The 72089-nt window shown below is 44.4% G+C and overlaps 1 long non-coding RNA gene across 2 annotated transcripts; it reads right to left on the bottom strand.

Moving 5' to 3' along the window:
• Nucleotides 1–27014: 27014 nt before the first annotated feature.
• Nucleotides 27015–49834, bottom strand: LOC123333233. 2 transcript variants are annotated; one of them, XR_006550449.2, is made up of 3 exons: nucleotides 49104–49807; nucleotides 34777–34913; nucleotides 27015–29271 (listed from the first exon to the last, which is right to left on the bottom strand). It is a non-coding gene; the product is annotated as an uncharacterized LOC123333233 (long non-coding RNA). The 2 variants fall into 2 exon arrangements; XR_006550448.2 differs by lacking the exon at nucleotides 34777–34913 and having other exon boundaries at nucleotides 49104–49834.
• Between the last annotated feature and the right edge of the window lie 22255 nt (nucleotides 49835–72089).

The raw sequence follows: 72089 nt of genomic DNA, 5'->3' as shown, positions 1-72089 counted from the left end.
CTTGGAAGAAAAGCAGAGACATTACGTTGCCGACAAAGGTCTGTCTAGTCAAAGCTATGGTTTTTCCAGTAGTCAAGTATGGGTGTGAGAGTTGGGCTATAAAGAAAGGTGAGTGCCAAAGAATTGATGCTTTTGAACTGTGATGTTAGAGAACACTCTTGAAAATCCCTTGGACTGCAAGGAGATCCAACCAGTCCATCCTAAAGGAAATCAGTCCTGAATATTCATTGGAAGGACTGATGCTGAAACTGAAACGCCAATACTTTGGCCACCTGATATGAAGAACTGACTCTTTGGAAAAGACCCTGATGCTGGGAAAGAATGACAGCAGGAAGAGAAGGGGACAACAGAGGATGAGATGGTTGGATGGCATCACCAACTCGATGGACATGAGTTTAAGTAAGCTCCAGGAGTTGGTGATGGATAGGGAAGCCTGGTGTGCTGCAGTCCATGGGGTCACAAAGAGTCAGACACAACTGAGCGACTGAACTGAACCCTTCTCCATCACTATGAAAAAAAGGAGCTGACCTAGAGGCAGGGTCCTGAGCATGTCCACTCAGCAACAGCAGAGGAATAGACTGCTGGTTCCCCAGTTTTCAGCAGGGATCTAATACAACATCAGTGGAGAAAGAGAACACGGACCAAGGTCTAATTCTCTGGTTGTCATCCTACCCCCCTATCCCCCACCCCCACTGCTAGAGTTAGAGATAGTTCTATGGTCAAAGAGATTACTAGTTACCAGGATCAGAGATCATAAGCATACTTGCCTCTTAGAGTTCTTAGGATCCAATAAGATAAAGTATGTGCAGCGTGCTTAGACAGTGAAAGGCAGGGTGTATATATTTACAAGAAGTTGCAGCTCTCATTAGCATTTCAAGAAAGTTCTCTTTGATCCACTTAGATTGTATATTTCATCAGAACTTCCCCTTTTCAAGATGAAAAAAAATCAAAACAAGACAGCTTTCAAATGTTTCCCTCTCTTCTTTTGCATGGTGGTTTTCTGGGCACTGAGGCTGATAATGTTTTCTTTTCCACTGGCCCATCATCATAGAACTTGGCTTTCTGACACCATGGAAGCCAGGACAACCAATTAGTCCTCAATGCATGCAGGCGTCTATAACTCCAACACTCGTTTTTTCCACTCGTCTTCCAAGAGCAGTGGTGGTTTCTTCAGAGCCTCAGAGACTCCATCTGTGTCAGACCCTCCGACAGAATGATTTACAGGCACTCTGCAAGGATACCTTGACTGCTTTGCAGATTCAGTATTGTCTCAGTCACGTTCTGGTTTCTTCCTGCCATTTGTCTCACACCTGGACCCTTCGTGTCCCCTCCTCTAAGCTGTCATCGTGTGGTTACTCTGCAATTGCCAGCTGATTTGTCATATTAGTCCAAGAAAAACATCATTAGGATGGGTGAGCCTGTGGCCAAATCCATTGCTTAATAGTCTGCAAAGTCAAACAGAAAATAATTGGAGGTATTTGGGCTGAGGGCCTTCCTGCTGGCAAGGAAAATGAAACTTGACTCTTTAAACATGAAAGATGGTAGCGTTGCCCTTGTGATCACTTACGGAAATGTACCACTTCTCACTCAATCTTCTTGCAAAGATGCCATGGAAAGGAAGACCATTTTCTGTATAAGGTAAAGCAATAATACCCTTGGGTTTCATTGAAACTTCTGTTCCCTACAGAACAACTTCTTCGGCAGCAGGCTCTATTTCTACTTAATGAGTTGCAAAATTATAGAAAAGGAAGTTCAATGCTGCTCCCCTAGTTCCTTTCCCTCATCCTACCACTCGACCTCTACTTCTGCAGTGCTCACCTGTCTTCCCACCACCCCCACCCCTACCTCCATATCCCTCCACTCCTCACTTCGCTATCACACAATCCCATGGATGCATAAGCAGAGAAACCAAGTTACCTACAAGGGTAAAATTCAGACTGGCATCAAACATCTTAACAGCATAAGACAGAGGTCATAAATTCCAAGGAAATAAAGGGTGACCCAAGAATTTTACACACAAGGAAGCTGTCTTTCAAAATCAAAAACAACAGCCAACATAGAACATACCAAAAAAGGAGAAAAAAATAGAGAATATAGCTTAATGTGCTCTTTGAAAATAATAAAAGAGACATTTATCAAATCCAGTCAAGCAAAAGATAAATCAAAATAAAGAACTCTAAAAGGGAAAAAACAGATTGTAAAATGTTTTTAAAAGAATAGAAGGCGAACACGAGTATATCAAAATATGAAGCTATAGCCATTGAGCTATAATAATTGCCATTTGAAAATAGAATACAAAATTATCATATAACAAAGGGGAGATAGGGTATAAATGAAGTGCAAGAATTCTAATTTCTGAGGTTGCTTTAATAGGGACTTGTAGATTTTTCTACATTTAAAGCACATGTTCAAAAAATATAGCAGCCCAAAGCTTTATGTTTCTGCTTTTGGTAAGCTCTTTTAGAAGTGTATTACTATAGACAGTTGTAAATAAATGTTCATATGAGGTTTCGGTAATTCCCCTAAGTCTCCTTACGTCTATGAAGTAGCAGATTATTTAACTTAATACTTTTGTTTTTGAAGACACACATGGAATACTCCTATTCAGTTCTATTTATTCTTTATCTGTACAGAGAGAGAGGGAGAGAGGACAGAATTATGATTAAAAATGTTGATCGAATGGTCATTTCTGAGTCGTGAGACTGGACATCAGCTTAAGTTTGCTTCTTTGCATTTTTCTGTTGTGTGATTTGTTTGAATCATTATCATGTATCATTTTACAAAACCAATATTATTGAAGAAAACTAAAGTGCTGGATTTAAACAAAAAAGAATGGTTGGTGCCTTCTCCCACGCTTCTCAGACCCCTCTCTGACAGGCTGGAGTACACCCTAGGGAATGACCATGACCGTCAGGATGAGGGATGTTCTCTCGGTGCCTTGTCTCTGGAACTACTTTCTATCTGCTCCAGAGATGGATTTCCTAGCTGCTCAATTCAACTTTCCCCTTGGACATACCAATAGGATCTGGGAAAATTAATGTCTGGTGCTGTAAATTGCAGGAAACTGGCATGGACGTAAACATCCATTCAAAGATGGAGGAAGTACAATGGCTGGTGCTGAAACCCCCACCTTCTAAGTCAACCACCCAGGGATTAAGGCAAAAATAGTGGCAAATACTTTTAAACCCTTAGGACCAAGTTCTTTATTTCTGAATTACTTGAGAACTTTAAGGGAAAAAAAAAAAGTTTCTAGAGGAAATCAATAAAAGTGAAGAAAAAAAACTTGTTCCAACCCAAATTCAATGATACTAGTGGTTTGGGGGCTTTCCTGTATTCGGGGCTCAGTAGAATGAGGCAAGGGCAGGAGGCTTTGCCCCTGCTGTTAGGTGACCGCCTACGTGTCATAGGTGCTTGGCCGTTCTTGGCAATGGGCAGGCAGACGTTCAGTAGGGGCCGTCGGAGCAGCCATCCAGAAAGAATTTGTCAGTGCCCCCACAGGACCCCAACAGGAGGAAAACAACTATTTTTGTATGCATTCACTAAGCACTTTGTATTATTAAATCTCATTTATCTTCACAACATTCCTATGAGGTCAGCGCTACTATCTCCACTTTCCACACAAAGAAACTGAAGCTTTGACAGTTTAAGTAAATAGCTCAAGGTCATGCACTAAGACTGGTGGCCCCAGGATTTAAAAATAGGTTAATGGTGAGCGGCTCAAACCTGACAGCTTTCTTAAAGGAGACAGGAGCTTGAGCCCAGCAAAATCGCCTGAGTCAGAGAGAAGCAGAATGGTATCAAACAAAGGTTCGGTGAGACAAGAGTTGAATATGAACAACTAAGGCCCAGGGTCTGGAGTTCTAAATGGCAGCGGGACCAGCCACAGCAGGCAGGCTCTGAACTCCAATCCTGCCACACTTTCACTTATACAGCCTCATTGGTCGGGGAGAGAGGCCCTAGTTCTCACTGTAACCAGAGCAGCGAGCAGCGTCGAGATCTGTGCCTGGGCCCAGCCCTGGTGAGGCAGAGACCAAGATGCCGAGAGACCTCCTGGACCGTCTGGAGGTCCAACCTGTCTTAACACACATGCACACTCCGTCATCTGACCCTTTGCAACCCTATAGATTGTAGCCACCAGGATCCTCTGTCCATGGAATTTTCCAGGCAAGAATACTGGAGTGAATTGCCTGTTGGTATTCCAGGGGATCTTCCTGACCCAGGAATTGAACCCACAATTTGGCAGCTGGATTCTTTACCACTGGCACCACCTGGGAAGCCCGTCTTTACACACACCTGTCTTAAATTAGGCTTCATACCAATAGCATAAGATTAAAGTGGTTGGATTCTTGCCTTAGGACAAGGCTGGGTCTTGAAGTCCAGACTGGTGAGCCCAGTTTCCACAATGAATGGCAGCTCTCAAAGTCACATTATCCAAAGCTCTTCTCTGTCTGTTTTCAGTAACTGCTGTGATTCCTTAAGCATCTCTGTCCCGACGATGCCAGTTGGGTGTGGAGGACATCAACAGTCAGGCTGGAGAAGATAAGTCCTGCTGGGGCCTTAGCTCCTTCCTCCTACGGGGACAACATCCTTACTCCAAGGCTACTGTATGTTTTACTGCCATGGAAACTGAAGAGCACAACTCTAGGAGGAGCCACCCACACAGACCACTATGAAAATGACGCCCCTGAAGCTGTGCCATGGACTGGCCTTGACTCCTTTCTAATTTCCACAAAGCCAGCTCCCATACATCCTTCATGACTAAGCTCAAGTGTTCACTCTTTGAACTCCTACTAAGTAATAATATAATACTAATATCGAGTAGCATTTACAGTGCCCTAGGCACCTGCCAAGCATTGCGTTAAGCAGTTGTGCATTGTCACTTGACATAGTTGCCATTATCATCTCCATCATATAAATGACAAAACTGAGGCTTCCAAAGTGTAAGTTACTTGCCCCAAGTTCCACAGCAGCTAAGCAGCCAAGTAGGATTTCAAAGAACACAGGCTAATGAGAGCTGCCGCTGTCCCCTCCCCACTGCTGCAGCCGAGCCCTGGTGTGGGCCAGTACCGGAACCAACCTGCTCACAGCACTGGCATACTGTGTTGCACCCACTAGTCTGTGATTTTTCTCCTTGAATAAACTGTGAGCTCCTTGAGAGAAAGGCTCCTGTCTTATTCTTCCTTATATACCCTGGGTGTCTATTAAGGAGTTGAAACTTGATGAACAGTTTGTAGAAAGCATGCGTACAGATGTAGCTGATGGCCACTGGGCAAGAACTGTTTCTACCCTGCCTCTACTCTGGGCTCTCCCCCTCAGTTTATCTGAACACAAAGCACAGGATCTGATTCAAATGAGATCAAGAGGCGCCTACCCTCTTCTCTCCTCTGCTTTCTGCTCGTGCACCCAGCAGACGCCACAGGCCTCCCAAGAGGACTGAGAAGCCTCTACCTGTCCTTCCACGTTTCATTCCCTCCTCCCAATGTGACGTGTCTAATGAGTGAGACTGAGAAAACTTGGAGTCCATGTCCTTCATTCCCTTCCAATTCTTGACTTTTTCAGAGTAGCCACCCCCACCCCAACACCCACCCCAACACATGCATTCTCTGCCTCTCCAGCTGGTAACCACAGGAGAAAACCTGCAGCTCTCTACCTGCTTTGAATACCTGGGTAAGATTTACCCATAGATGAATCCAGATGTCTAGACTTCAGAAAACTGATTTTGCCTACAAGTCTCATTCAGCTTTATTAGTAATAAAGCTGATGAATGAATGCCTACCCCTCAGTTGCTTCCAATCTATGAGGCGGGAAGTGTTAGTGTTAGTCTCTGAGTCATGTCCAACTCTTTGTGACCCGTTGACTGTAGCCCACTTGGCTCCTCTGTCCCTGGAATTCTCCAGGCAAGAATATTGGAGTGGATAGCCATTCCGTTCTTCAGGGGATGTCCCCGACCCAGAGATCGAACTTGGGTCTCCAGTATTGCAGGCAGATTCTTTACCGTCTGAACCACTGGTGGGTGTGGGGGTTCACAATTCAGAAAACCCAAGAGTATCCTCCCAACAACAGTTTGCCCAAAGTGAAACAGTAGGAAAAGTATAGATATGAGATCTGAATCCAAAGTCTGAGCTTTTCACCACTGCTCTACATTGACAAGAAGGAGAAAACTGAGGCCCAAGAGGTGAAGCAGGAGTCATGTCACGAAGGGTCTTCTGGAATGTGGGGGAAGTCTGGATTTTATCATGAGGGTTATAGGAAGCCACACACGTTTCCAGCCAGGAGAGGAAACATCACCATCTGCAATAACCCTGTATCAGACCCCCATGGTTAAGACTTTGTGTTAGAGTTTTCTTCCCAAAGGAAAAGTGTCTGAGAAAACAATAATGTTGCTGCCTTTGAAAGCTACTCTTGACATGTGAGGCTGAGGAATGGGAGGGTTTATTATTATTGTTTGTTCTTAAAGGAGAAACTTCTCCCAGCAAGTGGATTGTTTTGTCTTCAACTTTCTCATTCTTGAGAAGTCAGGCAGGTCAAAGCAGCAGCTCAGGAACATGTGTGGTCCACCTTGGCCTCTGAAATGAATCTAATTGCATTTCACTGCCAATCAACTATTTGACCTTGGCAAGTTAGTTTATCTCTCTGTGTCTTGGTCTCCTCATAGGTAAAATGGGGACAATAACAGTACCCACTTTTAAGACATGGAAGGCAGAATAATGGCCTCCACAGATGACCACATGTTAAACCCTGGGCCTGTGAGTATGTTGCTATAGGCAAATGGGAATTAACTTTTCAGATGGAAAGTTGCTCATCAATTGACTTTAAGACAGGAAAATAAGGCTAGATTAACCAGTGGGCCCGATGTCATCACTGGTGTGCGTGCTCAGTCATGTCTGACTCTTTGCAACCCCATGGGCTGTAGCCCACAAGACACTACTCTCCATGGGATTTTACAGGCAAGAATCCTGGGGTGGATATCTATTCCATTCTCCAGGGGATCTTACCAACCCAGGGATCAAATCCATATCTCTTGCCAATCCTGGATTGGCAGGCAGATTCTTTACCACTAATGCCATCACAGGGGCTTCCCTGGTAGCTCAGCTGGTAAAGAATCCACCTGCAATGCAGGAGACCCTGGTTCAATTCCTGGGTCAGGAAGATCCCCTGGAGAAAGGAAAGGCTACCCTCTTCAGTATTCTTGGGTTTCTGTGGTGCCTCAGCTGGTAAAGAATCATCCTGCAATGCAGGAATCCTGTGTTTGAACGCTGGGTTGGGAAGATCCCCTAGAGAAGGGAACAGCTACCCACTCCAGTATTCTGGCCTGGAGAATTCCATGGACTGTGTAGTCCATGTGGTTGCAAAGAGTCAGACACGACTGTGCGACTTTCACTTTCACTGTCATCACAAGGGTCCTTAAAAGTAGAAGAAGGAGAAAGAAAAGTAGAGTCAGATGGAGATGTGACTACAGAAGAAGAGTCCAAGAAATGCCACACTGCTGGTTTTGAAGACAAAAGAAAGGGCCATGAGTCAATGGTGCCCTCTCTAGAAGCTAGAAATGCAAGGGAATGGACTCTCTTCTAGAGCCTCTAGAAAGCAACACAACTCTGCCTGCACCTTGATTATTTTTAACTTAAAAACAACAAATTTATTTCCCACAATTCTGAAGACTGAAAGTCTGAGACAGGGTACCAGCATGGTCTAGTGAAGGCCTTCTTCTGGGTTGCAGGCTTCTCTGTGGCATCTTCACATGGTGGAAAAGGTGAGGGAGCTCTGTGGGACCTTTTGTCAAAATTCCAATTAGGAGCACTCCACCCTCATGACCTGATCACCTCTCAAAGGCTCCACCCTTAATACCATTGCTTTGGACATTAGGTTATCAACACATAAATTTTGGAGAGACATAAACATTCAGACCATAGTAGCAAGTTTTCAGGATCTTCTCTTTTTCATTGGTCTTCTGAAACTATACAATAATTATTTTACTTTTGTCTATTAGTAATCCATTGTATATGGAATTTCTCTAATTCAAGAAAGATACAGTTTAGATTATAAAGAAGCTACTGTGTGTTTGTTTCAAGTGATAATTTCTAAAAATCATTAATTTCTGATTATTTAATCAATACAAGTTCAATATGCAGCTTGATTTTAATGAGAGCCTTGTTGGACGTCTGATCTACAGAACTTTAAGATAATAAATCTGTTGGTTTATGCTATTAAGTTGTGATTTGTTACAGCAGCCAAAGAAAAATGAATACACAAGGGTTACTATGCGTGAGGTGTTTAAAATAGTGCTGGACATTAGATCAGAGTTCAGTAACCTATCCTTATTTTATGGTGGTGATGAAATTGGTGATTATCACTTCTTCTATGATCAGTTCTATTCATTTTTGCATCAAATCATATCACTCAAAGCTGTATCTCTTCCATGGATACCATGCTGAACTTTAGAGATTTAAAATGAAAGAGAAATACTTTCTAGCCCCAACTGTCACTGGGCCTAAGGAGTTTAGTCTACAGGGAGAACATCCTTGCAAACAAGTCATTTTTATATAAGGTGACAAGTTCTAACAGAAGAAAAATCTACAAACTTTGTTTTCTTGTGCTCTTGCTTTATTTTTTCCCATAATTGCTGTTAAAAATGTGTTGGCTGAGTGAAGATGAATCTTACCCGGCTTTCTCAAAATGTGAAGCAAAAGAAAATACCTGTGGTTTTTGGATATGATGAATATTTGTGTTTCATGAGGATTCAGTGTTGTGTAGGTGAGCTGGAACTATCCCAGAACCAGAACTCAGAGCTGAAATGGAAGTGATAAAAGAATCTCCACATATTGTGGTATGGGGAAGTCATTCTGGCTTATACATGAGCTAACTTGAATTTGATGCTAACTAAAACAGCCTGTTTGTGGCCTATCAAACATACATGTACATCTGCTTTAATTATTAAAGAAAAGGGCACATTGCCAAGAATCAAAGAATACACACTTTTAAATAAAGATTAAATGTTTCCATTCTTGGGACACCAATGCTGGTCCTTCTTTGATGCTTAGACACCTTTCCTAGGTGCCAAGGCCATACTGACTCACTATGTACATGCTGATCTGTTGTCTTTTTCTGCTTTTGAAAACTTAAACGAATATATTCCTGACTTGTTTGATGTTCTTTGTTCTGACAAGACATAAAACTGTGCTGAAAACCATACTTCTCTGGAGCAGTTAGTTCCTTAGTGTTAGGTACCTAAGAGGCTGTCTCTTGGGCTATAGTCCTCAGTTTGGCTCAAATTGAACTCTTTTCTATTTCTACTATATATTGTTTATTGATAACCTTTAAACTTTAAACTTGTTCAAACAAATATATTTAGTAAGGTTAGGATAGATTAAGAATGAGCAAAATGGGTCAAGAGCCAGAAGACCTTCTTGGGACACTTTGTTTCAATTATTTATTTGTAAGTGCCACTGTGCCATCTCCTCCCCCAAATGAAGTATAATAAAGAAGTAAAAATAGAACCTCCCATATTGTTGTATACTCACATGGTATGAGCAGTAAATGTTCAGAAGGAAAATGGATCAGCTTGGACTGGAAGAGACTTCATGGTGTCTTGATCTAGGTGGACACATGGATATATATCCACCCTACACACAATCTCTCACATACACACATATATACACAATGAACCCTTGTTCCCTTCCCACATCTCTGATGTTTACAGCCTTGATGGAGGAGAAGAAATCAAGAGTGAAGAATCCCTTCTAGTGATTTGTGTTCATTTATTCATTCAACCAACAGTCATTAAGAACTGACTTGTCATGTCAGGTACTGCCTTGGTGCTAGAGATGAACAGACAAACAAGACATGGTGTCTGTCTATGGGGAGCTCTACATGTAGCAGGAGGAGCAGACAAGAAAGTCAGTGATCACAACACTATGGGATAGAGGCAAAAATAGCAGTGAACACAGATACCCCAGAAGCTTGGGATGAAGGTGCATAGCAATGTGAAGGGGCCAGAAAAGCTCCCCAAGATATTGATCTTGGCCTGCCCTTGAAGGATGAGAGTTGTTGGATAACTAGTAGTCAACCAGGGCACAAGGAAAAGAGTGTGTGAGTTCCAGAAAGACAAGATAGAACTAGGGGCCAGTCCCCTTGCCATCCCCAGCCTCTACTCAGAACCCCATTCTTCAGCTCACATTTTCTCATAATAATGTCTTAGAACACATCACACACCACTGACCCAGCTCCTAAACCTGGTGCAAGTGCAGCCTGCAGAGTGTGAGCCAATCAAGCACCACCCTCCAAACAAATGACTCTCACAGATGCATGTGGCCGGGTGACAAAGAGATCCATCTAATGAATCCTACCTTTGCCACCTCCTAGCTGTGCAAACTTGTGCAAATTATTTTCTTTTCTGAGTTGCAGTTTCCTCATCTCTAAGAGATATCTTAATTCTTCCACTTGAGTTCCTAAAAATGATTGCACAGGTCAAGATAGTCAGTGGGGTAAAGAATATAAGAAACAGGAGCCCATATGTGTTTACATTGGAGAAAGAGCTATTAGGAAGACAAAGAAACCACAGGCCCCAAAAGATGGGACGGAGGAGGAATGAGTCAGTAGTAACATGGCTTGGATTTTAGCAGAGGTTTGGGCAGAGAGGCGAGAATAAGTATTGAAGAACAAAAGAGAGTTGGGGATAGCTGTGAAGTTTGGGAGACACTGAAATGATGGAAATGTTTTTAAAAAGGAATTTTAAGAAGTATTGCTGAGATTTACGAATTGGATGTCATCTAATACTGTCCAAGGAAAGGGGTGCCAGGAGAGATTATAGCTTTCAAGAAATATTGATTGTGATACCACGTAGAAACCAGGCCATGGGGCCCCTGATTATCTCAGATATCATGTTTAGAGAATTAGTACCTGAACGAGCAATGCTCAGGCTGTCTAGTATAGAGTAAGACTTTGTTCACATGAACCACTGATGCTGTTTCCAAAATATCAGACAATACTTAAGAATTTAGGCTCTAGAGTCCAATTTCCTGGGTTCCGGTATTTACTACCTGGGTAATTCAGGCTTATTACCTGGGTAACTTTCCTGAGCCTCTATGTTATCATTTTTACAGGGACAATAACAGTATCTACTAGATAGGGTGAGCATGCTGATTATATGAGTGAATCTATGCAAAGGAGTGATGCTAAAGCTGAAACTCCAGTACTTTGGCCACCTCATGCGAAGAGTTGACTCATTGGAAAAGACTCTGATGCTGGGCAGGATTGGGGGCAGAAGGAGAAGGGGACAACAGAGGATGAGATGGCTGGATGGCATCACCAACTCGATGGACGTGTCTCAGTGAACTCCAGGAGTTGGTGATGGATAGGGAGGCCTGGCGTGCTGTGATTCATGGGGTCGCAAAGAGTCGGACACGACTGAGCGACTGAACTGACTGACTGATGCAAAACTCTGAGGACAGACCCTGATACATAGTAAGCACTTAATGAATGTTTATTTTTATTATTTGTATATGGTTGTAATCATTATTCTACCACAGTCTATATAAACACAGGGCTCTACAAGCTTGAGTTTTTTCTTACTAGTCAAGCCAGAACTTCGACCCCTGTGCCAATACTGACCATCCTTCCAGGCCTAGTTCAAACCTCATTTTCTTCTAAGTGCCTTCAGTTTAGTTCAGTCGCTCAGTCGTGTCTGACTCTTTGCTACCCCATGAATTGCAGCACGCCAGACCTCCCTGTCCATCACCAACTCCCGGAGTTCACCCAAACTCACATCCATCAAGTCGGTGATGCCATCCAGCCATCTCATCCTCTGTCGTCCTCTTCTCCTCCTGCCCCCAATCCCTCCCAGCATGAGGTGGCCAAAGTATTGGAGTTTCAGCTTTAGCATCATTCCTTCCAAAGAAATCCCAGGGCTGATGCCTTAGTGTTTTCTAAACAACTTATTGGGATATGACCTTCTCTGTTAGGTGTTATTTATCTTGCTTCTCCAATGAGATTGAAAGTTCTTTTAAGAGCATGAGAATCATACATTTGGGGGTTCCTCTCTGTAACTCCAAACCACTTAGATGAGCACATAGTGGGCTTGGAATGTTCTTCAGTTAAGTGAACTATACAGGGGTGGGGTGAATCATTTTCGGGATAGTCTTTGTGTTAATATACTCCTTACTGACCTCCAACTCACGCTCATCTATCCTATTGTCAAACCCAAGAAATGACCAGATTCTGTCATCCAGAAAGTTCTAAAAGGCAATGGCAATGAATGTTATTTCCTCATTTCATCGTGAACATCCTCAGCTTAATACATATTAGGCAGCCTTTACTATGTCTTTCAGGGCTTCCCCAGTGGCTCCAGCAGTAAAGAATCTGCCTGCAATGCAGGAGCCACTGGAGCCACTGGTTCAGTCCCTAGGTTGGGAAAATCTCCTGGAGGGAGAGCATGGCAACCCACTCCAGTATTCTTGCTTTGGAGAATCCCATGGACAGAGGAGCCTGGAGGGCTACAGTCCATAGGGTTGCAAAGAGGAGGACATGACTGAAGCAAGTTAGCACGCCCGCACTGCGTCTTTCACATCACAGGCAATGTGATACCTTAGAGTTAGGAAGTAGAAAAAGTGTCCTTGAATTCCCTTCTACAGTCTCCTGGTTGAGATCATGGGCCAATCATATACCATCTCTGAGCCTTACTTTTCTCATCTATAAAATGGGAACAATGAAATAGCTGCCATGCCACCTAGTCTTCTTGGTAAGAATAAAAGATAGAACATCTGGGAAAGTTCTTTGAAATGGTAACTACACTGATTCAGGTATTGTTCCTATCTCAAATTGAAAAATCCACCAGAGAGAGGCTGCCTCACAGAGAGGCAGGGCCATTGACCTTCCAGCTTGTGTTCAATCTAATTAACATTCACTCAAAGAGCTTCTGAGACGGAAGAAATGAAAGAGACAGAGGATGTGGGGGACAGGGTGGGAGAGGAACAGTTGGTGATGAAGAAAGAAAAATCTAATCTTTTGCTAATACCAAGGGCCCCAGCTTAAGAACACACAAGTAAACAGTGAAGCTTGGTGACCCGGGACCAGCTGGGGGACCTCTCGAACAAAAGCAGTTAACAATGCTGCTTTCAGCTCTGGAGCAATCCAGGGCCAGCTCGGGCTGGGGGCTGCTGGATAAGGAGCTGGGGTCCTGCTTGGAGACCCAGCTTCACAGTCAAATGTCAACCCATCAATACCAAGTATGTAGAAAGGAGCCTACAGTTTAGGGCCTTTGTTTCTTTGTTTTTCATTAATTAGTCTTTTGTTCACCCATCTGAGTCGGAAAGAAATCCATTCTGCAATCCTTTCAAAAATCCAACTCCCCCACACATACCCACATTAGTGAAAACAGAATAAAATCTGTGGTTTTGGCTCATTGCTGTGCCACGTGGTCAAATAGGACTTTGAAGGGCTCTTTTTTCTTTTTTTTTTTAACAAGTGTTTATTGAGTAACTGCTATTCATTCAACAAACATGTAAAGAATGCCCACTGCACTCCTGGCCCTGTGCTTGATGTTAGGGACACAAAGATAATAAAACCCAAACCAGAGACTCAATAGACTCAGTGAGGGAGGTCAAAGATCAGCACCAGTTAACACAGAGCCTGGTAGAAAGCTCTAGCTGTCAGAAGAGACATCCAGATGGGATGCCCCGTGAGCTCAAGGAGGAAGACATTGCTTCTCTTGGGCAGGAGCAGGGAAGGCTTGGTTTCATGGTACCATTTGAGTGCTGAGCCATCCACATGTTCACATTAAAATAATAATTATTTTAACATGTAGAGGCTGCTACAGAACCTCTGTTGGTTGTGCCAGGCACTTCTCTCAGCACTTCACTCCTGTAAATCCCACATTGCTCTTTCAATGGAGGGCCTCTGATGATCTCCACTTTGCAAATGCAATTCTGAAGCCAGTATAAAAGAGATAACTAATAAGAACCTACTGTACAGCACAGGGAACTTTGCTCAATACTCTGTAATGACCTACATGGGAAAAGAATCTTAAAAAGAATGGATATATGTATAAGGGCTTCCCTGGTGGCTCAGTGGTAGAGAATCTGCCAGCAAAGCAGGAGCCTCAGGTTCAACCTCTGGGTCAAGAAGATCCCCTGGAGGAGGACATGACAACCCATTTCTGTAGTCTTGCCTGGAGAATTCCATGGTGGACTACGTCCATAGGGTCTCAAAGAGTCAGACACCACTGAAGAAACTTAGCATGTATAACTGATTCACTTTGCTGTACAACAGAAACTAACACAACATTGCAAATCAACTATAGTCCAATAAAAATTAATTTTAAAAAAAATCTGAAGCCAGGCAGCCTGGCACCAGGACCCATGCTCTTGACCTTGGTACTGGCTATGCAGCCCTCCTGAGACTTGTCTGCCTCTCCTTTTGGGCCCTCAAAGGCAATGTCTCACTGATCTCCATGTCTTCAGAGCCCTGCATAATTCCTGATATGAGGTGAGCCTCTGAAAGAGCATTTTGGAGCTGAACTGAGCCCTCCACAGCTAGATGCTGAGGTCCCAGCAGGTCTAGCAGAAGAGCCTGGAATGTCAAAACAGCAAGGAGGCCAGAGCAGAAGCTGGGATGCGCTGGGGTAGGGAGAGGTGAAGACACCATCATCAAATTGTTTTGCAAAGTTTAGCTTGTGACTGTTTGGAGGCCAGGAAGGGGGCAGAGCTGGAATTTAGGAAATGGAGGCCCCGATCCTTCAGGACCCCAGGCACATGATAAAACTACTCTGAACACAGACCTGCCCTTGGGTGCACTTTTGTGGCTCCAAGGGCAGGGTTTGGGCTTTAGATAATAATTGCATACATTTGCTTAGTAAACATAGGGCGACTGTAGGATAATTACATGTTCTTACAGAGATGGTGCTCAGTAATTACTTTCAGTGGCCCCAAAGTATTATTTAACACATATTCTGGTTTATAAGACAGAAATAATGATGAATTTGCTTGGTAATTACACAGCACTTACCCACTACATATCCTGCCAGTAGCTGATACTTAGTCCATCATTAAGGGGCTAGCAGTCACTTGGGTAAATAGTAAGTTCTTCTTATTATTGGTGTCTAGGCACATAAAGCATTATTAAAACACCATTAGTGACATTTCTCCAAAGGATGAATCTGCAAGTCTACTTGAGAAGCCAACTTTCCTCAGGCTAAATGCCTTATTTTTATCTTTTTGACAGGAGTGATAGAAAGGAGTCAATTCTAACTTGGGTGTCCACTCACTAACGTTGTCCACTTAATGACACTGAGCAGATGAAGGAAGATTTGTCCTGGCTTAGGGAATGGGACTGCAGTCACCACTATTTTCAATATGAAGATCACTATTTAATTCACCCAAATGGTAGTGCCCGGTTTAGGAGGAGCCCCAGGTCTGGCACGGCCACCCCTGGGGTGGGCTGGGTCAGCACACTGAATGCCAGGGCAAACCACAGCCTTTGGATGGGCCTTACTGGCAGCATCCTCAAGGCTCCTCCTAGGATAGGGCCTGAGAGTCTCTTGGAGGGTCTGGGACTCCGGAAGAGGGGCACCCTGGTTTTCAGGCCATTTGGGGTACACATGGGAAAGGAACATACACACATTGGATACCAAGCAAAGGAAATGCAAGCCCAGAACCAGTCTCTTTGTCCTTAAAAGGAGCTCGAGGGAAAGCTGCCTGACATATTTCATCTGGAAGGCAGTAATTTGGGGGGGCCATGGCTCAGCTCTAAATGCTCTTGGCTCAGCCACTGATATCAAGAAAAATCAAGTCTATGTCATCAATATGGGGCTTAAGGAGGGTGGCCAACCATTATGGTTGGTGGGCAGGATAGAGAATGGGCCTTCTGGAGCAAATAGAGCCCTCATTACCGTTCCATTCCAACCCAACCCATTTCTGGAGGGAACAATTCAACACCAAATATGAACTCAGTTCCAGATCCAAACTGCCAAGCCAAGTGGCCAGTTCCGGTGGCCTGTTTCTCCTGTAATGAACTCCAGGATTCTGACTTTGGCTTTAGAAGCGACTTTGGTTGTCACGGAAACCAATGGGGAGTCATTGGAAAAAGCTCAGGGTTAAAGTCAGAAGACCTCAAGTTCAAATCCCAGGCCTGCTCTTGACTAGCTGGGCAATATCTGGCAATCACCTCTCGAAGCTTCAGTTTCTTTATCTATAAAACAATCTTCAAAAGACTGTTAATTCCATTAGGCTAGAAATCACTACTGAATTCCTGCATCCAATGCAATGTCCGACATGTTTTAAAGCCATAGTTCACATTTTCAATTGAGTAACACTGGGGAACTGCATCATACATTTAGTTTTACAAAAATCTGCCCATTTGCACTTAGTGAAAAGCAGAGAGAAATAAAAACAACCTAAACAGGCCTGAAGTTCTGCTTGATAAATCCACTCAGTGCACATGTGTGACAGACTGATGCTAAAACCAAAGGTGTGGAACTACTCTTCTTCCCTTTCCTATTTTAAGAACCTTGCTGTACTGAATATATGTCATTATTAATAATTTAATATTGTACTTTGGAATATGTACACTCACTAAATAATACATAATATGTTATTATATCCAGCCCACATAATTCACAAGGATGACTGGATTTGGTTGTAATCACAAAACCTTTAAAGCTCTACTTTATGGAAGATTTGTCAGAGTTTCTAGGGAGATTTAGATTATAACCGCTTTGTGTGTGTGTGTGTGTGTGTTAGACTTAACCTTGAGAAGCTTACCTCATAGAATTGGGTTATCTCACAGGGTCACTGTGAGTGAACTGAAAATGAAAGCTTTGTGAACTAGAATCCCTGGACAAAAATAGCTATTATCCTATTCACTGCTCTCTTGGTATGGCTACTTAGTTTGGACAAGGTCAAGAGCCTTGATTACAACGCAGTCCTCTTGACTCCCAGGCTGGAATGCTGGCATCTACCTCACAATTTAGCCCAACAAAAAGCTGTTAAGTAATTATTAGGAGCTCAATAAAATGCTCACCTGGAGAAGGCAATGGCACCCCACTCCAGTACTCTTGCCTGGAAAATATCATGGACGGAGGAGCCTGGTAGGCTGAAGTCCATGGGGTCGCTAAAAGTCAGGCATGACTAAGCGACTTCACTTTCACTTTTCACTTTCGTGCATTGGAGAAGGAAATGGCAACCCACTCCAGTATTCTTGCCTGGAGAATCCCAGGGACAGAGGAGCCTGGTGGGCTGCCATCTATGGGGTCGCACAGAGTCGGACACAACTGAAGCGACTTAGCAGCAAAATGCTCACCACATATGGTTTAAAGCATAGCAATGGCCTCTGAAAGCTCAGTGATTCAAGCAGAGTCAACAAGTGCTCAGCTGGCCCCAAAGTATGGCAAATCTTGACATCCTACCTGAACATGGAGGCAGATGCTGTGGAGCGAGAGACGGAGGGGCACTCATACATACAGATAGAGTTAGCCTTTAATCCTTGGCACTGAGACCCCTTTCTTCACTGTTCCAAACTGCTTCTTAAGCATTGTAAACTTTTCCCTCAGTTCAAAGCTGCCTTGTTTCCTTCTTATTTCTCTGGATTTCAAATGAGAAAAGGAAATACAATGTGATTTCTAGCCTCCAGATCCTACTGACACCCCACTACATGTCCTGTATTACCTAAAAAGACCCTCCAACCCCATGGGAGGAACATAAGGGGTGTATATAATCCCATCACCAACTGCAAAGTGTTAAAATAACAAGAAAGGGGAGTGCAGACTGGGGTCACCAGGAAAGCCTCCATGGGGAGGTCAGAGTTACAGAAAGGTCTGAGAATGAACTTGAGTTTGAGAAACAGGCTATGGATTGTGTGACTGTTGATTCTCCCGGCCTGTAACCATTCAACCTTCCTTTCATAATATGATCTTGATTTCCTTTGGAGAAAGACTTTTCTCTTTGGCCTTAAGGATGAGCAAGGCACCCAGACCTGAGCAATAAAGGAAACCCCATCCCCTTCACTGACTCAATGGACATGAGTTTGAGCAAACACCGGGAGGTAGTGAAGGACAGGGAAAGCTGGTGTTGCTGTCCATGGGGTCACAAAGAGTCCGATAAAACTGAGCAGCTGAACAACAACAAGGATTAGTTTATGAGTGAATATGTGTATATCTTAAGATAGTCTAATCAGCCCCATCCCCAGGCTTATTGGAAAAGAGACAATCTCTTTCTATAGAATAACTAACCTATAGAACATAAGCCTGGAACTGCCAAGGCCAGCCCATTTAGTGGTTATCTGAACCTGGAGCCAATGTAGAAGGAAACATAGTCTAGACATAGAGAAACAAGACTAACATCAGGTCCTGGAAAAATTGCCTGAACCCTTGGATCCCACTATACCTGACTTCAAAGTCAAATGGTCCTGGATTTTAAGTTACGTTCCCCAATACATTTAGCTTTTAGTGTAAGGCAAGTTGGATTTGGCTTCTCTTAATTACAGTGAATAAAGTTCTAACCAATTAAATATTCATTTAAAAAAAAGGATGACAAAACAGGGATGGAGATGGCATGAGCAAAGACCTAAAGGCACAGATATAGGCTTTTGGGTGTCTCAAAATATTCATCAAGAGACATAAAAGGTAAATGAGGGGAGGGGGCATATCATAAAAATGCCAAGTGATCAAAAGACATCTTTGGAGAACCAAATGCAGGGCTGAAAGTAGGCAAATACATGCCTAGGCTCAAAGGCAGCTTATGAACAGGCTGGTCCAGTTACATTCTCCTCATTCAGGGAAACCCCTACCACATGCCAGATGCTGAACATCTGTGGTTAGCATTGTTCCTTTAAAGAATAACATAGATTCTTCTCCGGGCAAGCCACACATTTCCATTAGCTGTGGTCAGAAGGGAAACCGTGCACCTTCAGACAAGTTTCAGCTGTCAGACTGCTCTGGGGCATGTCTTTCAGGGGCGCTGATTCATCTTCTCTGTTGGTTGGCTGTGGGGGACGCACACCTGTGTCCCAGGGTGACTTCAGAGAGAGGGGAGACAAAAGACCACGTCGGTCTCCAGCTGTCTCTACAGACACTCTGACCATGGTGCAGACACATGTACAGCCATACCTGGTGGGCAGTCAGCAGTGGGGTTGTTTATGTTCAGCCCCTGGGACCCACCCCCACAACCCCCCTATTGGGGGCTCTTCCTCTGAATTCTGTCCCAACCAATGGCTAGGGTTCAGGGAGACCGGCTGACATCTGGGCTTCATTTGATTCCCCGCTTAACCACCTCTCAGTCATCCATATGCTACATTCTTCAACCATTGCAGAATGCAAGCTGCTCAGAGATGCTTTGAGGGTACAGCCCCAAATTTGGGTGGAGGTGCAATCATACCACGCCCACATTTAACTTATAAAAATTTTGCTCTATGTGCCAAATAGAGAAAGAGAAAAAAGAAACTGAAAGCAAACAAGACAATAGGTGTGAGTGACTTGACCCTTCCATCCCTCTCTCAAGGCAGACGCCCTGTCGTGAGCAGTTGTGACAGAGACCATACAGCCTCTAAAACCTATTTACCAAAGACTTGCTGACCTCTGCTCTAGTCCCCTCTTGGTAGGGGCTGTGATGAGCCACCCAGATCTCCCTTTAGCAATGAAAATATTAGTTCCTCAGCTGCTCAAAGTTCTCTTGGAAGATGGTCCACATTTATACCCAATGACTGGTAAACACAGAGGTTGAATAGCACAACCACTTTGCCTCAGCCCAGGACAGCTCTGAAAGGCCACCAGCCCCAGAGTTCTCCACTGGGGTGATGGAGACCTTTGGGAGACTGCATTACATTTCAGATGGTTCCCACAGTACATCTCAGCTCCTGCAGGTCTCTCATTGCATGAACTTCTTGCTTCGCTGAGTATACTTGTCAGAATAAGTAGAGTGAGCCGCTGTAACAAAAAACCAACACCCAGTTTCAGAGGCTAATTGCTTACTTACAGGCACAGTGTGAGGTGGGTCTGGAGGTGCGCCTTGGTGACTGTCCTCTTAGTGATTCAAGGATCCAGCATCTTCCAGTGGTGATGCTGCCATATGAAACCTTATGGAAGGGGGTGGAAGCTATTGCCAATTGGACTCTGAGGTAGAGATGGGAGTACAGGATGTTTAATAGACAACTCTCTCAGGATCATACATATGGAAAGGAGAGAAGGATGTAAGGTCAGGCTGAGATGTAATGTCTCCCAAAGGTCTCCATCACCCCAGTGGAGAACTCTGGGGCTGGTGGCCTTTCAGAGCTGTCCTGGGCTGAGGCAAAGTGGTTGTGCTATTCAACCTCTGTGTTTACCAGTCATTGGGTATAAATGTGGACCATCTTCCAAGAGAACTTTGAGCAGCTGAGGAACTAATATTTTCATTGCTAAAGGGAGATCTGGGTGGCTCATCACAGCCCCTACCAAGAGGGGACTAGAGCAGAGGTCAGCAAGTCTTTGGTAAATAGGTTTTAGAGGCTGTACGGTCTCTGTCACAACTGCTCATCTCTGCTGTCATAGAATGAAAGCAGCTAGAAGCAATATGTAAACAAATGAGTGCATCTATATTCTATTAAAACTTTATTTACAAAAAAGAGCTCACAGGCCATGGATGGCTGATTTCTGGACTAGAGGATGACAGAAGTAATTAAGGGGCAACCCTACAGATGAATTAGACCACACCTGTCCATGTTTCATTGGCCAGACCTCAGTATATGGCCCAAATTTTACTGCACAAAGTTAGAAAATGGAGTCTTTCTGTGAGCCTCAAAAGAAAATAAATGGAATTTGTGAGCATCTAGTCAGACCCTGCCACAGTATGACTCTTGCAAATTATATCTTAAACATGAAACAGCCCTGAAATATTGCATGCATTTCCTCATCTCTATTACTAAATAAAGTAGTATACACTTTAACCTCAAAAGGGAATTTGGACATTTTCAAGAGTACTTCTCACTGTGTGACTGTTGCTCCATGCACTGACTTTGGAACCTAAACCCCTTGTGAACTCTGACTCCACATGGTGTGAAAGGGTGAAGAGCAAGAGTGATAAACTAGGAGTTTGATATTAACAGAGATACATTACTATATATAAAATAGATAACAAAGACCTACTGTACAGCACAGAGAACTATACTTGATACTTTGTAATAGCCTATAAGGGAAAAGAATCTGAAAAAATATATATATGTGTGTGTATAACTGAATTACTTTGCTGTACACCTGAAACTAACACAACACTATAAACCAACTATACTGCAATTAAAAAAAAAAAAGGAACAAGAGTGAGGAGTCAGACAGACCCAGGTCTAGAGTTTAGCTTTGCCATTTACCTGCTCTAATAACCGATCATATTTCCTTCTTGATCCTCAGTTTCTGCTTTTCTAAAATAAGATGCTAATAGTACCCACTTCACATGATTTTTGCAAGGATAAACATGCTGCAATATACATAAAGCACTTAGCAGTTGGCACATAGCAAACACTCGATAAATGCTAAATACTATCAATTCTTTATTAAGAGAAGGGGCATATAATAGAGGTGATCAAAGTCTTCTGGGTTGACCCAATGCATTCCTCCGTATTCCCAGACCTTGATTACATCTTCTACAAGTTAATCAGAGCATTCTTTCCAACATTTGGAGTTGGGATGAGTAATTGTTGCTGTGAGTCTTATAATTAAAAAATAAATAGAAAATGATAGTAATACTTACCTGACCAGATTGTTGGGAGAATAAAGTATATAACAATAAAAATGTATTGAGAGCTGACATGCCCAGCAGTATACTAGACTCTGGCCTCCTAGGTGGCTCAGTGGTAAAGAATCTGCCTCCCAATCAGTACACATGGGTTTGATCCCTGGGGAAAGAAATGGCAACCCACTCCAGTATTCTTGCCTGGGAAATCCCATGGACAGAGGAGCCTGGTGGTCAACACTCCATGGGGTCCCAAAGAGTCAGACATGACTTAGTAACTAAACAATAATAACATAGTAGATTCTAGGGAAACAGATATGAATAAGATATTGTATTGTTTATCTATTGCCCCAGAGCTCAGTGATTTAAAGCAACAGTAATTTTATTGCCCACGGTTCTGTGGGTTGGCCAGGTGGTTGTGCTGATTGCAGCTGGGCTCACTCATGCAGCCACAGTCACCTGGTGACTTGATGTGCAGTGCGCTCAGCAATCCTCAGAAGGCCGTGCTCCATGACAACAAGCACAAGCATGCACCAATCCTCCGCTTGCATCTTGACTGCTGACATCCCACTGGGCCACAGGCAAGAATACTGGAGTGGGTTGCCGTGCCCTCCAGGGGATTTTCCAGACCCAGGAATGGAACCCCCATCTCTTGTGTCTCCTGCATTGGCAGGTGGGTTCTTTTACCACTAGTATCACCTAGGAAGCCCCTTCATTTTCAGCCTAAGTAACAGTTTGACGGGCTTTCCAGGTGGCACTAGTGGAAAAGAACCCACCTGCCAATCCAGATGGAGAAGGCAATGGCAACCCACTCCAGTACTCTTGCCTGGAAAATCCCATGGGCAGAGGAGCCTGGTAGGCTGCAGCCCATGGGGTCGCTAAGAGTCAGGCACGACTAAGCAACTTCACTTTCACTTTTCACTTTCATGCATTGGAGAAGGAAATGGCAACCCACTCCAGTGTTCTTGCCTGGAGAATCCCAGGGATGGGGGAGCCTGGTGGGCTGCAGTCTATGGGGTTGCACAGAGTTGGACACGACTGAAGCGACTTAGCAGCAGCCAATGCAGAAATCATTAAAGAAGCAGTTTCAATCCCTGGGTTGGGAAGATACCCTGGAGGAGAGCACGGCAACCCACTCCAGTATTCTTGCCTGGAGAATCCCAAGGAGAGAAGAGCTTGGCAGGCTACAATCCACAGGGCCGCAAAAATTCAGACAGGACTGAAGCGACTCAGCATGCACACTCAGAAGGATACGATAGGGTTCCTTGGTTGGTTGTTTCTTAGAACACCGCTGTCCTCTTTCTGTGCTCTAAGAACTTTCTGTTTAAAATGGAAAGTGTGGCTTCTTGGGATGGCCAGTGTCCCTACTTAGTCAACCATAGATATAACACACTTACCTTGTACACTGATCCCCTCTTATCCATGGTTTCTCTTTCCATAGTTTCAGTAACCTGCGGTCAGCTGAGGTCTGAAAATACTACATGGAAAATTCCAGAAATAAATAACCCATAAGTTTTAAATTGTGTACTGTTCTAAGTTGTGTGATGAAATCTCATACTATCCTGCTCCATCCCACCCGCCACGTGAATCATCCCTTTGTCCAGCATATCCTGCCTGTTAGTCAGTTAGTCAGATGGTAGGCATTGAGGTTATCAGATCAACTGCCAAGTTAACACAGCACTTGTGTTCAGGTAACCCTTATTGTACTTAATAATGGGCCCCCAAAGGGCAAGAGTGGTGATGCTGGCAGTTCACATTTGCCAAAGAGAAGTCATGAAAGTGTGCCCTTAAGGTTCTCATCTTAATAAGGAAAGGAAAAAATCATAAGCCTAGGTTCCTAAGATCTCTGGTAAGAATGAATCTTGTATTGCAAAGTTGTGAAAAAGGAAAAAGAAATTTGTGCTGGTTTTGCTATTGCACCTCAAAGTTAGGACCACAGCACATGACAAGTGCTTAAGATGAAAAGGCATTAAATTTGTGCTGTAAGATATTTTGAGAGAGAGACCCCATTCACATAAACTTTTATTATAGTGTATTGCTATAATGCTCCTAATTTATTAGTAGTTATTATGGTTAATCTCTTACTCTGCCTATTTTATAAATTAAACTTTATCAGAGGTAGGTAAGTTTAGAGAAAAACTATACAGGGTTTAGTACTATCTGCAGTTTCAAACATCCATTGGAGGTCTTGGAATGCATCCCCTGCATATAAGGGGCACAAGTGCACTTATTTGGAATCTCACTGAAACCCTCCACATGATGACCACACTGGAATTTGTACTCTGGGCATCACAAATACTACCATACATGAAGGGGTGGCAGGCAAGTATGTTAGACATGTTTCTCCTGCTCACACACTTGCTTCATTGTCCGGTCAAATTTCCCATATAGAACTCAAGTTCAAAGATCAAATTATTAAACATTTCAAGATGGCAATTACACAAGCCCAGGGCCCTTCCTCTGAGCCCAGGACCTGGAACACACCCATGCAGCTGGAACAGCCATTTGGAATTTTCACAGTCATCTCCAGCTAAAGACATCCCCAACTGATGTCTTCAACTACCCACCAACTCCACCATCAAACATTCCCCACACCTTCTCCTCCCCATCTTGGGAAATGGTTTATGCTAAAATCACACACTGGTGGACTCCTCTCTCTCTCACCACCACCAGCTCCTCCTCTCTACCACCTCCAATCCACTGCCAAACCCTGTGGATTTTCACATTCAAAGTCTCTCCCCAGCCTGTCCACTTTTTTTTTTTTTCACTTTTTTAATATAAATTTATTTCTTTTAATTGGAGGCTAATTAATTTACAATATTTGTATTGGTTTTGCCATACATCAACATGAATCCACCATGGGTATACATGTGTTCCCCATCCCGAACCTCCCTCCCACATCCCTCCCCATACCATCCACTTTTATACATCTCCGCTGCTCTGCATGTAAGCCACCATCAACTCTCATCTGAACAACTAAAACAGCCTTTTCCTTAGTCTCCCAACTTACAGAGTGAAGTAAGTCAGAAAGAGAAAAGCAAATATTGTATATTAATACACATACATAGAATCTAGAAAAATGGTTTTGAGGATCTTATTTGCAAAGCAGAAATAGAGACACAGAGATAGAGAACAAATATATGGATCCCAAGGGGGGTGGTGCGTGGGTGGGATGGATTGGGACTGACATATATATATAAAAATATATATATATATAATTGATACTATATATAAAATAGATAACTAATGAGAACCTAGTGTATAGCACAGGGAACTCTATTCAGTGATCTGTTGTGACCTAGATGGGAAGGAAATCCAACTTCCACTCTTGCCCTTTAAGATCCACTTCCCACATAATTTTTGGAGTGATCAACCTAACATGTAAAGACTCGGTTCAACTCCTGCTACTGAAATCCTTTCATTAACAGGCTCCTCTGAGCCTGTAGATCTGAGCTCTAATGTTGCTTCCTCAGAGAGGCCTTCCTGGGGCCCTGATACTGAGTGGGCTGGTCCCATACCCATCCCATTCTTCTCTCTCCCAGAGCCAGTTCTTTTCCTCTGCCACATGTATCACAACTTGAAACTATATATTTGTGGGTGTCCTTTGAGCTTGAGTATAAATTAAAGACTCTGATTCATTTGCCACACTATCCAGCAACAAGCACAGTGCAAAATCCTTGGTGGGCACTCAATTTTTTTTAAAGAAATGAACAAAGGGATATATGAGCTGAAGTAGAAGGAAGGGTCTAGGCTAATTCCAGGGTCTCTGGGTGACATGACAGGGGACCAGTGGTGGCACACAGAGGGAGCGGCAGTTCTGAGGGGAGAATCATGAGTTTGGAAAGAGCATGAGCAGATGCATGTGAACTTGCTTTGAGAGCCTCGACATTGTGAATGTGCAATAGGGACAGAAGCCAACGTGAGCTAGTGTGAGCTGAGGTGACAAGATCATCAAGACCAAGGCACTGAAGAGTGAATGAGCACTAGAAATAATTATGTTTGGCGATAGGCATAAACCAGGACTGGCAGCAAACAGGACATTGGTAACCCTAGGAATAGATTATATAAAGATGCGTTATAGATATACAGACACAGACAGACTGTCATGGAGTCCAAGAGCAAGGGTACAGGGGAACCTCATTCATTCTAGAATTGATAATAAAAAAGCGCTAGGGAAAAGGCAGTATCATGTCCCTGTTTCTCTGTCTTCCTTTCCCTCTCTCTTTCCATCATTTCCAGTTGCAACTTCCCAGGGAAAGGCTCTAACTGGCCCAGCTTTGGTGAAGTGCCAGCGCCTGCCCCCAACTCCCATCCCCAGTTCATTATACTGGGACCAGTAGGCAGGAGACCACCTCACAGACATGGTTTCCAGGTAGTACATGAAGCTGAGCAGACTCTCCAAAAGGGATCAACCACAAAATTTAACTGCTGCTGCTGCTGCTAAGTCGCTTCAGGCTCCTCCATCCATGGGATTTTCCAGGCAGGAGTACTGGAGTGGGGTGCCATTGCCTTCTCCAAAAATATAACTAACTAATGTTAATTAGTTAGTCATATTATACTATAATTAATGTAATTAGTTATATTATACTATTATAACTAACTAATGTTATATTAGCTCAGCTGGCAAGGCATGATGACACATCAAATAAATGTTAGAGTCAGATGCTATCCAAAACCTCATAGCAGGGAAAGACAGTCAGGGAAGACTTCCTGGAAGAGGTGACCCTTGAGCTCCGCTGACTTTGGATGGAGGTGGAGGAACCAGAGAAGTTTCAAGAGAAGGGAACAGCATGAACAAAGGCCAGGAAGCAGGATAAATGATTATTTGTAGATCAGTCATTCTCATTTGGCTTTTGCTATTCCCCCAGTTAGCTGCATGGTTTGTTATTGCAAAGTCATTTTTTGGGTAATAATCTGTTTGAGGATTTGAAACCTTGCTCCCCATTATCCTTCTGCTTCTCATAGGTGGGCAGAGTGAGCAACTGGCCATAATTGGCATTGTCTACAGGGTTCAGGCAGGCTTCTCTGGTGGTTCAGCGGTAAAGAATCTGCCTGTAATACAGGAGACCCAGGAGATGCAGTTCCATCCCTGGGTTGGTGAGATCCTCTGGAGGTGGGTGTGGCAACCCATTCCAGCATTCTTGCCTGGAGAATTTCATGTACAGAGGAACCTTGTGGGCTACAGTCCAGACACAGAGTCAGACACAACTGAAGCGACTGAGCCCTGCAGCACAGCGTTCAGGCTGTGGGACGAATAACTGAAGCCATTTTATGAGATGCCATTGAGACCATTTACAAAGATTTCTATAATAGAGCTTTTCCAATCATGTATTAGTGAGTCAACCTGTATTTATTTTTAGTGATAAAAATGGCAGCAGAATAGAACATAGAAGTCATTGCAAGAAGTAAGGGTAAATATCACATTGTGAAACTTGTTTCAGTCACATTTACATGATGTGTAGGTCATGGTTAAAAGTATTTCAGAACATTGCCTGAGTCAGACTCTCCTTTTCAGAACTTCTCCTGAGGAATGGCTTTATGGGAGTGAGTGTGGAAGTCAATGCTATTAACTGGAGGCTTTCCCAAGATTTGAAATGAGGATAGAAGAGAATCCTCCAGTATTTGGGGTTTTGTGTTTTAAAGAGGTGCAGTGATGTATGTCCGGAGAAGGCAATGGCACCCCACTCCAGTACTCTTGCCTGGAAAATCCCATGGATGGAGGACCCTGGTGGGCTGCAGTCCATGGGGTCACACAGAGTCGGACACGACTGAAATGACTTAGCAGCAGCAGCAGCAGCAGTGATGTATATCAGCCTCAGTTTTCAAGTGCTTCTGTTACCTTCCTCTCATTCTCTATCCCATCCTCCTTTTACCCATGAAGAGGTCCACTGATATGGAGTAGGAAAAAAGGAAACAGCACAGACTGGTGTGCAATAGTCATGTATGGTTTGGACAAGAATTTGCTGCTCATCAACCTCAGTGTGGATTCCCCTGGTAGGCTGCTTTTTGAAATGCCTTCACAGTGACAGGTCATGATCCTGGAACTCTCCCACTAAGATATAAATGACCAGACCTCCCTCCCATCCACAAACAGATCATCCCAATCTTCAGACAGCCATGCCAAGCATTTGAGTTGTGCACCAGGTTGCACAGGGTGGACCAGCCCCTGAGGAGTAAGCTAAGCAAGTTCCCAGGGTCTAGCTCCAAGGTCGGGATGCTAGGAGCCAACAGATTCTGCCCTACTTTTCCCCACCCATGGAAAAGTGCAGCCTTTGGGTCATTGAATAGGCCACTGAACAAATGCCCAGTTGGCCCGTGAGCCACGCCTTGCTCATTTCACTGTGGGAGGTCAGTTTCCTTTTTCTCCTAAGAATCCAACATTGAGTTTCCCAGTCCCTCTTCTCATTACACATTCCAGCTGTTTCCTGCAGCCGCCTGCCGGGGTGAGAGCACTCGGCTGGAGATATGGCTCTGAGACCAGGCTCCAGCACTCTTTAGCCATAGCTAGGTTGCAAGTCCTCTGTTTTCTTGGAGCACAGTTTCTTCATCTGCAAAATAGGAAAAGCCTCCCTGGGCTTCCCTGTAGGGCTGTGGACAGGATCAGGTGGCACTATTGCCACATTCCCTTCCGGAAGCCTGGCTGCAGTCTGTGGAAGTGGGAGGGGTAGGGCGGAGGGAGAGGCCAGGGTTGATGCTCAGACGAAATGCTGACCCAGGGATACCTACATTGTACTTGGCCCTCGGCCCACCCACAACTTTCCCAGCAATCTTGCCGCACCTTAAAACCACCCAGCGAGAAAAGGGGGAAACTATTTCCCTCAGTCAAACCCTCGGGTCCTCCCTCTGAAACCAGAGCTTCAGGGAGAGTAGCGAGTGAGTGGTGACTCAGTGTTTAGTCTGTGGCATTTTGGGAGCATAGGAAGACTCAGGGGGGTCTCGCTGAGCTTCCAAGGCCTCTCGTAGGAGTCTGTCTGGGAATGAGGCTGAGTCCGGGATGACTGAGGCTGAGGGGACATGCTGTCCAAAGCAGTGAGGAGGGAAAGGTTTAAAAGGCTGCCCTGAGCCTGCAAGTTGGGGTCAAACATGGGATGGGCTGGGGTCAACGTGGAAGACCTTCCAAATGGAGGTTTCTGGAGCCAATGTGAGGCTGTTTGGCAATCAGAGAGCTTCTTCCCCAGTGGATCCCCAGAAGAGAATGTAAACAGCCCGTGGTCTCCTCAGGACCCCATGCATGACTAAAGCTGGGAAGGAAGAGCCCTGACCCACCTCCCACCTCCCAGGCTCCTGTCAGACCCCCCACCTCGAACCCTGGGAGAAATGGTCCCCCCAAGTCTCAGCCCCATCCAGGGGAGGAAAGTGCAACAGAAGAAACGTCTGCTCCTCTTCACGGGAGTAAAATGGCCTCTGTGTGTGCATCTCTGCTTCCCCCTCAGGCCTCTGCTCTCCCAGCTCTCTTTCTTCCCGACTTTTATAAACATAATATGTGATGCTTGGGCTCACAAGCCAAATCCTGGAGATATCTGGGTGGGTCTGGCATACGTGGTTCATTTGCTCCATGAAGGCCTGGCTGCCAGGTTGAAACACATCCCTAGAAAGAGGCAGGGAAAGAAGAGGAAGCAGGGCTGAGTTGGAGGTGTGAGGAACCCAGGGAATGAGGGACACGCCAGGCTCACACTCTGGAGGAGTCACCACCTCCTCAGCCCACGCGCTTAGTGACAACTGGGGACACTTTGATTTGTCCCTTCCTGATGTTGCAATCTCCCCAGCCCCAAGCCATGGTTTCCACCTGCACCTTATTTCTTCCAAAGTTTAATGCCAGGACTCAGCAAGTCATAAATAATGGTAAAATAAAGAATACTGGTGGATGTTAAATCATTTAATACATCAGGCTGACCAGACATCTCCCCCTTTAACTGAAGGGGCCAGTGACAGCAAAAGCAGCTGTTGGCTGATGGCCACTAGCCATTCACGCCATGCATTTTGACCAACCCAGATCAAATCTGAGCACACGTAATTATCTTTTCCTAGCGTTATTGCAAAGTCCTCTCTCGGGTTTTCCCTTTTATCTCCCAGCCTCTCTTTTCCTAGTCGTATCAGCCCATGTGCTTCATAGGATACCGGTGATACTCATGCAGATGAATTGCTTTGGATGCAAGGGGATAAGTCCAGGAATAAAATCGTCTTTGTGTCAAAGGAAGATAGAAGATGCTCAACCCCGTATCTTCATAACACTTCATTTTATCACCGCCTGACATGATAGTCTGTGTGTTATATGCATATTCTGGCTCCTCCATTAAAAGATAAACTCCATGAGGATGGAGACCTTGACTTTCAGGGTTGATTGCTCACTGTATCCCTAGTGCCCAGGACAATGCCTGGAACCTAGTAGGTGTTCAGTGAATATTTATTCAATGAATGGATGGTTGGCTGAATCTCTCTGATCAGATTGGATTATGAATGACAAGTGAAATGTCTAACCGCACAAACACAACGGGCACAAGTGTGCATGTACAATCACACACAAGACTGGGAGAGTTTGTGTGAATATGTAATGATAATGATAATATTAATTCTGACAATAATAGCTAAAAGTCAAGCCTCTCTATGTCACGAAGTGTGCTAAGCATGTACCAGCCTTGTATCAGTGAATATTCACAATGTCTTGCCCTACCTTAAAGATGACAAAACTCTCAGAGAGTAAGTGACTTGGCAAAATCAAGACTTAGTTGAGAACAGAGCCAAGACAGGAGACAGATCCATCTGCCTATAAATTCCATGCTTTTTAACCATGATATGCTTCTCAAGGTCATCATTTCATTCAAGAATTTATTGTGTCCAGCAAAATAGTCTACAATTATTATTCAACTTCTCATGGTACCTAATCTCCATCACTAAATTAGAACTTCACAGAGTTAGGGACTATATCTTATTTCTCTATTATATTACAAGCAGAACCCAGTACTATGAGCTGACCAGAGCAGATACACAATACATGTCTATTCAATTAATTAATTAATATAACCATAGAGCACATCATGAAAGAGAACTCAACTATAGATGACCTTCGAAGAAAAAGAAATGATAAGACAGAGGTGTCAAAATGGCCTTCAGTCAGTTCAGTTCAGTCGCTCAGTCGTGTCCGACTCTTTGTAACTCCATGGACTGCAGCACGCCAGGTTTCCCTGTCCATCACCAACTCCCGGAGCTTACTCAAACTCATATCCATTGAGCCGATGATGCCATCCAACCATCTCATCCTCTGTCATCCCCTGCCTTCTCCACCTTCAATCATTCCCAGCATCCGGGTTTTTTCAAATGAGTCAGGTCTTCGCATCAGGTGGCCAAAATATTGGAGCTTCAGCTTCAGCATCAGTCCTTCCAATTCAGGGCTAATTTCCTTTAGGATGGATGGTTAGATCTTGCAATCCAAGGGACTCTCAAGAGTCTTCTCCAACATCACAATGCAAAAGCATCAATTCTTCAGCGCTCAGCTTTCTTTATAGTCCAACACTCATATCCATACATGACTACTGGAAAAACCAAAGCTTTGACTAGACGGACCTTTGTCGGCAAAGTATTGTCTCTGTTTTTAATATGCTGTCTAGGTTGGTCATAACTTTTGTTCCAAGGAGCAAGCATCTTTTAATTTCATGGCTGCAGTCACCATCTGCAGTGATTTTGGAGCCCCCCAAAATAAAGTCTGTCACTATTTCCATTGTTTCCCCATCTATCTGCCATGAAGTGATGGGACCAGATGCCATGATTTTAGTTTTCTGAATGTTAAGTTTTAAAACAACTTTTTCACTCTCTTCTTTCACTTTCATCTTTAGTTCTTCTTCGCATTCTGCCATAAGTGTGATGTTACCTGAATATCTGAGGTTATTGATATTTCTCCTGGAAATCTTGATTCCAGTTTGTGCTTCATCCAGTCCAGCATTTCAAACGATGTACCCTGCATATAAGTTAAATAAGCAGGGTGACAATATACAGCCTTGATGTACTCCTTTCCCAATTCGGTACCAGTCTGTTGTTCCATGTCCAGTTCTAACTGTTGATTCTTGACCTGCATACAGATTTCTCAGGAGGCAGGTCAGGTGGTCTGGTATTCTCATCTCTTTCAGAATTTTCCACAGTTTGTTGTGATCCACACAGTCAAAGGCTTTGGCATAGTCAACAAAGCAGAAGTAGATGTCTTTCTGCAACTCTCTTGCTTTTTCCATGATCCAGCGGATGTTGGCAATTTGATCTCTGATTCCTCTGCCTTTTCTAAATCCAGCTTGAACATCTGGAAGTTCTTGGTTCACGTACTATTGAAGCCTGGCTTGGAGAATTTTGAGCATTACTTTGCTAGCGTGTGAGAGGAGTACAGTTGTGCAGTAGTTTGAGCATTCTTTGGCATTGCCTTTCTTTGGGATTAGAATGAAAACTGACCTTTTCCAGTCCTGTGGCCACTGCTGAGTTTTCCAAATTTGCTGGCATATTGAGTGCAGCACTTTTACAGCATCATCTTTTAGGATTTGAAATAGCTCAGCTGGATCCATCACCTCCAAAATGGTCCTACCTGGTTGGAAATCTCTCCTTGGCAGGGCCAAGTTTTTTTTCTCTTTATATTTTCAGTTGTTCATAAAATTCTTGGCATCATGTTTATTGCATGTATTAAAGAAAAACTGGTTCATAACCTGGGGTCTCACACAGTGGAAGAACTGAATAGTCTTGGGGAGGATTTTATCTAGAATGCTGAAGGTTTTGATGGATAAGCACCTCATATAATGTCTAGCCTGTACCATATACTCCAAAAATTCACTAAATTGGTGGTAGCCTCATAGTACCTGGCACAATATTTGACAAAGAGTGAGTATTCAATAACTGGTTACTAAATTATATGATCAAATGATTTTTGCTGATCTAATAAAAAGTTTCCATTTATTGAGCCAGGCACTTGAATTAATCATCTCATTTAATCCACATATTACTCTATGGAGTAGGTGTTTTTTTAAAATCTATATTTTACAGATAAAGAAACTGAGGCTCAAAAAGGTCAAGAAATCTCTCTAAGGTCCCACAGGTAGAAATTAAATTGTTTAATTCCAAAGGTTCAGCCTTTGGAATGCTAACAGGATAGGATGATGCTTGGTGCTGCCCTGTTAGCTCCTTCTGGCAGAAGCAACGTGACCTGACAACATTGTTTAGTGACTAAATCAACATGACTCTTTTGCGACCCCATGGACTGTAGCCTGTCAGGCTCCTCTTTCCATGGGATTTTCCAGGTAAGAATACTGAAGTGGGTTGCCATTTCCTTCTTCAGGGGATCCTCCTGACACAGGGATCAAACCTGTGTCTCCTGCATTGGCAGGCGAGTTCTTTATCACTGAGTCACCAGGGATGGTCCTGGAAATACCCACATCCATGAGCCCACTTTCTGGAAAGAACATCAGGTACATGGCAGAGACTTAAGGGAGCACCATCTTCTGACTTCCCTGTGACCCACAGCCAGAATCCCCCATGTTCTCCTGCCCTTGCAATAACAACTTCAAGTCTCAGGTAGGAACATAAAAGGTTGAAGGCTCTTTGTCCACAAGGGTGTCCAGTACCTAAGTTCTTTGCTTTCATTGTGTGGTTTAGGGGTCTCAGAACTGTGTGATGTGTATACTGATTTTATTCCCATCCTTTGGAGGAAGAAATTGAGGCTTAGGGAGGTTGAGTTTACTTGTCCAAGTTCACATTGCTGGGAAGTGGCAGAGCTGGGTTTCAAACTCAGTTCAAGTGGCTTCCTAAGCTCTTCACCACCACGACTGCTTTATTTAATTTTACAGTCAAGGCATTACTATTTTATTTTATTGAAGCAGTGTTGTGTTCATTTCTGCTGTATAACAAAATGACTCAGTTTTATATATATATATATATTCTTTTTCATGTTCTTTTCCATTACAGTTATCATAGGATATTGAATATAGTTCCCTGTGCTATACAGTAGGACCTTGTTGTTTATCCACCCTCTATAACAATTTGCCTCTGCTATTTGCTCCTTGGAAGGAAAGTTATGACCAACCTAGATAGCATATTGAAAAGCAGAGATATTACTTTGCCTACAAAAGTCCATCTAGTCAAGGCTATGGTTTTTCCAGTGGTCATGTATGGATGTGAGAGCTGGACTGTGAAGAAAGCTGAGCGCTGAAGAATTGATGCTTTTGAACTGTGGTGCTGGAGAAAACTCTTGAGAGTCCCTTGGACTGCAAGGAGATCCAACCAGTCCATCCTAAAGGAGATCAGTCCTGGGTGTTCATTGGAAGGACTGATGCTGAAGCTGAAACTCCAATATTTTGGCCACCTCATGTGAAGAGTTGACTCATTGGAAAAGACCCTGATTCTGGGAGGGATTGGGGGCAGGAGGAGAAGGGGACGACAGAGGATGAGATGGCTAGATAGCATCACCGACTCAATGGACATGAGTTTGGGTGAACTCTGGGAGTTGGTGATGGACAGGGAGGCCTGGTGAGCTGCGATTCATGGGGTCGCAAAGAGTCGGACACGACTGAGCGACTGAACTGAACTGAACTGAAGCAACAGCAAGAGAAGGAAACACATGTGCAGAGTAAGAAATGCAGGTGCTAAGTGGAATGCCTTTTAGCAGGTAGGATTAGACCCCTTCAAATAACATTGCGAAACCTATAAAAACCTGTTGGAAAATGAATAATTTAAAGAGATGGCTCTAGGTGTTTTCCAGAAATAAGCATGTTACGTTGTTATCATTAGAATCAACATTGTCAGAGCAAGTCTTACACATTCATTAAGCTGGCAAATGCTTCTGAGTACAATTTAGGTACTCAGGGAGTGATCAGAATAACTCCTAACATCCGTATGAATTTATGGTGCATGTTGATTTTTCACATATACCGTATTGCTTTGTCCTTACCACAAACCATTGAGACGTACAGGATTTTCATTCAGAATTAAGGAGATGAATGTTAAGATTTTAGGTTTTCTGAATTAAAAGGATTTGATTTTTCAATTACTCTTAAATGTAACAATAATAATACATATAATATTAATAATGGAAATTAAGGGAATAGCCTGGCAAAGCAGATATACTCACCTTTCACATCTGCCTGGGCCTTGTGTGATATGTTGGCTTCTTGTATTTTGTAAGAGATGATGAACAGTGAGTTAAAAATGGATGTGATTCTTCCCTAATGGATGAGTATATTCAGGTGAGGTAATGGTGTTGCCTGTCTGAAGAAAATGCATTTGTGCATTCATCAAATACAAGGACATAAGGCTTTGCTGGCACATGACAAGTTTTTGTGCAAATTCCCAAAAGGCACCTCATCTTTACCCCAGGTAAAGACATATTTACTGACCAGCACAGCACTGTCCAGATTTAGCTCCCATTCATCCCTCAGGCCAGATACCTTTGTCCAGTGTACAAATTGTTTACCCAAAGCAAAGACTCATATCTAGAGGAGGGGATGATGTATATAAGCGGATCATTGCAGCAATGTAATTAATATAATAAAAGATTTGAGAAAGGAACTTCAGGAGGATTAACTAGGAGTTGTGTTCAAAATTTTGCTTTTAATACTACTGTTGAGTACTTTTAACAGTAGTACTCCTGTTGAGGTTTGAGAGAGCCCAACTAGTGTTCTTTTTCCCTGACCCTGAACCAATTGAGAGACAAAATTTTAAAATAAACTGATATTAGAGAATGTGACTTTAAGCCTATGAGCAAGTAGACATTTTCTTACTAAACCTCAGAAAGAGACCAATTTATACGTCTGATTAGTTACCAGTCACATTAGGTTTTCACTACCTTCACCCCACCTGGACCCACACTGGGGCCTGGTCACATCAAACTCAGTGTTTGGAGAATCCAGGCAGAATGTGTGTTCCTACAAAGTGAATTACACATGAGAAATGAGGAAGAAGAGATGGAGATACCCATTCCCAGTTCCTTATCCCCAGTTCAAAAATTCAAAAGGCCAGGAATTATAGCAGAATTACTCCCCCATGAAAAGAAACATCAAAAATGGGGAAGGACTTTCACTCTACCCTGCTCTCATCTAACAAATATGAAGATGTTATCCCGCCCCAGCACTAGATCACAAGCAGGGACCATGTCTGTTCTACTCTTTACTTTTTCTCCAGTATCCATCACAGCCCTTGGTGCACAGTAGACCCTCAATAAATACATTTAAAAAAAACAATGATTAGGGACTTAACTGGTGGTCCAGTGGTTGAGAATCCACCTGCCAATGCAGGGCACATGAGTTTGATCCCTAGCCCAGGAAGATTCCACAAGCTACAGGGCAACTAAGCCCATGAGCCACAACCACTGAAGCTCATGAGCTCTAGAGCCTGTGCTCCTCAACAAGGGAAGCCACCACCACAAGAAGCCCGCACACCACAAGGAAGAGTAGTCTCTGTGAGCTGCAACTAAAGAAAGCCGACATGCAACCACAAAGACCCAGTGCAGCGCTCAGTCACTCCAGTTGCGTCTGACTCTTGCAACCCTGTGGACTGCAGCCTGCCAGGCTCCTCTGTCCATGCGATTTTCCTGGCAAGAATACTGGAATGGGTTGCCATTCCCTTCTGCAGGAGCTCATCCCCACCCAGGGATCAAACCCACATCTCCTGCATTGCAGGTGGTTTCTTTACTGTTGAGCCACCAGGGGAGCCCAAGCAAGACCCAGTGCAGCCAAAAATAAATAAATAAAATTTTTAAATGATTAAAAGTTGTCTGAAAAGCTCAGGAAAAGCCTTCAGAAAGGCAAAGTCATGTGAGTTAAGCCTTAAAGAATCAGTAGCCAAGATAAAGCAGTGATGGAGGGGAATTGCAGGGACATGAATAGAAGCAGCAGGATCTGTGAAAAGGCGAAGATGGGAGGTGATACAGGGGAAACCAAGTGGTGAGATGCCTCAGATGCCAATCAGAACAGTATTGGAAAAGAAAGAAAAATAAACAAGGGTGGGCTGTGGATTCACGGAATAATGTCTGGGTAAACAGAACAGTATGGAGAAGGCAATGACACCCGACTCCAGTACTCTTGCCTGGAAAATCCCATGGACGGAGGAGCCTGCTGGGCTGCCGTCTATGGGGTCGCACAGAGTCGGACACGACTGAAGCGACTTAGCAGCAGCAAACAGAACAGTATAGCAGTGTAGCTGAGACCCCTTACAAACCTGCCTCCTCAAGCCTCCTATTCAAATGCCCATGGAGATGTACCAAAGGGCAAAATCATCCTCAACAGAGTGAACAGAAGATTGTAGATTACATCATTCCTGGGAGAAGTTCCACCATCCACTTTATGGAAGGAGATGCTGCTATAAAGTACGTTCTACAGTTTTGTTTCTCATGCTCCACCTTGAAGCAGAAGAGCGGAACCCCCAAAGGGCAGACACCAACACTGCCGCTCACACTGCCATTCCCTTTTAATGGGCAAAGACTTTATTTATTTCTTTTTCTTTTCTCTTTTTGTAACACTTTATTTAATTGAAGTATGGGTGATTTACAACATCGTGTTAATTTCTCCTGTACAGCAAAGTGATTCAGTTTTATACACACACATGCAAAGGTGCATAAAAGAGAAAAATGTTGAATTATGTGCTGCTTAGAAGAGTTTCACCTAGAAGAAAATGGCTTAAAATGGTTAAAAACAAAAAGATGAGTATATCATTGACCCGTGGACTTGTCTGGGCTAGGGCAGGCAGGAAAATCCATTCATGAATTCTCATTGTGACACCATAGCAACTAACTCCAGGAAAAATCATAACCAAGGCCAGTAAAATCAAACTACCACAGTCATTACTTAATCTTTCTGTCTTCCTCCTGGCTTCCATCTTTGATTGCTACTGCCCGTGTGCCTCTTACCTGCCTCCAGGATGCTCACCTACCTGGGCATGCTGGCCTGCATTCAAGTGTATCATGAAAGCTCTCTTACACTGAACTGGGCACTAACTCTTCCTTGTACAAGGCCATCCTCCTGTTCTACCAGTGTTCTCTTCTGGCCACAAAAGGTAAATGAAGTGTGTGGGAGTTGTCCAACCTCGATTTTTTCTACAAGTCAATCTTTTAAATACACAGCCCAACCCAGGACCTCTGTGTCCTCAGATACAAGAGCAGACACGAACAAAGAGGAAGCAAGGGCGCCAATAGTCATATCAGATGATACAGAAAGCAAAGTAAAAGTGCTTTGCTTTTGGGACAAAGAGGGTTATTTTATTTTTAAATGTATCTATTTATTTTTGGGTGTGCTGGTCTTTCTTGCTGCTCGGGCTTTTCTTCAGTTGTGATTCGTGGGCTTCTCATGGACGTGACTTCTCTTGTCACTGAGCACAGGCTCCAGGGTGCATGGGCTTCAAGATTTGCAGCTCAGTAGCTGTAACTTAGTAGCTCTGCAGCATATGGGACCTTTCCAGATCAGGGATCGAACCCGTGTCTCCTGCATTGACAGGCAGATTCTTTACCATTGAGCTGCCAGGGAAGCCCATTGAGGGTCATTTTAAATGGATACATGGTAGACTCCACCACAAAGACATCACTAATTTTTATGGACCCAGTATTCATAAAGTGAAAACTGCCATTGCTAATCTCAGTCCCTCTCATTTCTCTTTGTATTGTGACAACCTCCCAGCTTGTCTCCTACCTTCTCTCCTGGGACTCTGTAATCTCACTCCCTACTGAAGACAGAAAAGATTTTTAAATGCATTCTGTGAGTGTCGGGGCTGTGAGAGCAGGGATTACACTTTACGTTGTTCCTTCTTAAAACTCAGCACCCAGCACCAGTGCCTGGCACCTGTTAGGTCTACCTAAATGTATTAGAGTAAATAAGAGAAGAGTTTGGGGTGGGGGTGGGGGGGGACATGGAGGAAGTGAAAGGAAGGAAAAGAGGAAGGCAGGGAGGGAAGGACCACTTAGAAGAGGCAAGGACAGAGAACTAGTAAATGTCATCAGCACGAGGAAAGAAATGGAGTAAGACTCCATCAGGGAGAAAAGTGAAAGTCGCTCAGTTGTGTCTGACTCTTTGCAACCGCATGGATATACAGTCCATGGAATTCTCCAGGCCAGAATACGGGAGTGAGTAGCCGTTTCCTTCTCCAGGGGATCTTCCCAACCCAGCGATCAAACCCAGGTCTCCTGCATTGCAGGCAGATTCTTTACCAGCTCAGACACAAGGCAAGCCCAAGAATACTGGAGTGGGTAATCTATCCCCTCTCCAATGGAACTTCCTGACCAGGAATCAAACAGGGGTCTCTTGTATTGCAGATGGATTCTGTACCAACTGAGCCATCAGGGAAGCCCTCAGGGAGAAAGGGAGAGTCAATAGATGAGTGTTCCCTGAGTCTTCTGTTGGGGGATCCTGGAGTTTGCTCCCAGAAATCTTCCATCCCTTTGAGAGTCTGAGACCCTCAAAGGGATGGAGCCAAGCCAAGAAGGTCTGTCAAATGAATCAAGTATTTGAAACAAAGACACCCTAAAATCCAGGAATTCTGGTCATTTGTCCCTGTAACCCACATGTGTGTGTGCATGCTAAGTCATTTCAATCATGCCTGACTCTTTGCAACCCCATGGACTGCAGCCCGCCAGGCTCCTCTGTCAGTGGGATTCTCCAAGCAAGAATATCGGTGTGGGTTGCCATGCCCTCCTCCAGGGAATCTTACCAACCCAGGAATCAAACCCATGCCTCTTAGATCTCCTGCACTGGCAGGCAGGTTCTCTACCACTAGCACTACCTGGGGAGCCCTGTACCCACATGGGACAGACCAAAGCCAGACCCAGAATGAAGCCACAGAAATTCAATGCACTCCACTGGAGAAGCAAACTAAACAGCCCATTTCACTTTCATTTGTCCTTTCAGGGGACATGAACCTTATGTGAGAGTTGCAGGTTTGAAGAGACGAATCCACCCAGTAAATAATGACGGGTCCTGTCACCTTGTGTTCACCATCATGGCTGTCCAGGATTGTCATCTTGGGGCCTCCAAGATGCTTCTTCTTAAGGACAGAAAGAAGCTCACATTCCTGCTCTCTGCTCCACCCAACCTCTCTTCTTTCCCTTCTCCCCCATCCTACCTCTCCCTAAACACACACACACACACACACACATACACATATACACAGCACCCACCCCCACTCCTTCACTAACACACAAACAGCTGTGTTCTCATGATTGGAATGATATGAGATCTATTTATTTGGGCTTAAGAAGAAAATGTTTATAATTCACAAAATCAATGAATGGTTTCCTAGCAACTTCTTGTATAACTATTATGAAATAATATTCTTTCACTTTCTCCCTTAGTCGCTCTCTCTCTCTCTCCCTCTTTCCCTCCCTTCCCTTCCCTCTCTCCGTTTCTCTCTCACATCCTCTCCCTGACCACCAAGGAGTCTTTTTCTATTTTAAATAACAACACATTGAGGGTTTGATTTTAAAAAACTGCAAATCTCTTCCTATAAAAACACATGTAAATATCACACTTCTGTGCATACAATTCAAGGAGTTCATAGCACCCCTGAAACCTACCCATGGAACCCACTTAATAACCCTTTCCTACACAGGTAACATCCCCTTAGTTTGACTTCTCTCTTATCCTGACAAGGAAAAAAAAAAATGGCTATGGGGTGGTTATTCTGGCAAAAACTTCATGAACTAAGCTTACTTCAAACTACCTCCTCCACCCGTCCCCAGCATTACACATTCTAATCCCAAAGCATCGTTTCGCCTGCCCAGCAGCATCTGTTCTGCCTGTCTCTCCCTGCTTCCCTCCAGCTAGCTAGCTGGCAGCTAGCACATGTGAACACACTTTATGATTGCCTGAGAAAATGCCATTAACACAAGGCACCTGCAAAGCTTTCAATATCACCAGTCTTCTCTCTCGGCCCGAGCCACCGCTGGGTGTTGGTGAGAGCCACGGCCAAATGCAAATGCTGGGATACCCTGCTCTCCCACACTCCTAAACACAGCCCAAGGTTGACTTCACTGCTTCATGAGGCCCAGGGGCCTTGTAAATGTCAGCTGGTTTGGGGATAACCAGTCACTTCAACATCATCAAGCTGGAACATCTCCTTGATCAATCCTTTATAAAATGAGAAACAGAATAAAGGCAGATGCTAACAATGATCTCTTAGTATTTATTATGATTACGTTCCAGGCACTGGGTTAGATGCTTACCTTACATATCCTTCTTTTGTCTAAGGTATCACTTCCAGGAGTCAGTATGGTGTGGAAATTAAATAGGCAGCCTCTAGAGACAGAGTCGGAGAAGGCAATGGCACCCCACTCCAGTACTCTTGCCTGGGAAATCCCATGGACGGAGGAGCCTGGAAGGCTGCAGTCCATGGGGTCACTGAGGGTCGGATACCACTGAGCGACTTCACTTTCACTTTTCACTTTCATGCATTGGAGAAGGAAATGGCAACCCACTCCAGTGTTCTTGCTTGGAGAATCCCAGGGACGGGGGAGCCTAGTGGGCTGCCAGCTATGGGGTCGCACAGAGTCGGACACGACTGAAGTGACTTAGCAGCAGCAGCAGAGACAGAGCAAACTGCTTGGAAGCCCATGTCTGCTACACACCAGCTATGTGACTTTGGCCAAGTTGTTTAGCCTCTCTGTTCTTCAGTTTTTCATCTATAAAAGAACTCTCCTTTTACATCATTTACATTATTATTCTAACAATGCTTTCAAATATCTCTGTTATAGGGTTGTCACAAGGATTAAGAGAACCATTAAATATATGACATTTGGAACAACCTAGGACTTCCCCGGTGGCTCAAATGATAAAGAGTCTGCCGGCCAGTTTAGGAGCCATATGAGATGCAGTTTCAATCCCTGCATCAGGAAGATCTCCTGGAGGAGGAAGTGGCAACCCAATCCAGTATTCTTGTTAGGATAACCCCATGGACAGAGGAGCCTAGCAGGCTACAGTCCATGGGGTTGCAAAGAGTTGGACACGAATGAAGAGATTGAACACACACACGAACTGGCAGCAGTTAAGTGCCTGATAAATGTAAGCCAGTACCACTCTATCCATTTTACAGATTATAACACAAAGCCTGAGAGAGGTGAAGTGACTCTCTCAAGTCATACTTCTCAATTACATCTCTGACAAGTGATCCTAAGGCATGGAGTCATAACAAATTTGTGATGCTTCCAATCTTGCTTGAATTCCAAACCCTTAGAAATGCTCGCCTTTTCAAAGTCAGTTGTTATAATATCACATTATTCCCACGGTATTTCTGTTAAAAATGCAAACCTGCATCTAACTTATAAGGAAACATCAGATAAATCCAAATTGAGAGCCATTTTAAAAATAACTGGCCCCCACTCTTGACAAACATCAAGGTCATGAAAGACAAAACTGAGGACAATCTTACGTTTCAAGAACTAAAGAGACTTCACAATTATATTCAACACAGGAGCCTGAAATGGATTCAGAGTTAGAAAAATGTTTTTTTCCTTTGCTATAAAGGATATCATTAGGCCAGCTGGAAAAACTGAACAAGATCTGTGAATTACAAATAACATACATCAATGTGACTTGCCTGATTTTGATCACTGCGAGAGACAGTCCTTGTTCTGGAGGGAATACACACTGAAGTAGTCAGAGGTAAGGGGACATTGTGTCTGCAACTTCCTCTCAAGAAAGTCAGAAAAAGAAATGATAATATGTATATAGAGAGAATGACAAGGTGAATCTAGTAAAATGCAAACTTTGGGGAAATCTAAGAATATTGGGGGAATCTTTGTAATATACTTGCTACTTTTCTACATCTAGATTTTTTAGATCTGGAATTACTTTGAAATAAAGTGGTTTGGATGGGCTTCCATGGTAGCACAAGGAATCCACCTGCAATGCAGGAGATGTGGGTTCAGTCCCTGGGTCGGGAAGATCCCCTGGAGAAGGAAATGACAACCCAATCCAGTATTCTTAGCTGGGAAATTCCAAGGACAGATCAATCTGTCAGGTTACAGTCCATGAGACTGCAAGGAGTTGAACACAACTGAGCCACGAAACAAGAACAAAGACAAAGTGTTTTGGAAAAAGAAAAGACAAAGCATCAGTCTTTGTCCATGATTGCCCCTGAGCATGCTAGCTGTGGGGCATGTTTTCTTACATTCTTACCTATAGACACAGCCTCATTCCAGAGAAGGCTTCCTTCTTGATGTTAAGACCATAGATATGCTTTTCCAAGAGAGAAAATACTCCTAAACCTTCCACTGGACCCTTCACATTAAATGAGAGACTTTTAAAATTAGAAGGCATTGTTCTTTTTTGTCCAAGAGGATGTAACAATTCCTTATCCCTTTCCCCACTCCTAAAAAAAAAATGTTCATGGCTACACTCATCATCTAACACCCACTCACAAAACCCTTTTTTGTCTGCCAGATTTTCACAGGCTTCTAAAGAATGCGGTGAATTTGCTATTGCTGAATGTGGTTCATTTGAGCAAAATTCCTCAACCCCCTATTTCCATCCTCGCTTTCATCATCCCTGCCCTTTTCTCTAATAGGTCACTTAAAAACAGGACCAGAGAATGAGAGGAGGAATGGCAAGGGCGAGGGGGGAGGCTGCAGCTCATTCCTCCGAGTAAGATTTGTTTAGTGAGCCCTTACTATGTGCTGCCAACAGGGACAGGGACCCAGCAAGAAGAAGGAGCCTGACCTGCCTGCACAGAGATTGTGCAGGCAATTGTGATGACCTAGAGGGGTAGGATGGGGTGGGGAGGTTCAAGAGGGAGGGGATAAAATGTATACGTATGTCTGATTCACTTTGTTCTACAGCAGAAACTAACATTGTAAAGCAATCATACTCCAATTTTTTTAATTAAAGTTAAAAAATAAGCATGTATGTACTTTCTTAAAGCAAAACCAAACAGCCCATAGTTAGTAGAAGGAAATAATACAGGTCAGAGCAGAAATAAATGAAATTTTAAAATGATAGAAAAGTTCAATGAAAGTAAGAGCAGTTCTTTGAAAAGATAGACAAGATTGATAAACCTTCAGCCAACCAAGAAAAAAAAATAGACCAAGGGAAAAAGAGAGAGGGTCCAAATAAATAAAATTAGAAATAAAAAGAAGTTACAAAATGACATCCCAGAAATACAAAAGACCGTAAGAATCACTAGGAACAATTATATGTCAACAAAATGGATAGCCTAGAAGAAATGGATAAATTCTTAGAAATGTACAGTCTAATATCAAAACCTCAGGTTCTAATCCAAGCTGAAATTTCTCCCTCCAGACCCTGGCCCCTCCCCACCACTCAGTTCAAGCCACACTCCAGTCTGGAAGCTGCCATTGAGGAGTGGGGACCAGAGGGTCTTTCCTCACCCTGCTCCAGCTCCTCTATTACTCCCTAATGCTGTTTCTGGTCCCTCAGGGGCAGGGGGAGAGCAGGAGTGAAAGGAAGCTCTGACTTGGTTGGTACTTGCAAAGTGGCCAGCTGTGCAGCAGATGAGAATGATTTTGTGGTGGCTGGAGATTCTCTCCTTGGTACTTCTCTCTAGCCCTTCTCTGGCCTAGGTGACCCACCCCGACTGACTGATTAGCACAACCTTCTCCCATCACCCCACACAGCCCTCAGCTCACCTCGCAGTTCCAAGGAGAGGGGTGAATCCTGCCATGATGATCTGCCATGGCTTCCTCATCCAGTCTCTGCCACTGCTCCCCTCACCATTGGCTATCCTGTCACAAGCCTCTCAAACCAGCTTCTCGCTTTTAAACTTCTCCAAGCCAGAATCTGGCAACAGTCCCTGCATCTCTCCAAACATCCCCAGGCATCCTCAAATTCTCCCAAGAGCTCTCTAATTACACTTATCTCCAACCCAATGGAGGCCTGGAGGCCAGGAGTTTGCACAACTCGGCCGGTATGGGGGCAATGGGCATATTTGCTTGCTTCCTGGTGGCCCTCTCTACTCTCTGTGAAGGGGAGCTCCCAGTCTCTGACAGCTTTCTGCACACAAAATCCCTCCTCCCCTTCTTTCCTTGCTCTGTCTCATGTCTTTCAGTTTAGTCACTCAGTCATGTCTGACTCTGCCACCCCATTGACTGCAGGATGCCAGGCCTCCCTGTCCATCACCAACTCCAGGAATTTATTCAAACTCATGTCCATTGAGTTGGTGATGCCATCCAACCATCTCATCCTCTGTCATCCCCTTCTCTTCCTGCCTTCAATGTTTCCCAGCATCAGGGTCTTTTCCAATGAGTAAGTTCTTCACGTCAGGTGGCCAAAGTATTGGAGTTTCGGCTTCAGCATCAGTCTTTCCAATGAATATTCAGGACTGATTTCCTTTAGGATGGACTGGTTGGATCTCCTTGCTGTTCAAGGGACTCTCAAGAGTCTTCTCTTAAGCACTGGCTGAATGATTGATGGCTACAGGTCACAGAGCTGGTCTGGGACCACACTGTGCATGGATGGTCTAGCACAGTGGGTCTCAACAGGGACAATTTTGTGCCCTCCTCCACTTCAGGGACATTTGACAATGTCTAGGTTGTCACACCTGGAGGGGTGTTACTGGCATCTAGAGGGTCGAGAGGTAAGGATGTTGCTAAACATTCTACAAGGAGCAGGACAGCCTTTCATAGCAAAGAACTATCTGGTGCAAAATGTCAATAGTGCCAAGATATGGAGAAACTTGGCCTTGTACCTCCCTTTATATAATGCTGGAGGGGAGTGGACAGGTGCCTCTCAGGTTTGGGACCTTGGTCAAGAGTAGAAAAAAGTCCCATTAGACGTCTGTCCTTTATTATTTATATTAAGAGCTCCTGATGGAGAGTAGCTCTAGACTGGATCAATCCAGCACCTCAACCCTGCTTCAAGGGCCCTTTGAGAGGGACTGGGGCATCCCTGGTGCCAAACTCACTGTGCTAGTCCATCTGCTTAGGCTGGCTCCCCTCATGTTCCCAAGATGGCTGCTTCACCTTCCAGACTCCGAAGTCTGGGGACAGAAGAGGGAATGTGTATGCATGCGTGAGTGCTAAGTCATTTCAGTCGTGTCCGACTCTTTGTGACCCTATGGACTGTAGCCACCAGGCTCCTCTGTCCATGAGAATCTCCAGGCAATACTGGGGTGGGTTGCCATGCCCTCCTGCAGGCGATCTTCCCAACCCAGGGATCTAACCCATGGCTTCTGCAGCGCCTGCCTTGCAGGTGGATTCTTTACCACTGAGCCACTGGGGAAGCCCCAGAAGCGGGAGTGATTATCTTTTTAATCCACAAGGATAGCTATTCACAAAGACCCTGTTGACATCCGTTCCTATCTCCCTGCCAGCACTGGGTTACGGGGCCACACCCAAACCTGCGGTGGCAAGAAGGATCCCTGGCTTTCACTAGTCAGGATTTGAGGCTGGAAGTGTCCACTCTTACCAGAACAACACAGCCACCCATGGCCTCACACTAAGTTTTGTCCAGGCAGCAAGTACAAAGTGGAAGGGTGACTGATGGATAGGAACCCAACAGTGTCTGCCACATCCTGATCCTGTGTCCCTGGCCTTCCCCTCTCACAGCTCAAACAACTTGTTCACATAGTGGCCCTAGGGCAGTGCTTCTCCAATATCAACACACATCTCTGCCACCTGGGGACAGAAGCTTCTGCACTGGGACCCTTGCAGATTTGTCCTGTGTACCACTTCCTCTGATTGCTCATGTGTGTCCTTTAAATGGCCATCATTCAGAATAGAGTTTCCCTGAGTTCCATAAGGTCTTTCTAGTGAATTATCAGATCTGGGGCCTAGGGATCATGGGAAAACAAAAACAAAAAAAAGTGAAAATGTTAGTCACTTAGTCATGTCCAAATGTTTTTGACCCCATGGGTTGTTGCCCACCAGGCTCTTCTGTCCATGGAATTCTTCCAGCAAGAATACTAGAATGGGTTGCCATTCCCTTCTCCAGGGGATCTTCCTAACCCAGGGATCAAATATGGGTCTCCCGCACTGCAGGCAGATTCTTTACTGTCTGAGCCACGAGGGAAGCCCCAGGGATCATGGGGACTGCTGAATTTGTAGCCAAATTAGGTAGGATGTGTGTAGCCTGGAGACTCCCACTTGCTTCTCACGTCTGAAGTAAGAGCCGTCTTGTTGGGGACCTGACCCTTTGACTTGTGGAACCTGATGCTAACTCCAGGTAGTTAGTGTCAGAATTGAATTGTGGGATACCCATTTGTTGGCAGAGAATTGCTGTTGGAATGCATCAATCATTAAATTGATATTATACATATACGTTTTAATCATTCCCATTTTAGAGATGAGAAACTGAGACAGAGTGGATTCACATTCTCACAATCACACAGGAGGAAGCTATAGAGCCCAAATTTACACTCAGATTTGTTTATCTCCAAAGCCTGAGCACAGTGCCAGGGGTAGTGCTAACATTTTGTTCATGTGGATGATCCTCCTGCCATTGTGCATTATTGTGCAATGCACAACAGCACTTCCCCAGCATTGGCCGGACTTGCCTGATCACCAAAATCACCTGGGGCATGTAAACAGGCATCTCCAGCCCCTCCTCTGACTCAGTAAGTTTGGGGTGGGGCCTGGGAATTTTTATTTTTAACAAGTTCCCCCCAGTGATTCTGACAATCAGGCAGTTTGGCAAACACTGCACTGCATTTACCAGCCTCCTCGCTCAGGTGTGTCCTCCTGCTCTAGAATCCAGCGCTCCTGTTGCCCAGGTTTTGACAGGGACCTGACGCATCCCTGTGCAGAGTTTCTAAGAGCTGGATATAGCCTTTTCCAATCTCCATTCTGTTGCTCATTCTTACATGGGAAGACTTTTCATGAATCAGGCAGTGTGAGTCCAACTCAGCAAGGCCAAAGCCAAAGCCATCAACAGCCCCCCTCCTGCTTCCTGCTCTTCCTCCTACGTTCTCCAGCTCAGCAAAGGACCCACCATCCACCCAAACGGCAGAGCCAGGAATCTTTGGCACATCTTCTTTGCTCCACTTTCTCCTTTACTCCTCATTTCCTGATCACAATTTTCTAGTGATTTCTACCTCCCACATAATACAAATCAAGCCCTCCTCTTCTTCTCCTCTTTCTTACTGCTTATTTGACATCCAACTCCACTTTTACCCAGACCAGATTGCTAATAAGGCTTTCTGCCATCATCTTCTGCTCCCATAGGAGACAGATTGCATAGTCCAAAGATGGTTACAGTACCTCTCGTCTCATACATTCTTCTAGAATCTTGCCACTACTCCATCAAAAGGTAGGGTTTAATATCCCTTCTCTTGAATATAGATATGCTTTTGTGACTATTTCAATCAATAGAGTATGCAAAAATGATGCTATATGACTTCTGAGGCTAATTCCTAAATGATGATTCAGATAATCCTTTACTCACTATGACACTCACTCTTGACATCTCTAGTCTCCGTCTATGCCTCCACACCAACAGTCAACTGTTCTGAGACCACCATGCTGAGAGAAAGCCCAAATTAGCTCACAAGAGAGATCTCTTGACATTGCCTTGAAACTACACAGAGAAAGAGAGATGTCTGATCAGCCCCCAGTTGCTCCAGTCCAGCACTATTAACAACTCCAGCCATCTCCAGCTACAATTTCACAAGAGACCCCAAACCAGAAGTGACCAAATGTGCCCCTCCCAAAATTCCTAATGCAAAGAAATCATGCTGCTGCTGCTAAGTTGCTTCAGTCGTGTCAGACTCTGTGCAATCCCATAGACGGCAGCCCACCAGGCTCCCCCGTCCCTGGGATTCTCCAGGCAAGAACACTGGAGTGGGTTGCCATTTCCTTCTCCAGTGGATGAAAGTGAAAAGTGAAAGTGAAGTTGCTCAGTCGTGTCTGATTCTTAGTGACCCCATAGACTGCAGCCCACCAGGCTCCTCAGTCCATGGGATTGTCTAGGCAAGAGTACTGGAGGGGAGTGCCATTGCCTTCTCCGAAGAAATCATGAGAGATAATAATAAAATAATTGTTCTAAACCAGGAAGTTTTGATAGTGACATTTTTATGCAGTTAAAGTTAACCAGAGCCTCATTCGATGGGCACACAGTGGCCAGAACTGCATGAAACATAGCTACACAAAGTGTGGCCCCTGGCCCAGGGCTGGAGAGTGAATTGTTTGTTACCAGTCAGTATAGAAAATGAGAGTAAGTATTAAGAAGCTTTCTTGGGGTGGTTTTATTGAATCTAATAATTTTAAAAATTTGGACTTTTGTTCTATCTGGATGTGGGCAGACCTGGGTTCAAAGAGCAGAAAGGAAAGCATTTTTGATTGGTTGGTCAGACACAGCCCCTTTGGGAAACAAAGCATTGAAATGATGGAGAAAGGCCTCAGGTGAGGAGCGCGAGGAGAAAGAGGACCGAGCAGAGGTGAGTGTATAAGGCGAGTCCCAATCTAACACAAGAAAAAGAGTGACACGTTCAGGGGACTAAAAGCAAGTGAGGTGTCTTTAGACAAACGCTCACCTTGAGAATCCCTTTAGCTGCAGGTCACAGGAAGCCCTTCTCCAGGGGCTTAAACAAATTGTGGTTTATTTTTCTTGTTGCATCAGAATCTTGTTGTGGAACCCCCATATCCTCTTGGCAGTGGACACTTCTTGTGCATACCAACCAGTCTTCCAGAGGCCAGAACGTACAACTCTTCGAGGGCTTTCTCCAAAGTTCCAGAAGGTCACTCTGCCCTTGGGAAGGATGAGGAGTGTGTGTTCTATATGGGCTCCCAGGTGCCTGAGCAGGATTCAGCCCCAGGTGCCCAGAGGGGTCATACTGAATAACTCACATTTATTGCCTTTCTTCTCCCCCTTGTCTTCTGCACCATGTCCCTCATCCACATTTCCAGGGATCACTTACTAAATAAACTACTTGCATTCTGCAGAGCCAAAGCAGCCTGAGCAAGATAGAGAATGGTCTGTGGTAATGCTGGAAAGTAGAGACCAGAGAGACAGAAGGGAGTAGACTTGCCTGAAGACACACAGAAACCATCACCCAGCTAAAATTAGAAGATGCACCCACGTAGTAAGACTGTCCATTTCATGAGGCTGCATTGTGCTCCCTAAGAAGTCTGGAGCAGAATGGTCAACCTCGAGTTGCCTCCAAAACCATCCTGGTGATTCTTCCTACAAAGGACTCCACCCAAATTCTTACTCCTCATGGTTTCTTCCAGTCAGGTAGCACCTACCTCAGAGCATTTTTAATGCTGAGACTCTTAGACCAAAAACAAAGGGGAAAAAATGGCTCAGAGGGGCTGGGAGTGTCCCTACTAGTATGTCCACATCAGTCAGCTTGAGTGGGAAAAACAAAGCCCTTGAAGGCACAGACTCTGCTGCATGTATGCCTCCTCTATCTGCTTGCTGTGTGACTAAAGGAAATTTTATTAATTTTTCTGTGCCTTTTCTGTAAATAGACATAAGCTCACAATGCTATCTTGCTGGGTCATTTCAAAATAAAACATGGAAAACTGCTGAAGTTGTGCCTAACACCCATTAAGTGCTCCAGTAATGGCCCATCTGCTCTCTTTCCATACATTCTCTTTCACTACAGAAGGAAAGGTCAAGGAAAGGTATATTGGCCAAATAATCAGCTGCATTGCCTGGCATTTCTCATCCCACTTGCTTCACATGATTATTTCTATGAGGTTAATACCTCATACAATATCACTGCACTCTAATACCAGGGGGTCCATAAAAAGAGGCCCAACTAAAATAAAATCATTATAATCATGGCCCAGTTTTAATCACTGGCTAGTGGGCTCCCCAGTGGTTTGATTAAGAGCCAAGCCATAGTCAAATAATCAAACTGCAGATGCTAGGAGAGCAAGTCAGCTTGGATTTAAACAGTGGCAATGACTCAAATGGCAGTGAGGAGAAAAGAGAGATGAGGAGTGAAGAGGCAACCTTGCACAATGTTGGAATTTCCCTTCCACGTCCTCCTGAGTTAATTGGCCCATAAAATAACCAGGCTTGTTAATGAATAATAGGCTCATTCCTGAGCAGCCCCTGGCTCAGGCAGTCACTCAGGCCCGGCTGGCTGTCAACTCTGCTCTTAGAGCTGAAAAGAACCCCAAAGGTGACATGAAGTGATCTCTTCGTACCAACCGCTCACAAGAAAGAGAATCCTGAGTCCTACCTAAAACCAGTCAGGAGAGGAAAGAAGAGGCAGATTAGCTTGAGGAGCCTAAAGCTTGTTCCCTAGTGGCTTAGTGATAAAGAATCCACTTGCCAATGCAGGAAATGCAGGGTTCGATCCCTGGGTCGGGAAGATCCTCTGGAGGAGGGCATGGCAACCCACACCAGTATTCTTGCCTGAAGAATCCCATGGACAGAGGAGCCTGGTGGGCTACAGTCCATGGGGTTGCAGAGTTGGATTCAGCTGAGCGACTGAGCATGCACGCACACAAAGCTTATGCAACTGGGGTAGGGGTGGGGGGGTTCCTCTTTGAGAAAAACCAGACAAAACTATCCATATAGAATATGCAATACCACCTTGGAGGAACACCATTCAGTACCACCTTGGTCATCCCAACTCCACTCAACCCAAGAAGTGTGAAGGAGATGAAGTGGGGTGGAAAGAGAACAGCAGGCGGAGCCCACTGAAGCTAAAATAGCTTTAAAAGGCCCACAGCCAGGTGAACACGAAGCCAGGGACACACCTAAGCAACTGGGGGGCCCTCAAAGCCTCATTAGCTTTATGGTAAACTCATCTCTGATGGGGACATAAGACCATGAACTCCTGAGTTTTCCAGATTTTGTTTCCTGATGTCATTCCATCGAACCAAGAACCTGATGCTACCTAACTTCAGAGCTGGACTGTCAATAAGAGCGTGGCTTAACTAGTCATGCTGAGCAGGGCAGAGGATACCTGAATGTGAATGACAGCACATAAGATTGTTTCCAAAACCAAATCACCAAGGGATTTTGATTCCCCAAGTTGTTCTCTCTTCTATCCATAAGAAACTACTTTAAAGCTAGATACTTCAAGAAATAGGTGGATACTGAAGCCCAAATTCTTCAAAGGAACCTGGACATTCAAAGAGAACTACAGTTTAGACCCTCACTGGGCAGACTGTCAGTGGCTGAGACCATCATGGTTAAAAGTATAGGTTTAGGGGCTTTTTTATTTTTTAACTGGAGGAAAATTGCTTTACAATGTTATGTTAGTTTCTGCTGTATAACAACATGAGTCAGCCATGTATCCCCTCCCTCTTGAGTTTCCCTCCCTTCCATCCATGCTGCCCATCTTGGTCATTCCAGAGCACCAGGTTGGGCTCCCTGTGTTATACAGCAACTTCTCACCAGCTATCTATTTTACACATGATAGTGTAGGTTTTTAAACTAGGCAGATTTGGGCTCAAGTTCCTGCTATGCTGTTACTAGTTCTGTGACCTGAGATAACTTACTTAACTGCCTTCAACATCAGTTGCCTCTTATGTAAAATTGAGGTAAAGATAATATCTATTTCATAGAGATTGAAGGGTTAATTAAGATAATTCACATAAAGCACTTAGTCCAGTCTCTGACATATAATCATGGGAGACAGATTCACTGAGATTAAGAATAAATCTACTATCCCTGAAAGTTTGTTACCTCCCCAAAATTCATGTTGATGCCCCAGCCCACAGTGGAGACAGGGCTTTTGTGGAGGTAATTAAGGTAAATGAGGTTATAAGGTGGGTCCCTGATCCAGTGGGGTTAGTGTCCTTATAAGAAACTGTCTGGTAGCTACCAACAGTTCTCCAGGTGAGGACACAGGGAAAGGGCCCTTTTAAATGTCCTTTGTTTAAGCCACTCCAAGCACTATCTGTGGACTGCCAGTCTTCCCAACCCCATTTCCAGCTACAGGGGTGGGCCAGCAATCCAAGATAGCCAACCAGAACACTTTATCTCTCCAGCCACAGGAATTGGACAAGAAGTGGACACATGATCTGAGCCAAGTTAATAGTCTTCACTGAGACTTTTCTGTTAAAGCTATCTGAGAGGACAACTTCCTGTTATGGGTGTTCTTGGGAGGATGTGTAGTTACAGCTTCCAGGTAATCTTCCTCTATAACAGGGAGTTAACCTGTCTACAGGAGGAGAAAATAAGGCCAATGCAGAGAAGGAAAAAGAGCAAAGAGATGAAGAAAAATAGGGCACTCTGAAGCTGAGTGAGGCTTTGATCCAACTATGCCTGAAACCTACCTTGGACTTGCCAGTTACATTTTACATTTTCCTTAAGCTAATTTGACTTGGATGGTTGTGGATTTTTATTGTTGTTTTTGTAACTTTTGTCAAAGAGAGTCCTAATACACTTCCCAAGATACACAACCTGACCGAATATTATTGGCATCATTTGGTCAGATGGGTCACCATTGGGCAGCATTCTCCCACATCACTCCATACTCAAAAGTGGCCATTCTTCCTTGTTGTCCAGTCCTTAGCCACCAAGTGGCCTCGGTGGTATCATGCCTACAGGCCTCTGCAAAGCACATGGCCCACACAACAGCATTTAAAGCAGGAAAAACCAAGTCAGGGCTGCTCTGCTTAAGTCTATCCCAGGCACCTTTAAACTTGCAAATGCACTTACCTGAGGGAAAGTTGGTGGAGTCTGCCAGCCCAACAGGTTCAGCCTGAGGGAGGGGTCAAAGTTTTTCTATCACTCCCACCGCTGGCTTCCGAAGCTGGGACCGCGGGTCCAACGTCCGCTCCGGAGAGAGATGCAGTTTGTCTGTCTCGGCTCCTCTGTGCCGAGGAGCCAGCACTTCTATCCACAGGACACAGAGAAGTGAAGCCAGCTTGATCTGAAGAGTGGCCAAACCATCTGACATGGGGCTGGAGGGCACTGGCTCCTGGGAAAAGCACATTCCCGTGTGTTCGGTTGACAGCCCAGTGCAAGCGAAACAGAGCCATTGCTGGGCCGCCACGTCACCGCCCCAGACTCTCTGGTAACAACACATCTGGGAAACAAGAAATCAGAGCTTTATGGAATTTCTTCCCCTTTAACCTATGAGAGGCTTTTACAGACGGCAACTCCATTCGAGTCTCCCCCCAGCCCAAGGACAGGAGGAGGGGACCAGGCAGAAGGGAGTCTCTTCCATGTGCTATCTAGGGACACTGAGGTTAAGAGACTAAATTGGTTTTTCAAAACCACACGGCCATTCCCGTGCCTCAATTGCCCTGCCTCAGCCCTTTCCAAGTGTGCCTTATCTTGGCCCCCTGACCCATCTGCCCCCGAAACCCGGAAGGCCTTAAGTGATCCCTGCAGTGTCCTGCCTGAGCATCTTGGAATGAGGCAGAAATTTCTTCAATACACAGACAAACAGTCCCACACAAGCACACCTTCTTACACAGGTACACACACACATGGACTTACACTCATTCATATGTTCACAGGCATGTCATGCCCCCAGGCTTATCACAAACACATACACAAATACCTGTGCAGGATACACAACAAAAAGACACATTCACCTCTGGTAGAGTTTAGTACCTGGCACCCCTTTAGGCAGGGGTTTCCCTGGTGGTTCTGTCAGTAAAGAATCCACCTGCAATGCAGGAAACCCTGGTTCGATCCCTGGGTCAGGAAGATCCCTTGGAGAAGGAAATAGCAACCCACCCCAGAATTCTTGCCTGGAGAATTCTATGGACAGAGGAGCCTGGCAGGCTACAGCCCATGGGGTTGTAAGAGTCGGACTTGACTTAGTGACTAAACCACTACCGCTTCAGGCAGCTTCACAACACAGACCCTTAGAGCTGATGCCTGCTTTCCTCTGTTGAACTGAGTCTTCCAGCCTGTGACCCCTCCCCTACACCCCCAGAGCCTAGTGATTTCATCCAGAACCGAGATCTGAGTTTTTCTTTATTCAAAACTTCTTACTGATGCTCCAGGACTATAGGTCTGTCACAATAGCCGGAACAAAATGTGTCACTAACATATGTGGAAATGCAATGAAGAGGAGGTGTGATCCAGTGGAAAAACCAGCAACGGTTCACTTGTGCCAAAACTAAACATGGAGAAAATGCAAATAAAAATCATAGTCCATATTCACTAAAATAGATGCTAAATTCCAAATAAATATTAACCTCAGATTTAGCACTGTAATAAAAGAAATACAGTCATGGAAAGAGTCATGAAGTAAGACATCTGCGATTGTAAATTATTACATTAACTCATTCAAAAATACTTATTGTGTTGTTTGAACACTTACTCTTTGCCAGTGTTGTACTGGCTCAAGTACAGAGCAATGGAACAAAATAGATGGATGAGCATGATTAAGGCTACAAATACATAACTGGAACAGGAGATCCCAGAGACAGACTGATATCTAGTGACATACCATACTTTTTCAATAAGGGTGACAATTTAACTCAGAAAGAAAAAAGACTATTCAATACATGATATTGACACAATAGCTCAATTACAAAAGGAAAAAATAAAATTAGATCCTACTCAGTGCTATTCAAACTAATATATCCCAGATGCTTTAGATTTCAATATAAAAACCCAAACTACAGAGTATGTCCCATAACAAATGAATTCAGATAAAGCACCAGTGATTGGCAATTAATTCTCATCTTCAGGGCCTGAACACCAGCCCCACCTCTTAAGTGACAATGTTTTGGGCCCCGCTTCTAGGAATATCATGGGGTTTTAGTATACCTAAAGAGAACATAGGAGAATATTTTCACAACCTTGATCTGGGGAGAAGTCCATTGTAAATAAGACACAATTTCAGATGCTGTAAAGAAAAGATTGACAGATACAACTACACTAAAATTGAAAGTCCTACAGGGCTTCCCTGGTGGCTCAGTGGTAAAGAATCTGCCTGTCAATGCAGGGGATACAAGTTCCATCCTTAAGCAGGGAAGATCCTACATGCAGCAGAGCAGCTAAGCCTTGTGCCATGACTGTTGAGCCTGTGCTCTAGAACCCATGGGCCCCAACCACTGAAGCCTGCATGTCTAGAACCTATGTTCCGCAACAAGAGAAGCCACTGAGATGAGAAGCCTGCACACCACAACTAGAACGCAGCCCCACTCTCAGCAAGTAGAGAAAACCCTCACAGCAACAAAGACCCAACACAGCCGAAATAAATAAATCATTTTTTAAAGATAAATTAAAAACTGAAAAAATATTTTTTTTAAAGAGAAGGCTCTGTTACATTAACAGCAAATTAAGTTCCAAGGTGAAGCACTAAAAACAATATAAATGTTCTCAAAAGCGTAATCACTAATAAATTTAATAGCATAATTTACCATCCAGTCTTTTGATGCAATCTTAGTTCAGTACAGATCAGTTCAGTCACTCAGTTGTGTCTGACTCTGCGACCCCATGGACCAAAGCCTTATGTATGGAATTTTATATGGAATCTTAGTACCGGTTACCAAAAGTAATGCAAAGTTATATGTATACAGGTGGAGAAAATTTTCTAAGACATAGAGCTGTGTCAAAAATGAGTCACAGAACTAATGGGATAGACGTGAGATGATAGATCTCACTCACATTTAAGAAGCGACGTGAAAATTATCAGTGAACTCCATAGAAAATGAGCAACACTCATCCATAATGAAGCATTAATAATAGTTATCTCTGAAAGTAGGCCAATAGGTAAGGGGAAAATTTCACTTTTCACTCTATATGCTTCTGAATTTTTGAATTTTTACAAAAGAGAGTGCAGTTGTACATTCCATGTAAGAGACAAAGAAAATAACATGTGAAATCAGTCAGGCTGTCATCCTAGCTCCAACTTAGATCATCTTTATGAGTTCTGGCAGTTGACTCTGTCAAAATGGGGCAATAACACCCTCCTCATAATAATGTCCTGAGCACTGGATATATTATTGGTTCGGTTCAGTTCACTCACTCAGTCGTGTCCGACTCTTTGTGACCCCATGAATCGCAGCACGCCAGGCTTCCCTGTCCATCACCAACTCACGGAGTTCACTCAGACTCACGTCCATCGAGTCAATGATGCCCTCCAGCCATCTCTTCCTCTGTCGTCCCCTTCTCCTCCTGCCCCCAATCCCTCCCAGCATCAGAGTCTTTTCCAATGAGTCAACTCTTCGCATGAGGTGGCCAAAGTAACCACTGTTTATTGAGTACCTACCTCATACCTTACATGCACCATGTGCTAAATCACTTCTGTCGTGTCCAACTCTCTGCATCTATGGGCTGTAGTCCACCAGGTTCCTCTGTCCATGGGATTCTCCAGGCAAGAATACTGGAGTGGGTTGCCATGCCCTCCTCCAGGGGATCTTCCCAACCCAGGGATTAAAACCGTGTCTCCTACATATCCTGCATTGGCAGGCAGGTTCTTTACCACTAGCAGCACCACATTACCTTTTAAATCTATTATCATGCTGAACTGTACTAGCAGCCTTGTAGCTATTACGTTTTGCTTGTAAGAAACTGAGACCCAGAGGGGTGAAGTGATTTGCCCAGGATCACAGAGCTGGTAAGGAGCAGAGCTGGGGAAAAACCTGGATCTTTTCGACTCCAAGATCAATGCTAATTCCTCGCGTGTGCACCACTCAGGGTCCTTTCATCTTCTCTCAGAGGGGTGATGCTTGCCCTGGGCTGAAGCAACAGTCCAGAATAAATCTTCGACCAGCTCCAGGACAGCCCTCAGCCTAGACCCTGCAGAAAGGGGATCAGGAATTCCTGACTCACAGCCGCAGCCGATTGCTCACAGACAGTGTCTGGAGGCGCCTATCTCCCACTTCCTCTGAAAGAGATAACAATGGCTATTTTAGCCTGAAATGCCCCTGGTGTAGACACACAAAGAGTGATAAATCTTGGTCTGAAAAAACTCTCTTTGTAAGATAGTTAAGGATAGGGAAGCCCGGTGTGCTGCAGTCCACAGGTTTGCAGAGTCAGACATGACTTAGCCACTGCACAATATCAATAACAAAGTGGCAGTCAGAGACTTGCATTTTAAACCCCCTTACCCTGCTACAGCCTGTTGGAACTCCCACTCTGGGGACCTCCTGCCAAAGAAAGGAGAGAAAGACCAGGGGACCAATACCATAAACAGTAGCAGGCTAATTAGAACCTTCAGAGGCAGAAGCTGAACAGAGGTAATTAGCCAGGAATGGCTAATCGGCTATTGAATTTTTTATGGCAGGGTACAGATTTCCCTTGGTGAATCTGAAATGTTCAATATACCTACAAATATTAGCCAACCCCTTTTAAAACTTATTATGTGCCAGGAAGTGTCCTAGGAATTTTCACAAATTGACCCACTTAATCTCCACAACAATTTAATTATTATCTTAAATTTCCAGACGAGGAAACAGAGGCATAGAGAAATTAGGTAAATTGTCCAAGGTCCCAAAGCTTGTGACAGGCCCGGGAAGTCTGACTTCAGGATCTCTGCCCTTCACTGCCATGCCACACTGCCTCTCAAACCTTTGAGGGAGAGGGGGTGCTTTGCATTGGAATCAAAGTAGGAGCTGAAAGTTAGGTTTGGGTTGATGTAGCTCAGAGAGGTTCATCTCAAGGCCAAAAATGGCCTAGAGGAAGTCAGGAATATTCAGAAGTCTGGAGAAGAGAGTTGGACTGCCTGGAGAATGGGATGAGTTTTCAAGCCAATCTTATCTGGATCTCAAGGGTTCCAGAAACCCAGCTGTTGTCTGAATTATGTTTCTGAAAGACTTGACCACTTTTTCTCCCCCAGATCTCTTGGGAGGTCAAGAATTCCTAATGTGTGCTGGTCCTTGGCAGCTGGGTCTCTCCCTTCTAGTCCCCCTCTCATTCCCCAGTCCAGTTTCTGGACTGTTTCACCCTTGTCCTTGTTTGGCTGTTGTGGGATTTGAAGGGATCCATTCTCCTCTGCCATGAAGCCAGGCTTCAACAGTATGTGAACTGTGAAATTCCAGATGTTCAAGCTGGATTTAGAAAAGGCAGAGGAACCAGAGATCAAATTGCCTACATCCACTGGATCATTGAAAAAGCAAGAGAGTTCCAGAAAAACATCTATTTCTGCTTTATTGACTACACCAAAGCCTTTGACTGTGTGGATCACAACAAACTATGGAAAATTCTGAAAGAGATTGGAATACCAGGCCACCTGACCTGCCTCCTGAGAAATCTGTATGCAGGTTAAGAAGCAAGAGTCAGAACTGCACATGGAACAACAGACTGGTTCCAAATAGGAAAAGGAGTACGTCAAGGCTGTATATTGTCACCCTGCTTAGTTAACTTATATGCATAGTACATCATGTGAAATGTTGGACTGGATGAAGCACAAGCTGGAATCAATATTGCTGGGAGAAATATCAATAACCTCAGATATGCAGATGACACCACCCTTATGGCAGAAAGTGAAGAACTAAAAGCCTCTTGATGAAAGTGAAAGAGGAGAGTGAAAAAATTGGCTTAAAACTCAACATTCAGAAAACTAAGATCATGGCATCTGTTCCCATGACTTCATAGCATAAGGAAACAATGGAAGCAGTGAGAGACTTTATTTGTGGGGGCTTCAAAATCACTGCAGATGGTGACTGCAGCCATGAAGTTTAAAGATGTTCACTCCTTGGAAGAAACATTATGACCAATCTAGACAGTATATTAAAAAGTAGAGACATTACTTTGCCAACAACTGTCCGTCTAGTCAAAGCTATGGTTTTTCCAGTAGTCATGTATGGATGTGAGAGTTGGACTGTAAAGAAAGCTGAGCGCCAAAGAATTGATGTTTTTGAACTGTGGTTGGAGAAGACTCTTGAGAGTCCCTTGGACTGCAAGGAGATCCACTTAGTCCATCCTAAAGGAAATCAGTCCTGAATATTCATTGGGAGAACTATGCTGAAGCTAAAACTCCAATACTTTGGCCTCCTGATACGAAGAATTGACTCATTTGAAAAGACCCTGATTCTGGGAAAGATTGAGGGCAGGAGGAGAAGGGGGCAACAGAGGATGAGATGGTTGGATGGCATCACCAACTTTATGAACATGAGTTTGAGTAAGCTCCAGGAGTTGGTGATGGACAGGGAAGCCTGGTGTGCTGCAGTCAATGGGGTCGCAAAGAGTCGGACACGAATGAGTGACAGAACCGATTTGCCTCTGCTCCACTGCCCCCAGGGCAAAATACCTCTAGCACTATAAACACAGAAGTCAGGTGGAGGGTAAAGTGCCGATTTTGTATTGTCTGGCTGGAGAACACAGCTAATAGCTCCTGGCTAATGGGGTTCCTATGACTTTCCCCAAATGTCCAGCCCAGTGCCATCCAATTGAACTTTCTACGATGATGAATATGTCCTGTACCTGCACTGTCCAATAGGTAGTCATAAGCCATGTAAGGCTCTTGAGCAGTTGAAATGTGACTAGTACAATGGAGGAAGTGAATTTTAAATTTGTATTTAATTTTAATATCTACATATGGCTAGTTACTAGGCTTCCCTGGTGGCTCAGTCCCTAGAAAATCTGCCTGCAATGCAGAAGACCCAAGTTCAATCTGTGGGTCAGGAAGATACCCTGGAAAAGGAAACAGCAACCTACTCCAGTAATCTTGCCTGGGAAACCCCATGGCCAGAGAAGCTTGGTGGGTTGCAGTCCATGTGGTCTTAGGAGTCGAATACATCTTAGTGACTAAATCACCACCAATGGCTAGTGGCTACTGATGTGAACAACACAGCTCTAGACCTTGGAGCACAACCCATGAAGATGAGCCAGACACCACACAGCAAGAAGGGGAATTGCTGCCTAATAACAATTGAGTCTGTATTAGTATCTTACTGCTGCTGTAACAAATTACCCAAACTTCATGGCTAAAAGCAACACAAACTTATTATCTTATAGTCCTAAATGTCACAAACACATGTATTAATTTCACTGGGCTAAAACCCTATTGTCAATGGGCCGTGCTCCTTTCTGGTGGCTCTAGGGGAGAATCTTTCCTACATTCCTTGGCTCATAGCTCCATCCTCAATCTTCAGAGACACCAGCACAACATCTTTAAGACTCTTTCTTCATCACATCACCTTCTGTCTATAATGACTCTGTGATTTAACTGGACCCACCCAGATAAACCAGAATAAACCTCTCAAGAAGACTCTTGAGAGTACATTGAACAGCAAGGAGAACAGACCAGTAAAATCCTAAAGGATATCAATTCTGAATATTCATTGGAAGGACTGATGCTGAAGCTGAAGCTCCAATATTTTGGCCCCATGATGTGAAGAGCTGACTCATTGGAAAAGACCCTGATGCTGGGAAAGATTTAAGGCAGGAGTAGAAGGGAATGACAGAGGATGAGCTGGTTGGATGGCATCACCAACTCAATGGACAAGAGTTTGAGCAGGCTCCAGGAGATGGTGAAGGACAGGGAAGCCTGATGTGCTGCAGTCCATGGGATCACAAAGAGTTGGACATGACTTACCCACTGAGCAACTCAAGGCCCTTAACCTAATCACATCTGCAAAGTTCCTTTTGCCATGTAAGGTAACATATGGAGGTTTGGGGGTTTAGGATGTGGATGGCACATTAGTGAGATGGCACTATTTTGACCACAAACAGCCTAAATGGGGAGAGCAAGAGATGCACTTGCAGACCTGCCTCTAAAAACTGTCTCTGAGCTCTGGTCCAGAGGTGTTTTCTACTGGAGGCTGGAGATGGAGAAGAATGAAGGGCTAGCACCCTGCTCAACTCTAGGGAGTGCCATTGCCCCTTTATGCAAAGGACTGCAAGGAGTTTTGCAGTGCACATGAGCAGCTGTATGTGGGAGCCCTGGGAGAAAGATTTCAGCCTATAGACAGGTCATAATGAAGGAAGAAAGAGAAAAAGAGGTGGGCATATATATTCATTCTTTCTCCGGGTTTGGCCAATCAGATTAGATCCTCTTCATCCCTTGGGGGAAGATTCAGTGAACAAAGGTAGAAAATGCATTATTTCCAAATACTTTCACCTCCTGGGAACATGAGGAAAGAGGGGAAATTTCTCCTAAAGGGCTTCTTGGTTCAAAGCATCCAGCTACTAGTTGGCCAGAGTAAAGAGTCCTCCCCACATCGCAACACATACACAAAACCTCCCCACCTCAAACGCTCCATGGACTGACGCAGCTGGAAGACTAATAAACCCCAAAGTCCCTCACAACCAAAATCACTAGATAAAACTGGCCCACAAAAATGTCCTGTGGGGTTGACTTTTCCCCACTGCAGAGGACCAAGTGAAATCAGCATTCTTTACCCGGCTCTCGGCCTCAGTCCCATTCACCATACCCCACCTCCCTTCAAGAAGAGGATTTGTCATTTAGCCACAGTTTTCCCCTCTACCCAGTACCAGTAACAAACAGAATTTCTCTGGCTCCAACCCCACACATCTCTCAGGGGAGATCCAACCACCATCAGATTCCCCACAGTGAGCTGTGGGGGCCCCAGGTGGGGCTCAAGTGTGCTCACCAATGTCCCCTCCCAGAGAACAATGGCCACTCTTCCGTCCTGCTCCCACAATGACATGTCCTGGCCTTGGTGTCTGGGCCATCACGTCCTCTCTCTTCTCTGACTGCACTATAGGCTGGGACAGGTCATAGCCTGACTTGCTCTCTGTTTCACAAAGGCTACAGTGCTGAGCCTGGAGACAGCAGGGACTAGCCATCAGGAGACTGGACGCTTGGGATCGTGTGCCCAGTAAGAAAGATGATTTGAGCAGATTTTCTCAATGTCTACCTCAATGTCCCTCTAGAAGTGGCCAGGTAGCATTCTGGGTGCAAAACTAGAATGAAACCCACAGATGCAGTGATAAATGAAATGCTCACTCACTTCATTAACAGTAGCTCCTCACTTGGTCAGCAAAAGAACTACATCCAAAATATTAAATCAGTCACACCTCAAGTTGGCTGCTCTTATGCTACCACTGAAAATCTTCTAATGGTCTCCTATGCACTTAAAAAAAAAATCGTGGATACATCCTTATCCAGATGTTAAGGCAGCATTAGCAGCTGTATCATGCACACACCCAAATCTCAGTGGCCAAACCCAATAGAAGTTTAATTCTTACATCTGTGCTGTGGACTGAATGTTTGTGTCCACCCCACCTCCAGCCCTGGCCCACCCAAATTCATATGTTGAAACCCTAATCATCAATGTCATGGTATTTGGGGCCCTTGGGAGGTAATTAGCTATAGATGAGATCATGATGGTAGAGCCCCCAGGATGGAATTACTGTCCTCTTAAGAAGAGGAAGAGACTACAGCCATCTCTCTCTCCCTCCCTCCCTCTGTGTGTGTGTGTGTGTGTGTGTGTGTGTGTGTGTGTGAGCCATAAGAGCATACAGCAAGAAGGCAGCCATCTGCAAGAGAGATACCTTTTCCTGGACTTTCCAGCCTGCAGAACTGTGAGAAATAAGCATCTGTTGTTAAAGCCACCCAGTCTGTGCTGTTCTGTTATGGCAGCCAAAGCTGACATGGATAAAGTCCAAACAGGTGCTCCTGAATGAAGGGTACCTGGCCTCTAAATAATGACTCAGGATTCAGGCTCTTTCCATCTTATGGTCCACCATCTTAAAATGTGGCTTCTAATGTTATCATACTGAAGAAAGAGCATCAAGTACGGGGCTAATGGAGGTGCCATTGCCTAGAACTCAGTCGCATGACCACGCCTAACTTCAAGGAAGGCTGGAAATTGTAGTCTGTGTGCCCAGGAGGATGAGGAGGACATCTAATAGGCTTGCCCTCCATGTTTACAATGTTCCTCCAATCTGGCTTTTGTCTACATCTCAAACTTTCTCCCAGGATCCTCCTGTTACCTGCTATGCCTCAGTCTTCTTTCCATTTTTGAATACCAAATCCCAAACCTCCCAAGCTTTTCCTGCTATGAAACTAGCTGTTCATCTGCCCAGGAACTGTTCATCTTCACCTGATCTCTCATTGACTAAATTCTTCTCATCAGGCTCATCTTTATTCAAAGGACATCTTTGATCTAGAAATCCCACTGTAAGTGACTTTCACATACATTATCTAATTTTCAAGTCCTTAATGGATGTCATTTTTTTTTTTTTTTTGCACAGCAGGCTACAATAGCAAAACTTCCAGTAAGATATGTATGGACAACTGTCCTGAGGTGGTGATTGGGAACTGGTATGGGTTGAATTGTGTCCTCTCCCCAAAATTATGAAAAACGTCAAAACCCCAGGACCTCAGAATGTCATATTATTTGGAGACAGAGTGTGAACTGAACAACAATACACATACACACACACACACACACACACGTATATTTGTTGTTGTTTAATCCCTTAGGATTGGAAAGACTGACGTTGAAGCTGAAACTCCAATAATTTGGCCACCTGATGCGAAGAACTGACTCATTTGAACAGACCCTGATGCTGGGAAAGATTGAAGGCGGGAGGAGAAGGGGCTGACAGAGGATGAGATGGTTGGATGGCATCACCGACTCAATGGACCTGAGTTTGGGTAAACTCCAGGAGTTGGTAATGGACAGAAAGGCCTGGTATGCTGCAGTCCATGGGGTCACAAAGAGTTGGACATGGCTAAGCGACTGAACTGAACTGAACTGAATCACTAAGTCATGTCTGACTCTTTTGTGACCCTACAGATTATAGCCTGTAGGTTCCTTTGTCAATGGAATTTCCTATGCAGAAATACTGGAGTGGGATGCCATTTCCTTCTCCACACACACACACACACACACATATGTAAAATTTACAGGTGTATTTATAGGTATTTATTTATTTACTGATTTATTCATTTATCTATAAATATTTTTAAATCCTTGATAAATAGCAGTAAGTAGTTCTGGATGGTAGGCTTATGGGTGATTTCTGGGTTTTTTCCCTTTATATTTATTAACTATTCTATAAGAGACATGTGTTACTTACATAACATGTTTTTAAGTTTTTTTTATTATTTTAGAAGAGTCTTTGAGATTCTGAAAATTATATTGCAACACAGTGATATACAAGTTGATCAACAGCCAGTTAACAAAAGAACATTTTCATCCCTGAGACCTGGGCTTGGGTTGTTAGTGTCAGGGAGAAAGAGACCTGCAAATTTGCCATTGGCAGGATTGAGCCTTTCTTCCTGTTCCTGGATTGGTCAGCATGGGGACGAAGAATGTGGGTACAAAGAAGAAGGGCTCACAGGACACAGCCCAGGAACAGAGGGTAAAACTAAACCTTGCAGGCAGGGGATCTGGCTTCTGATGATCACTCCCTCCATTCATGATGTGTGTCTATACCAGAAAGGTCTCAATGATTTATTAACTTACGTTCATTCCATTTATTGCATTCAAGAAACTTTTACTAACTACCTACTACACTCCAGGTATTATATTGAAAATAAAAAGATGATTCAGATGTAGTTCCTACCTTCAAAAAGCTCACATTGTCCTTGACATTTTGTTCTCTTATATTTACACAACCAGCTGAAAAGATGAAGTCAGACATCTGAGAAAGAAAAGTACTCCAGTCCCATAAAATGCAAGCATTCCAATTTTTGACACTGGAAACCCCTGCCAGGTTAATAATAGGTGATAAAACATGTGTACAAAGCTCTCTGCAAATCTGATAAAAAGGCATTGTAAAAGATCCTGGGCAATGTGAAGAGATATGTAGATGATAACAACAACAAGCAGTAATAAGGGGATGAGATGGTCAGATGGCATCATCGACCCAATAGACATGAGTCTGATCAAACTCCAGGAGATAGTAAAGGACAGGGAAGACTGTGCTGTAGTTCATGGGGTTGCAAAGAGTCAGACAACTTAGTGACTGAACAGCAACAATATCTGGATAGCATTCTGTAAACTCTCTCCAGAATCTCAAGTCTCAGACCAAGAGAACCCAACTGCTTTATATCATCATCTCCTAAAGGCTCAGTTGCCTCCTTCTGAAATGTTACCCCTTGGGTTGTGTGTTTTTTGACCTGCACTACCTGTTATCCTTAAGACTCCTGCAAGACACAGAGAGAGGCTCTGAAACTGAGGTAGGTCAGAAAAGAATAAAATTTGTGAAGCCTGGGAAGGAGGAGATTAACAAGCCCTCATCACCTCCGTCATCACCATCATCATTCTCTCTTTCAGGAGGTTTTATTGAGCATGACCTATGTGTTGCAGCTACAGCATGAGCAACACAGAGGAGGTTTCCGCCCTCATGGAGCCCCCGTCCTCATCAAAGAGCGACAATAAAACAATTTCAGAAATCACCAGATAATGATAAATGTTTTGAAAGAGATAAGACAGAGTGACGTGGCAGGGAGAAGCTTGGGTCCTCAAGCGGGGAGAAAGCTTGGATAAGGAGACAGGAGGAAGCATCCTTGGAGGTAAGAATCTAGGGATAAGAAGGAGCCATGAAGCTAAAAGTTTGTGAGGACCATTCTCATGCACGCACCTTCCCTGGAGACCCAAGTTCGATCCCTAGGTTAGTAAGATCCCCTGGAGAAGAAAATGGCAACCCACTCCAGTTTTCTTGCCTGGAAAATCTTATGGACAGAAGAGGCTGGCGGGCTACAGTCCATGGGGTCGCAACAGTAGGACACGACTTGGCGACTAAACCACCACGACCATTCTCTGTGCAGAGGGAATAGCATAGGCAAAGGCTCTGAGCTGGGAACAGGCTTGGCATGTTGGAAAAGGCAGAGAAAGAGTGGTGTTTGCAACAGTGTGTAATCAACAGCAGGGAGAGGAGAGGAGACAGGGTGGGAGAGATATGAGGGGCCAGAGCATGTGGGGCTTGTAGACCACATCAAGGAGGTTGAATTGTGTTCATAGTATTACTGACCATCTATTACCTTCCAGGCATTTTACAGATACTCTCTCTTTAAATCTCAGAGTAACCACACAAAGTTGATGTCATGATTGCCATGTTATAGATGATGATGCCACAAGGCAGGGAGTTTACAGGATGTGTTCTGTGTCCCACAGTAAAGGGCAGAGCTGGAATAAATCCACATTTGTTGGGCTGCAAACCCTGTGCAGCTAACCACTGCACCACGCTGGGTAAAAGGATAGGATTTTAGTGGTTACAGTACCACTGTGTCTTCCCCTCTCCTCTCTCCTCATCACCCACCCCAACTCTTTCCCTCAAATATCTGTGGTATGTGAACAATTTGAGGGCCAGTGCAAGACAGCCTCCCTAGAACCTTCCACAAATCTCAGAGCCCAGGACTCTGCATCAGCAAGTACTTCTCACCATTGAAAGGGAAACTTTCTTTCCCTCCCCTGGAGTAACATTTCTAGCTTCTCTGATTAATATGTACTTAAAAGACTGGGGTTCAAATCCTGGTTCTTACTGGTGAACTTTATGACAAGCCCTCACCCTCAATCTAGGCCTCATTGCCATATCAGTAAAATGAGTAAATTTAAAAAGTAAAAACTCTACGCCCTGTTGATGGAAAGGTAAATGATTATTGACATTTCCAAAAGCAATCTATCAGCCCTGAGTGAAATTAAATGCATCTATGTCCTCCTGGGTACATATATCCCAGAGAAATTCTGGTTCACAGTAAGGGTTTATGGTAATAGATGTTACCAGGGGAAATAAAGTTAAATGTAATGAAAGTGGTCCATGGAACATAGTGTTGCAAGGAAGTGACAAATTTCACATCCCTAGGGCAGAGTGGATAGATTTCAAAGGGATGGTATTAATATGCAAAATAAGGGAGCAAGAGTACTGGAGTGGGTTGCCATTTCCATCTCTAAGACACTTTTCACCTATCAGATTACTCCAAATAGACGGGTGTGACTTCACTCTATTGGTCACTGGGAACGGGGCATCTGTCTTCCTGTTCCACTGACCTCATCTGATGGCTTTGGCCTCAAGGTCATTTCATGGTTCAATACGAATGCCAGAATGCCACAGATACATCTACATTACAGGCCAGATGAAGAGGGAAATGTGAAAGACCAAAAGGAAGGAAAAACACTTTGTCCCCTCCCTTTTAAACTTTCCAGAAGCACCAAAAAACACTACACTGTGACTACATTTCATCTGACATAACCTAGACACTTGGGCACACCTAGATATTAGGGCCCAGTAACGGAACCCAGGAAATACCATCCTTCATTCTGGAGGATGCACCCAACTGGTAATGATGGTTTGTTAGTAAAGAGAGAGAGTTCAGTGTCTGCCAAAGTAGAAGGAAAATGGGCTTTTTGAGCACAGATTATGTGCCAGGTATTTTAGCAGACTTAGCACACCTATTCATAGGTTGACCAAAAATCTTTGTTTGAATTTTTCCATAAGATCATATGGAAAATTCGTACAAAATTTTTGACCAACCTATATATGACCATAAAGCATGGGATACACTTATACTAAAAATTTATTTGTGGCTTACCTGAAATTTGAATTGAATTGTGCATGCTATATTTTTGTTAGTGAAAACTGGCACTCTCACACCCTCAGGTGATAAAGGCTAGCAATTAGCCAGGAAACTGTACGGTTTAGCAGCAAAGCAAGCCAACTCCAGGGTCTGAGTACAAGGGTTCAAATCCCCACAGGTGAAGGGACCTTGAATAATTTCTTGGTGTTTTTAGTCTCTTCCTATGCTTCAAGTTCTTTGATTGTAAAATGGAGATAATAATAGGCTCTATTTCTTAGGGGATAGTCGTTAGGATTGGATGAGCTATGTGAACACCTGGACAGGGTGTGTCTAAATACATAGAGGAAGTCAGTTTTGGATAAAGGGCCCAGTCCACTGTCTTGTGCTTCCTGCTGTCTTGTCCTCCTGCCGCCCTCGCAGGCTGTGGTCCAGAGAGCATGTACAACCATTGACTTTCTATATTTCATAGTCAGTACTATTGCTAATTATAATGATTGATCATAATAGCAGGAATTCTAATCATCTATCCACTGTGCTTTACGAGGTATGAAAACAATCTCCCTCATACTAACTCATGCTCTCAGCCTCCATGTCCTCATCTGTAAAATAGCAGTGATGATACCACCTCTGGGGCCGCAGTAACTAGTGAGTGAGGTCGTGTGTGTTGCGTGCTTGGCACATAGTAGGTGTTCAACAATCATGTGCTTCATTCCTGTGCTCTACTGTGTAGCCCTGCTGCTGCTGCTGCTGCTAAGTCGCTTCAGTCGTGTCCGACTCTGTGCAACCCCATAGACGGCAGCCCACCAGGCTTCCCCATCCCTGGGATTCTCCAGGCAAGAACACTGGAGTGGGTTGCCGTATCCTTCTCTAATGCATGAAAGTGAAAAGTGAAAGTGAAGTCACTCAGTTGTGTCCGACTCTTCGCAACCCCATGGACTGCAGCCTACCAGGCTCCTCCATCCATGGGATTTTCCAGGCAAGAGTACTGGAGTGGGGTGCCATCGCCTTCTCCGCTGTGTAGCCCTAGGGGTGCACCAAATAGCAAGTGTTTATATATTGAATATTTGTCTCATATATATTTGAATATTGAATGTGTATTTATATCTTTATTGAATATATAGGTTGCTGTTGTTCAGTCACTAGGTTGTGTCCAACTCTTTGAGACCCCACAGACTGCAGGACTCCAGGCTCCTCTGTCCTTCACAATATCCCAGAGCTTGCTCAAATTCATGTCCATTGAGTCAGTGATGCTATCTAACTATCTCATCCTCTCCCAGCACCTTCTTCTTTTGCCTTCAATCTTTCCCATAATCAGGGTCTTTCCCAAAGCATTGGCTCTTTGGATCAGGTGGCCAAAGTATTGGAGCTTCAGCTTCAGCATCAGTCCTTTCAATGAATATTCAGGGTTGATTTCCTTTAGGATAGACTGGTTTGAATATATAGGTATATATTGAATATTTATCATAAATAGATGCCTCCATGAACCAATTCTTGTCAATGCCACTAGTCATCCTCGAAGATAACTTATTGGGGAATCACCTGAGGCAGTTTTGAATTGGGGTTTCCCTCTCTGGGGGTCTGAGCTTAGTTGTTTCCATTTAGCTTGGCCTTCACACCAACATAGTAACTCAAACCTCGTAATCACTGGCCAGTGCCTCTTCTGCTCCAAAAATCTTGAGTAGAAAACAGGCTCCAAATGAGAGGGGGTTTTGCTGTTGTTCTCTCTGGTGCTGGCCTAGCTCAAAGCTAAGAGGATATGTGGCAGAAGAAGAAAGGATGCAGTAAGGATGCTAGGAAGTACCTGTAGTGCTGAAAGCACCAGGTAGGTCCCAAGACCCAAGGAATGTTGTGACTACTGGCTCTTCCTGGGTGAGTGGGATTCTGAGGACTCCATCCCATTTCATGGCAATGCCAGGTGGAGAAAGACAGCCAAGGGGACAGGAGAGCTGGTATCTGGTGTGAGTAGATAGAAGAGACAGAAGGGTGAGGCTTCCTCATGCAGGGGGAGTCTCACAAGGAGGGCTCAGACATCCCTTGTCTGAGTCTAACATAATCACATCTATGAAGTCCCTTTGCCTTTAAGACTGGAGTCTTATAGGGGCTGTAATTTGGCCCACCACACCTTCCTCTCCTAACCTACTCTGCCAAGCCTTAAATTTCTCTCCTTGCTCATTGACCAGCTTAAACCAGGTTTGCAAAGAAAGAAGAAAGTGGAAGCAAGTGAAGTCGCTCAGTCGTGTCTGACTCTTTGCTACCCCATGAACTGTAACCTGCCAGGCTCCTCTGTCCATAGAATTTTCCAGGCAAGAATACTGGAGTGGGTTGCCATCGCCTTCTCCAGGGGATCTTCCCGACCCCAGAATCAAACTCTGGTCTCCCACATTACAGGGAGACTTCTTACCATGTAAGCCACCAGGGAAGAGATTTGCCTCCCTTAAATAGATTGATTGACTAGTCAGACCTTGAGTTATTTCACAGACAGCACTGCACCTGTTCAAGTTGGGTGTCCAGGTCTCCAGGATGATCCGGAACCCAGAACCTTCAGTCTACAGAGCTCAAAGAATAGAAATGCTGCCACCAGAACCCTTTACGAAGCGAGGAGTGCTGCAGTAAGGAAAATCTGGCCTCCAGCAGCCCAAGTAGCTAATATGGACTGATTGGAGACTAGCCAATCAGCTTCCATGTTTTAAATTCCCTGAACCCTTTAAATTTCACCCTAGATTCTGGATCAGGGAAACAGACTTGTGAGCTTGGCCTCCTGTCTCCTTGCCAGTCGACCTCTCAATACAGCTCTTTCTTTTCTCAAAAGCCAGTGCCATGATATTGGCTTCTTTGTGCGTCACGTAGTGAGCTCCTGCTCAGTAACACGAAGACTGTTGATCTGTCCTAGAAAATGTTTTACAAGCGCGATCCGATCTGTGTTTTAGAGAGATGCCTGTGGTGGCAGCGTGCAGGAGGGAGTGAGGAAGGAAGAAGGCAGTATGCAGGAGGGAGTGGGGAAGAAAGAAAGAAAGATTAGCTGGTGTGGGAGAGGATAAGGGTGAAACCCAGGACGCTGGCAGTGGGAGCAGACATGGCATGGAGGGTGATGGAGAAACCGACTGAAGATGGAGGTGGAGAGCCGGCTCTTCCTAGTTTCCGTCCTCATCTGATGCCTTCAAGCAAAGCGGGAAACTAGGGAGGAAGAAAAGCAGGTTTGCTGGGTGGGGAAAAAGTGGCTTTTATTCTAATGCGTTGCATGGGAGAGGCCTGAAAAATATCACAGTGAACATGCATCCCCAGGTCCCAGGAGGAGGCAGAGGGACTTGAGAAAACAAAAGTTAAAGCCAAAAACAGCGAAAGGAAAGGGAGGGAGGAGGGATTGGGAGGGAGTGGGAAGCACAGTCAAGGAGGGAGAATTCAGAGCGTCTCAAACACGTGAGAGCGCTGCGGAGGACTCAGATCCTGCCGGCTGGGCTCCTTCCGACATGTGACTTCAAGTTCCCATCTGCTGCCTAATCATCCACGCCAGCCACTGCTTCCAGAGCACAAGGCTCTTAGGCTTCCCAGCAAAGCTGCCGCTCAGCACCGGCCGGCTGGCCTGATTTCGCAGAGATAAAGGCTGCTTGTGGGGACTTCATGGAACTCCAGATGGCACTCTGGGATGCCTGCCCGCACACCTTATGCTTCCCAGTTCAGTTGCTCAGTCATGTCCAAGTCTTTGCGACCCCATGGACTACAGCACACCATTCCTCCCTGTTTGTCACCAACTTCCAAAGCTTGCTCAAACTCATGTCCATCAATTCAGTGATGCCATCCAACCATCTCACCCTACATTGTCCCCTTCTCCTCCTGCCTTCAACTTTCCCAGCATCAGGGTCTTTTCCAATGAGTCAGTTCTGGGAAGTCAGTTATGCTTCCCAGGCCCCTGAATTCTCCTCTTTTCCTGCTTCCCATCCCCAAACGGCCTGCGCAGCAGCCCCTTATCTGTCTCCTTCCTCCTGCCTCTGCCCTGTGAAGCAGTGGAAAGATCATGGACTCAGGAACCCAACAGACTTACGTTAGTACCTTCACCAGCTGTGTAGCCTCAAGCAAGTTTCTTAACCTCTCTGAGGCTCGGATTCTTCACACAGAGAAAGAAATCAGCAATACCAGTGTCAATAGGCCTGTTGCGAATAAATTGCCTAATACAGTGCAAAGTAGAAACCCAATCAGGGTCAGTCCCCA

This window comes from Bubalus bubalis, chromosome 4, assembly GCF_019923935.1.
Source record: "Bubalus bubalis isolate 160015118507 breed Murrah chromosome 4, NDDB_SH_1, whole genome shotgun sequence".
Taxonomy (NCBI): Eukaryota; Metazoa; Chordata; class Mammalia; order Artiodactyla; family Bovidae; genus Bubalus; species Bubalus bubalis.
The sequence above is the reverse complement of the archived record's forward strand: the minus strand, read 5'-3'. Positions and strand labels throughout refer to the sequence as shown.